The 68,157-nt window shown below is 42.4% G+C and overlaps 3 protein-coding genes across 4 annotated transcripts; 1 reads left to right on the top strand and 2 right to left on the bottom strand.

Annotated features, from left to right (window-relative positions):
* Positions 1-17,332: 17,332 nt before the first annotated feature.
* On the bottom strand, positions 17,333-33,227 carry STYXL2 (serine/threonine/tyrosine interacting like 2). Of its 2 annotated transcripts, XM_082772269.1 has the most exons (6): positions 33,097-33,227; positions 32,393-32,522; positions 30,170-30,264; positions 29,367-29,598; positions 28,427-28,644; positions 17,333-26,263 (listed from the first exon to the last, which is right to left on the bottom strand). In XM_082772269.1, the coding sequence occupies exons 2-6, from the start codon at positions 32,503-32,505 to the stop codon at positions 23,439-23,441; spliced, it is 3,483 nt and encodes a 1,160-aa protein (XP_082628395.1). In that variant the 5' UTR covers positions 32,506-32,522; positions 33,097-33,227; the 3' UTR covers positions 17,333-23,438. The 2 variants fall into 2 exon arrangements, with proteins under 2 accessions (XP_082628395.1, XP_082628396.1); XM_082772270.1 differs by lacking the exons at positions 30,170-30,264; positions 33,097-33,227 and having other exon boundaries at positions 32,393-32,468.
* A 2,009-nt stretch (positions 33,228-35,236) lies between these two features.
* GPA33 (glycoprotein A33) lies at positions 35,237-47,926 on the top strand. The gene is made up of 7 exons (XM_082772334.1): positions 35,237-35,339; positions 39,753-39,904; positions 40,782-40,992; positions 41,559-41,717; positions 44,036-44,149; positions 46,981-47,104; positions 47,730-47,926. Exons 1-7 carry the CDS (start codon positions 35,306-35,308, stop codon positions 47,809-47,811), a joined length of 876 nt encoding a protein of 291 aa, XP_082628460.1. The 5' UTR covers positions 35,237-35,305; the 3' UTR covers positions 47,812-47,926.
* A 7,273-nt stretch (positions 47,927-55,199) lies between these two features.
* Positions 55,200-67,828, bottom strand: MAEL (maelstrom spermatogenic transposon silencer; the record flags this gene model as incomplete). The annotated part of the gene is made up of 12 exons (XM_082784884.1): positions 55,200-56,533; positions 57,322-57,400; positions 57,664-57,796; positions 58,651-58,713; positions 59,895-60,036; positions 60,571-60,625; positions 61,608-61,735; positions 62,321-62,362; positions 62,877-63,032; positions 64,843-64,945; positions 66,973-67,056; positions 67,697-67,828. The coding sequence occupies 12 exons, from the start codon at positions 67,826-67,828 to the stop codon at positions 56,418-56,420; spliced, it is 1,233 nt and encodes a 410-aa protein (XP_082641010.1). The 3' UTR covers positions 55,200-56,417.
* Positions 67,829-68,157: the final 329 nt, after the last annotated feature.

The following is a 68,157-nucleotide window of genomic DNA, read 5'->3' as shown; positions in this document are numbered from 1 at the left end:
CCTCCTCCCCTCCGCGCCCCCACTGCGCAGCCGCCGAGCCGCGGCGCCGCCGCCTCGCTCTGCGCCTGCGCGAGCCGAGCTCCCCCCGGCCCCCCTCCCTCCCCCCCTCTCTCCCCCTCGCTCCTGTTCCTCTGCGCGTGCGCGCGGCGCTCCGTCTCGCCTCACCCCCCCTCCATGCGCGCCCCCGCGCAGCCGCTCTCCCTTCACCTCCGGCCCCGGCGTCCTTAAGGCGCGAACCGCCTCTCAGCCCCCCCCTCGCCTTGTGCTGCCGCGAATGGGTTGACCTGGCGGCCCTCCCGGGGGACGGGTTGACCTGCTCGCTCTCCCCTCCCCTGCCCACCCCGGGCTGCCGCCCGTTAACGGCCGGCGGGAGCCGTTCCCTCCCGTTCTGCCGCCCCAGGGGGCGGTTAGCCCGGCGTCGGGACGAAGTGCGGGAGGCTCGGAATAAAAGCTCCGTGGAATAAAGGTTGTAGGCTGAGGAGGCGTTTCCGAAAGACCTGTCTGTGCAGGTGGCGGGGTGGAAATTAGAGAAACCGCCTCCGTGAGACAGGTGCGCCCCGAGCTCCTGGCGAAATTAATCCCCTATGAATAAAAAGGAACTGAATACAAGGAAAATGAAATAACGGCCGTCGGTCCTGCGTGTGAGTGGCAGTCTGTTGCTCCGTCAGAAAAGAGCAATTACACAAGGAAACCCGTCTCCTCTTCAAGGAACCCCTCACAACGCACCTCACGGCGTGGGCACTGCCACGCTCATAGGGCATCTTTCACCAATGAACATTTTGCCCTCTTCCACCTCAAATTTCCCTAAACCCAAAGGAAAAAGGAATCAGGCTTCGTGCCCCCATCATTTACGAAGTATAAATAACAAGAGGCTAGAGAGACCCTCAAAGCAAATCAGGTTTAGATTCAGAACTTCCAAATCCCAACAGCAATAAGCCAAGCAGGCAGAGTGACAGAACTTTGCTGGCTCTTGACAGATTTGGCAGAGGAAAAATAAAACTTGCTAATGTTCCTAGCCTTAACATTGCACCAAATATATGCTATCGCCAAGCTTTGTAACGTGCATTCATAAGAAGAGCAAACAGAAGGTGCGATCTTGTTCATTGAGGACTGGGTCTTAACGTTTTCCGAGGGTCATTAACTTCACCGGGTCAGAGTCCAAGCTGAATTTTCTTCTGAGGCTCAAAACGTCATGGAATAAGATAAACCAGCAAGAATTCATTCTTGCAGGCTGTTGCTGAAGAAATTATGAGCTGTATCAGAAGCAGTTGCTGGAATTTTTCATTGCAGGGAAGAGCCAAAAAGGAAAGGCTGAGGGAGGGACACAGCAGGGTTTCTCTGGGAGAGCCAAATCAAAGAGGTAATCTTGGCATTTTCATTTCAAATGAAGCTCCTCTGGCAATACTTTTTCTGGTTTTCATTTTGTTTTATTTTTTGTTTGTTTGTTTGTTTGTTTCTATTATAAAATAACACCTCCATACTGCTGAAAGCAGGAATAGAAATGGACTGTGCTATGAAACAGCAAAACCCATGCCCTAACGCTGTAATTCTACACTTGCACATTCATTAGATGATATTCCCTACCGGTAATTAAGCACTTTGTCATGCAGAAGATCTATGCTTAACTCACAGGAGTGAAAATGTAAACAAAGGCATATTGTCATGCCCCTCTTCTGCTCAGCCATGATCCTCCTGGGCCAGTTAATCCAGTTTTATGGCCAGGTTATACCAGCGCTGCAGCACACAGTGGCTGCACCGTGACAGATAAAGGTGCAGAGAAAGGGCCGGCTAGATTAAGGCTCTGCACAGCTCTAATCCTGCCTACGCCACATTCTCCCGTATCTTCCCATCTCACCCGCACACTCGTCTCAGTCCCGCACGCTGCTTCCAAGTCACCTGCAGGAGCTTCTCTTCAGGGAGCATTTGCTCCCAGTACACCTGGTTTAGTCCTTGCCCTCCCGCAGCTTCTGCATGCTGAGCTAGAACCCACAGCCACGGAAAAAAATGCTGTCTGAAAACAAATAGTTACTGGTTTTTCCAGTAGCTGCTAACCTGCTCTGTGTTTTCTAATTGGCTCTAAGGAGAACTTCCTTCTATTTGGCCACAGGTCTGCTCACCCCCCCCGTGTGAAAGTTGCTCCGGGTCTCTGTCTGCATCCTCTCCAGTTTGGTTCAAATGCATCTCTCTACCTGATGCCTTCCCCAACATGTCATACGTCCCTGTGGCTGTATATTGAAGAAAGCTGGCAAGTCATCTATGATGAATAATCAGTCAGGTAAATTTTACCTCTATTTGAATTGTGAGTTATCTGCAAAGAGCTTATGATTTCTACAGACGTATTATTTGATGGTATTTGCCACATAATGCCTGACCGGTGGCTTATTCATGAGCAGATTGCTGGAAACGTTTGAGACAGCTAGACACAAAAATGATATGAAGCTTACTCCTGTGAGAAGCTGAGCACCCCAGATTCATTTCACAGAAAGACTGAAGTGCAAAACTTGGAGTCATCTGGCCACAGACAGTGAGGCTGCAGTTACGCACATGCTAACATGCTTTGCTGAAGCAGGGCCTGAAGCGGTGTGCATCTTGCAGGACACCCTGTTTCTGTTCTCTGACTGGAGTTGTCTGCTCCGTAAAAATGATTTCCTTCAGGGATTTTGCTTTAGAAATACTTCCTGGCAGTGAAAAACAATACAGAGTTCAAAATTAATACACCTGCAAAGGGAAGAAATAGTATTTCGGGATCTTTTAAACCCCAGCAATAAATCAGTGTCTGTTGTTTTGATTTTGATTCAGATATCTCCTAATTCATAGCCCTCCTTGTCCTCCTCTACTTGTGCCTATAACCCCAGATTTTCCACGATGGCTATATTGCCTCCCCAATTTCAAATCTCCTGCCAGAATTAATTCAGTACTGTTTCAGAGACAAAAATATATGTTTTTGTATTAAGGTGTGGATGCAGGGGACAAAAGAAAGGCAGTTTAAGGTGGGAAGACAGGGACAAAAGAATTCTATTATTTAAGCAGAAAGCAGACCGGGAAGGAAAGGAGCCTTTTCACCACACAGCTCTAATGCACAGAGAAATTAAGAACAAACTTATCTGCTCTGCTCCAGCTCCACTACGCCACTCCAATCTGAATCCCTGACGCTGCGTTTCTCACACAATGTCCCTTCTCTCCATCATTTTTTCTTCACGTCAGATTTCGCTCTTTCTCAGGGTGCTTCAGTTTCTAGAATGATGTTGGCTGCAGCTTTCTCTTCTGCTCTCCATGTTCCTTCTCTACACTGCAGCAGAGTCCTATGCCTTAAAACAGCCTATCTTTGCCCCACGTGTGTTCAAGCACACCTACCCCAAACCTCCCCATTCCTCTTGCTTCTGGACGGCTCAGATTGTCTCACCTTCAGTTAAACCTGTCTGCATGCCTCTGTTTACTGCTTTTCATGTGTAATACACATCCTTACAGAGAGCTGACATCCTCTCTGCTGCAGTCTCTGTTGCAGTTACAGAGAACACAGTCTCACTTTTAACACAATGCAGAGACAAACAGAAAAAGGAAGCCTGTGTCTCCAAAAGCTTGCAATTTGGAGAGGTGGCAAGCAGAGAATGAGGGAAAAATAGGAGCAGTAGCTCCTTAGTTGAGGTGGAGATTGCAGAGATCACATCACGCGCAGTTCCTCCGCGGTCACAGCACAGACACTGGTGGGACTGGGACCTCGGCCAAGGTGCACTGAGGCTGTGCAGTCCAGTCCTTCCACCACAGAGCTGTTGGCCTTTCTCCCATGTGTTGCTCCCTATCCCCATCCTGTTTCTCAGCATGGAGGGGACAGTCCCATCAGTCGCTGCCCGCTCCTGTGTGATGAGCATCAAGAGCAGCAAAGGGGTGTGGACTGTCCGTTGCACGTGCAGGCTCTCATTTTCCCCTGCACACTCCTCAGGCTTCCTCAGAGCAAACTGCTTTCTAGCTCTGTTTCTGTCCCTCTTTTGTTGCCTCTGGATTGGAGAAAGGATGACTCTGAATCTCTCATTGCTGAGAGCTGTGGCTGGTCCTGTGAACCTCCCAGCTAATGAAACCAGCAGAGAAGTTGTGCTATCTCATAAACCTCTACCCCTCCCAGGTGCTAGCTAACTGCTTTTCTGGAGATAAGAACTGGGGCACAGACAAAAAGAAACATGGTTTTCATTTTCATATAAAAAAAAAAAGAAAAAACATAACTCAGAACCTTCACACATCCTCAGGAAAGGGAGAGGTAATCACTAGGAGGACACTTATCTTTTCATGTGGGTTTTTCAATCCGTTTCTCCCCCTCTGCTGCTTTGGCTGCATTTACTTTCTCTAGCTTGATTTTTTTTATACATTTCAGTGTCTGTCATCAATGCAGCCTCTGAGCGCCTTCCAGTTTCCATCATTTATATCTTACAAATCACTGACTCAGAAGGTTCAGGAAATTGTCGCTGTGCCTTTTTATCAATGCTAAACCAGGGCAGGGGATCCAGGAGTGTGTCCTCAGCCACCTGTGTGGCAGGGCAGTGCAAGAGGAGCCCCCATCTCTCCCTGCTCTGCAGTGATGAAAGGACCCTGTTCAGCTCGCTGAGATCCACAACCTGTCCCTCCGCCCACAGAGGGACAGGGTTGGGGTCTTGCAGCTTGATTCGGAGCTCCTGGGGAGTGGGATTTCCATTTGCCTGATCCAAGCTGCCGCTCAAAACTGCCACGCTTTTTGTCGCTTTTCTCTGCCTCCCACCTCACTGCGAAGGAACACTTGAAAATTTTTCAAGTTTTTAATTAATCCTTGGGAAGTGCTCAGAGATCACGGCGATATATTAGTGGGGCTGCAGCCTGGCAGACCCCATATAGAAGTGATACCATGCCAGAAGGAGGTATGGTTCTCTCCCTGATAGAATAATAGGGCCAAAATCTGAAATGTTTTATGAACAGATAGGCCAAACCTTTACTGTGTTAAGTGAGATGGAGGGAAGTTTAGAAACTTTGTGTGTGTAAATGGTGACCCAGGCCTGGAGGATGCCTCTGAAAAGATCAGGTGAGGAACTCATGGTATGCATATGCCCTTGGACGTGTAAATGACTTAGCTTAGTATGCATGCCTGAGTTGGCCATTGACAACCACACCACCGGAAGACCCCGAAAGACCACCATTAGAAACAAATGTGAATACTCAGGGATATTTACATACTTTAATGAGTTTCAGGAAATAGTGAGAACAAGTGAATTATTTCTTGGAAACCCAATGAATATGTATGGTTTGATTGTATATAATCCCTGTAGCTTGAACAATTCCACCCGCACCCTAGGTATAGTGAAGCCCTGTGCGTCCGGCGGCGCAATTAAAGAATGCCTGCTTTCTAAAACTCCAAAGTGATTTTTTTTTTGACCGACTTTTACAGTAACAGGACAAATTGTGCTTTGCATCTCTGTGAAACAGAGAAACAAGTGCTGGCTGCACTTGTTCCAGCCAGCCCCAGAGCGCGCTTTCTGCTGCAGCCCTCGGGAATGCTTTGGTGCTGCTTACACGAGGAACCAAATTGGTTTTGACCTCAGCGAAGAGGGGGCCAAGAGGGATGCATCTGACACCTTTTAGCAACCACAAGGTTTTCTGTCGAATAGACACAGCCCGCGAGACAAACACACAGCTGGAGTTGGGGTGCTTTTGAAAACATTGTCTTTATTCTCTACCTCCCTTTCTTCCAGGACAGGCGCTTTGCTTATTCCCTCTTCAGAAAGGACTTTTCTGGCACACAGCCTAGCCTGGCTGGAGATTAGGGATTCTCTCTGCCCCTTCATCCTTGAATATTTCCTTTTAATTTCACAGTTTAAATTCCAATTGTGTAATTATATTCTGCCTACCCCAAATTCCTCTGTAATTTCAATTGGACACGGTGTCCTTCACTCTCTAGTCTGAACTCTTGCAGTGCTGTGGGGCACTGTTAAAAGGCTGCCACGCTCCGCTCTGGTCCCATTTCACGTATATGGAGAAAGAGAATGGACCTAGACCCCTTTGAACTAAAACTGCTGCTCCATATAGGCGAGACAGGGCTTGCTATAGAGTGACAAGGCAGTCTTACCCCGTGGCAATACATCGGGCGTTTTTCACAATGCCTCAGTCTGAACAAATTTTTTGAGTAAAAGTCTGTCTGGAGGTATTTCTCCCCCACAACGCATACCCTTTGATCTTAAATAAAGCTGTACGGGGACCCCCCAAAACACTACTTTGCTGAATTTATGTGGCCTGAGAGTACCTGCTTACACCATTTAACACGGCAGAAATGCCATAGTGAATTAATTTAGGTTCAGGGAGCTGTGTAGCAACAAGAGGGTAGGCAGCACAGATGCCTAATTCAGTAAAACACTTTCCAAAAGCGGGCAAATCCCAAGCATTTTAAGACCCAACCCCAATATTTCTTGCAGATTTTGCTCTGTCAGCATTTTACCTGAATCCCAACCCTGGTGCAAACATCCCGATTTGTTTCATCACGGCATTTTACATCAATTTGAAAATATTTCTGCTCCTCCTCTCTCCTCTGGCTTTCCTTTTCCCTCCTTACTGTGGTGCGTCTGCTTTGTCGGTGTGCCCGCACGCTGCCCTTCAGGTATCAGAGAGATTCACCCTGCATATTTCCACTGCCTCCTGCTGTGGTCTTCTGTGGAAGCTCGTGGGGAAGAGGGAGAAGGGGAGGCAGCGTGTTGCGATGGGTGAATCCTCCTCGATCAGTCTATCTGCCTTTGGAACAAACTTCCTCTCCAAGTACAAGTTCTGTGGCAGGCTCAGCACAAGGAGACGCTCACCTGCTTTAAAACCTTTATAGGCAGCTCAGCAAAATGCAGTGGGTTTACTGGAGAAACGGGAATTATTTCATGCATGTCCTTGCTGGCAGTGCTGTATCTACATGAACCTCTGTCACTTTGACTTTTGATGGGACTTCAGCTTCATATATACTGCAGGTTTGGTCCTGCTCCCCAGGGAAGCCTTTATGCCTACTTCCATGGCAGCAGACCTGAGGCTGCTGTTTGTGTCTCTGGCAAGCAGCACATAGCTGGGGTGAGATCAAGTAGACCATATTTCCATGTTTCCTTGGTTAGCTTATACTGTTAAAAGTGAGTTGTTGTTAGGAGGAAACAGAGCATGTAATAACTAGAGTTGGTTTTTGTTTGGCTTTGAGTCATAAATCTTAAAGGAAAGGAAGGAGCCATCACGTTCATCCCCAAGTTTGTCATACAATCAGCAAGGGGCAAGGCAGTAGTATGGGCAAGAAAATGAAACATGTGAAGGTACAAGTGCCAGCGGGGGGAAGTCACTGTTGCTTATTGTCAGTTTTGGTGTGACACAGAAAGTTCAGCTAATCCTCTTAGTTACAGAGACACACGGGTGGGGGGAGATTGTTATCTCAAGCAATTTGCTGGCTCTACTCCTTTTTTCCTTCGAGTTTCTTTTCGCCTAATTGAGCAGCATTTCTTCCTGGGACTGGTTTGCAATAATCCTGGGGCCTCATCAGGGAAAACGCTAACAAATATAGCAGGGGGAAGCAGCCTGAGCGGGGCAGCTATCGCCACAAGTTTCTCTCTGTGGAAGGGCATCAGATTTGCCTCCAAGTGGCGAGGGTGAAAAATGAGATAAAGATTCGAAGCGGTATGGAGCATGTTGGTCAGAGCCAGCAATCACTAGGAGAGGCGTGTCTCGGTCCAAGCTGCAGGGACAGGTAATGTGCAGCACCCAGGAGCTGCAGGGTCTGAGGTGGAGCAGGGTGAGGGCTTCACCGGCACCCATCACAAACGCGTGGGCTCCACTTTCATTGCCAAAGGGAAGTGTCTGCGGTAAATCTAATCAAGAGTCAAAAGGTGAAGGAGAACAATAATAACCTGGGAGGTTTGTTTTTATTTATCCAGGAGATAAGGATTCAGCTACAGGCACTGAATGAGAAAAAGCCGCCTTGTTCAGAGCAGACAATTATTCCACCCACGCTCTCTCATCATCAAGGTTTTAGTATTATAATACTCAGGGTATTTAAAAATTTCTCAGCCCGAGGGCCAGCAATGTTTGTGCAGGTGCTCTGCCAGTTGCCACAGGTGTCATTTTACAAAAGACCTGAATAATTACATGGTATAGTCCTGAAGATGGCAGCAGCTGGGAGCCATTCTTCATCAGCCTCCCAGCACTGTGATGCTGTGATGCAGGGTTGGTGTTACCAGCAGGAGGACACGTATGAAAATCACAGCCTTAGCTCCTGAAGGGCTTCATTCATTTCCTGAAGGCTTGAGACTGTTTCCAGCACTGTGACCTTATGTCCCAGGAAAGTGAGGGCTCTGGTTCCCAAGCCCTAGTGACTCACCCCGGAGAAGTTGAAGAAACTGCTGTCTTCAACCCGCCTTGCTGAGGTGCCGCAGGGAGTTAACACAAAGAAGAGGTGGCTGGACAAATGGTGTGTCCACTGCTAACCATTTCAGCTCATAGCCTGATGCACCAATGTAAACCACCACTGGTACCACTTTACTCTGATATCCTGGACCAAGAAATGCAGAAAGGAGTGATTTAATCCAGGATCGTATCAACATATATCACTGTGGAGAATAAGGAGTTTATTGCCCCCAGCTGGGGAGATGGGTTACCTTGCCAGCTAGGGCAGCTAAATCCAACAGAGTCTGTTAGTCAGAGCTGTCAGACAGGAGAGAAAGGGCCAGACCAGACAGCACTCACCAAGCAGCTGTAAAACAAGTAGTGTAGTGCTTTTAAGAGAAAAGATGTTCTTCCGATGTCCTGCTAGCACAGGACAAGGAAATGGCAAGTTTGCTGTGTACATCACACTTTTCTGGTTGAATGTGAGTTCTTTGGCTAATGTGGGGCCTGGGACCACCTGTGGGCTCACAGGTCCACAGGGTACCTGTCTGTGTCTGGATTTGGCCCGATCATGGTCCTGTGGCACACACTTGGTGCTTGTGTGCTGGTTTCCAAACAAAAGAAATGTCAGGGTGGGTCAAACGAGTCACAGTGCATTATGCCAGGCTTTTGGTTCAGATGCTTGGAGGGTGAGGGCCATGTGCTGTGTTTTGTGCCTTCAGGTCACTTTGGACAGAGCTTCTGAGACTCTGCTGGATGCCTGCATAAGGGTAATAACTGAATTTCCTTACTTCACGTAGATATTGTGAGAATAAATGCATTTAGCAGTGTAATTACCAGATGCTACAGAGGTGAGGCACCTTCAATAGCTTTCTTTCAGTTCTTTTGTTTCTTTAAAGATATGGGTAAAAAGACATGGGCATTTGATCAAAGCCAGAATTTGCTTTCCCAGACTGTTCTAGTTTATGGTTACGTTGTGCAGGGGAGCAGGGGCAGAAAGACAGCAACTTGCATCCATGCTTCATGTGTCCAGCATGCGTGATGACCTCCCTGGGAGCCTGCAGTGCTTCACACGGCACAAGGGGCAAGGAAAGGACAGAAATTACTGCGTTCAAGGATTCATCCCTTCCTCATGCAGGTCTGCACAGCTAGCTAGCTGCATGCGGGAGTACACCGTGCTCTTTAACCCTATCAGCGAGCATTTGGGTTTGTAACGCTGAAAACGCTTGGGAAAGTCACGTGCGTTTTAGCCACATGGATACGCTTCCTGCATCCTACTCTGTAGCATCAGACTGCAACTCTGACAATGATGGAGCATTTGCAGTTGCGGAAAGTGTAAAGCAATTATAAGCGTATTAATTATACGCATAATGACTTTTAAAATTGTGTTTAATAAATACTTTAATAAATACCTTGTGTTTCAGATATAGAACTGTTTTCTGTTAGTCAGAAAACCAATGTCTGAAGCCACTAGAAGAAAGAGACAGAATTGCCAGCTGAATATCATGAATGAAAAAACATTCACCACTGTGACCAGGGCCAACATATTTCCCAGTGGCAGCTCCCTGTCTTCCCCTAATTCCCCCCTCCCTTTCCCCTCCCTCCTCAGATGCACATGCAGGCACTATGGGAGGAATGACAGCTGTTCTTCATGGAATGACAGCCCAGGGATATTGCATCCTCCCTTAAAAAAAAAAAAAAAAGACAGGCAAGGTACAGAATAAGGTCAGTGAAGGGAGACAAAGGGGTCTCCCAGAGATGGCAAAGGGTAATTTATTGACAGATGAGATAGACGTTACTACAGAAAAATATTAAATGGATTCTTTTCCCCTGTTTTTAGAAAGGGAAAAAAAAAAAAAGTGGAGAAGGGTTAGGAAGGACAGATGCCAGAAATAGAGACAAATTTCCCAGGAGAGGAAGGAGAAATCCTGAAGGAAATTAGGATCATGATACAGAAAATAATAATAATAATAATAAATCTGAAAAAAAAAAAAAAAAGAGCATCTGAAAAGCTAAGAAATTCTGCATGGAAATGACAAAAAAGGGCAGTGGAGAAGGAACACCACCACTAACAGCGGCACCGCTTCAAAGGCACTGTGAAAGAAAGAAGTGCTGGTAAAACAGAGCCTGATTAAAAGCCAGCGTTTGAAAAGGGCTGTCGGGAAATTGCAGAGCTGTGCACGCGCCCGACGTCAGCCGTGAGGAAGACTGCGGGAGCACTAATCAAAGTGAGGCTGAGGGAGCATATGGAGCACAGAGATTTTATTAAGGACAGTCATGAACCGGGGCTCGTATAATGGGAGCAGCCGAGCTCAGGAGATGGGAGGGAAGAAAAGGCCAGGTCTTCTGGTGCAATAAACCGGCGTAGCGCTGTCAACTTTGACAGTGTGTGAGTCCCTACTGCAAGGAAAAGATCTGAGTGGAAAGCTTAAATAGTGGGTGTTGATATTGTAGTTTCTCTGGCCTAGAGTAGTAGATGTCCCCAAAATAATTGTGCAGGAGAGGACAGGAAAAAACACTGGACAGATGTGCTCTAGTTGGGGTTCTCTAAGTCCATCCTGCCCCCAGTTGAGACAGCAAGATACCAAGGACATGTTCTTACAGCTTGTGACATGAGGAGAGCTTATTTTCACCAGTTTTCACCAGTCAGGGCCTGATGAATGCCTGAGGAGTCACCAGGAAAAGTTTCCACCAAGATAAAAGCAGCAGAACAAAAGACATATGATGGATAACAGATTTAACTTATAAGCAGGCTAGTTTTAAGCCAAACCGTGTCTTACTCTGCTCTTTTTGTGAGGAACCCATTTTTATGGTGTGTAACAGTCCATGTAGTAGAATAAGGGAGGGGGAGCATTCATCCCGGCCCTGCAGCTGCCATGCTCAGAGCTGAGGGAAATATAAGCCAGTCTACATTGGGCTTGGAGCTTCGGTACTCCAGAGGCATTAGCAGGCTTTTTGGGAAAACAGGACAAAGCAAAAAGAAAAGAATAGGTCTGCTCCAGTCTTACAGTGGAGTTTTATGTTGGTGCATCTGGGGATTTGCCCGAGACAGAGTCATGATGACTCCTTCATCTCAGAGACAGCGATTTGGGTGGCCACAGGGCAGTCACTAACACCATTCCCTCACCTCTACCAAAAGATGAATTTTATGTCAAATCAACACACTGATCTGACATGCCCACGTTGCCGCTAGATGTGATGTCAGAGATGTGATGCCTGTGTGCTGCCCTGACGTTATCCTGGATTAGTCCTAAACACAAGACTGCAACGAAGTTCCTAAACATGAGACTGCTTCTTTCCAGCCTGATCCCACAGCCCTGACCTCTACCTGAGGTTCTGACTCCAACCCTTCCCCACAGACAGGACACGGCCCGTGAGCAACAGCTGTTGGCAGGCTCTTTTCCCGCTCAGCATTCAGGCATCTCAGAAGATGGCAGATGGAGCTTTAACGTGCCAGGAGAAGCCGAATCTGTGTGCGTGTGGACGCGGAAGGCTCTTTTCCTTCACTATCAGCTGTTCTGGGGTGCTGCTAGCGAGTTCCATGTCAACTATTTCCCCTGGAATGGATTATTTCAGTAGTCTTTGGGCCAGAAAGATGAAGTGCAGCTTGGTGGTTGGCGGTCAGGAGCGCTCACATGGGAGGGGATAAGCCTGCACTAATGAACCCTTAACTCTCTCACATTGTATATTCTCTGGAAAAAGGCCTGGAACATATGTCTCCCCCTCTCCGGCGAACGCCTTAATCACTAGTTTAGAGTCATGCTTGTGCTCTCTTGAGGCCAGCGAGTATTTAATTGTGCCACGTACAGCTGAGTGATTGCTCAGGGAGAATGACTTTGTTAGTGAGATGAATTTTCAGTCTTTTGAACTTTTCCAGCAGACTTCCTCTATTCTTGTACAACGTTGGGCTCAGCTTCTGGGTCTCAAATACCCTCAGATGCATCTCTTTCTCCCAACCTGGGCCCACTTTGTTCATTTAATTTGTACCTCTTTTAGGGTGAGAACATCTTGAATTGTGCTCTGTGCTGTATTATTACAATGGAGCCTGGGTGCTGGTGAAAACCTCTGGATGCTAATGGAGAAAACGTACATAACATCTTTAGCTGTTACTCTATCATATAGAAACGTCCAAAAGGATGCTGAGACATAAAAAGAGGTTGGAAAGGGGAAATATCTGGAAGTGTTCAGCATGGATATCAGGAAAAAAAAAAAAACAACAAACAAACAAACAAAAAAAAACTTCACCACAAAGGGGAGGATAAGTCTGTCTGCATCAAGGCTAGAAATGGTCATCAGGCACAGCTCTTCAATAGTGTTATGACAGGCAGAGGTGGCCCAGTTCTCTTCCTGAAGAAGGTTTGTAGTTGTAGGGGTAAAGTTAACCACTGGTTTAAAATGTTCATTTTCTGTGTGACAAGGAAAGTATAACAATTATTGGAAAAAGGGTGGAAAATGAGCTAGAGGAAAAAAAACAAAACAAACAAACAAAAAAAACCTGTTCCTGTCCCCCCGTGTATAAAATGGAGGCTATGTTCCCTATTAACTTCAGCAACCAACACTGCAAAAAATATTTGACATCATCACGTAGCAAACGCCACTCTATCTTTGAAATTCAACATCACTACTTTTTTCTTAATTGGACGAATTTTTTGAAAACACGGGTCTGACTTCTCAGAAATACTTCTGATGGTCTCTGCCTGTTTCTAATGCTTTTGTAGTGGAATAGCTGTGATTTCCTTTTTGCAAAACAGAGACTATTTCACTGAAAATTTCTAGGAGAAAAATCATTTCCACTTAGCAATAGCATTAAAGCCCTTGAATTGGGCCACATTTTGCTGCCAATGCAGTTTCAGGGATACTTGGAAAATATTTTGAACAGCAGGGAGGAAAACTGATTACCAATACACAGTCTCTAAATGGTGTGAATACTATGGGTTATTTTCCCTTTGACTGTTTATGGCCTGTTTACAGTATAATCACACCGAATCAGGTCATAACATGGCTCTTTTTTTTTTTTTTTTTTTTTTTTTTTTGAGTGAAAATAGAATCTAGCATCATTTTTTATTTACTGCAGCTCCCCCAAAGAGCTAAGGAATTTCCAGGTGCTAAGCAAGGATGCTCTCTTATCCAAGGCATTCATAACTGAAGGAGAGATGAGGAGAAAGGTGACTAGGAAAAATAATAGGCAAGTTATTCACAATTTCTATGCACTTGAAATAGCTGCATTGTTGTCATCATGGCAGAAATGGAGTTATAAAGGGGACTTAGTTGTGGATAGAGGAGAGAGATTGCAGATGACGTGAGGGGTTATTTTATGGTATATAGCTGTCATCAGACCGAGCTGCGGACACATGTATGAGATCAGTCCAGAGAAATAATATTCCTATCACCCCATCCATACCAGGCAGTGGTACTGTGTTATGGGATTAGAAGAAAATACTTAGTTGTTTGAACTTGTAAATGGCAGCTTAAAAGGGTAACAGCTCTGTTGTGCTACAGATTGCCTGTTAGATTGTTCAAGTAAAAGGCTCACCCACGTATCTGCTCAGCAGAGAAAATCTGGCATGAGAAATAGCCAGCACTAAAATCCTACATTTCTAGCATCCCTTGTAGCCAGTGGGGGGGGAAATCTTTTAGCTAGCACTGAGAAAGCCTGGGCATGGGTCACCCAAGGAAGCAGAAAACGCAAAGCTCTGCCAGAGGTCTACTGCTGGAAAGAAACATCCCAGCCACCTCTCCAGGGAGCCTGTAGGAAAAATAATATTGCTTCCAGTGTTAAGAAGGACGAATACAGAAACAAACAAACAAAAAGAACACTTTACTAAGCTGATCCCTAGGATTTAGCAAAGGAGATGCTTTCCAAGAGACAGACTTTTTTTTTCTATTGTTTACAATATGATGCTATCTCACAACTGGGATTCCTTTTTGTTGTGAGGAAGAAATGAGCTTGAATGAGAAAATACACATTGGTTTAGATTATCTTACTAATGACCCTCCTGTTTCTTTTTCTTTCATTTGAGACCCTGACCTGTCAGATAAGCTTTCTGCTCTACCTGGGATATATGAGCAGCCATCCCTGTTCATACGAAGGTGACGAGGTCCTACAGAGGAATGCCTGACTTTAGGTTCCCAAATCCTTTTCAGGCAGTAGAAAAACAACCTGTTTTTCATTGGCGTTCAATGTCTAGTAGCTCCCAATTACTCCAATACTCCTTTTCAGAAATGAGTAATGAACTGCAGCGGAGGAAAAAGCTCCCTCAGAATGTAACAGAATAGTTTTCTCAGCACTACTCTAATACTTCTACAGCTGTAATAAAAAATATATATAAAAGGGGAAGTATTGATGAACACTAGCTTCAACCAAGAGCTGAATTTCCTAGTGCGCTCCAGGCTGAAATTTCTGAAAAGCAAAAATGCTCACTTGCAAGCTATCTCCACAGCCCAGGTCAGCAGGCAGCAATTAGTTTCTCAGCCACTCACTCTTCCTTCCATCTTCCTGATGGATATTTCATCTGAGTTTATGCTCTCCTCCCTTGCCTTCTCTTCACCTCTCTGCCTTGCTTTCCAATAAGGCTGTGATCTGTCACGGACTCTCAATGGACAAGACCTATACATCCCATCACAACACTGTCATGGGAAGTTGCATTAGACAGGCCAGGATGAAAAGCAGTTTGGAAGGGAGAGAAGCCGTCATGCTTCAGGGCAGAAACCTGAACTCTAACCAAGGCAGAGAGATGAAGGAGGGCTTTGGGCCAGGCGGGGAGAAAATTTGACTCAGGGCAGGTTATCCCATAATTGCCCACTTAAGCTTTCTTTGTACCTTCTAAGATGCATCTGGTTCTGGCCAACATCAGAGAGAGAAGGGGTGGATCGCTGGTCTGATCCAGCAGGGGAATGAGTTTCTTCATTCTTTCTGCTGGTGCACTGAGTTTATAACACTTTCTGAAGCCACAATGAGATCCCTCTCCAAGCATGACCCTTGCTCTGCCGGTGATAGCCAAAATTCCTTCCCCTCACCCCGTCCTTCACACTTCCACCAGCAACACAGAGAGAAGCCGGTACAAAGCCGGGTCAAGATGATAAGAACAAAGCCTTGAAGACTGCTCTTAGATACCAGCTTTACTTCAACTGAGGGGGGAATTTTCAAAGAGGTGAACTCTTTCTGTCTCTCTCTGGCAGGAGTCTCCTGGGAGGAGAAGAAAACAGCTTTCATTTTAGCGAGTCATGATATTTATGGCCCTTTTATGAGTTTTGTTTGAAAATATAAAAGTAGATGGACTTAAATCTGTTTCAAAAGAGAGGAGATGAGAAGGGGAGAGACAGAGCATGTGAAGGGCAGGTGGGTCGGAATCATCTGCCCACGTTCAAAAGAAAATCAAATACCTTCTTTGTTTTAATATGGACCCCTTCTGCCAGTCATGAGGATAATGTCTGACCTCTTCTTGCATAGGCCCTTTTATCCCTAATGACTTACAAATTTTATCTGTCTACTACCGCCGACCAAGAACACTCACCTTGGGATGAATCGTGACAACTACTAAATTATGCAACTGCAGCACCATGCAACAGGTCAGGTCTGCTTGCTCCCAGGAAGCAGACTTTCAGATCACGTCTCCTGCAGAAGTGAGAGCTTTATACTGTATTCCTGAGGGGCAACTGTCAGCTTCTGCTTGCTCACACACCAGAGTCTCATGTGGGCTTTTATCCATGCTATTTGTGGTGTCTGTTCAGCAACTGAGGTTGCACCCTCTTGAGGGCCTCCTGCTCTTCATGTGTGGAATCTCCTCTGACCCTTTGCCTCTAGGCAATACTTTTGATCCAATTCACAGACTAAGGAGCACATGCCTTGCAAAATTATGGAGGGAGGCAAGTTTAAGTTGAAGAACTGGGTTTTGCATTTGGTTTGGGATGTAGTTAGGCCCGTGGTCATTTTATCTGCTCTGTGAATGAACCTTCATAGCTTGTGGCAGCTACTGAGAAATTTGTACAAGCAAAATGTACAAAGCTTCCCGTTAATTGGTAGTTTCATAAAGGCTGTTGTGGTTTCATAAAGCTCTTCTCTGAAACAAGGAGAGAGAGAGGTTCTGCCAAACTAGCTGAAGGTCTTGGCCTGGATCTGCATCCAGTACAGAGTGATTACATAGATCAAATTGCTAGGATGGTCCATGAAGATGTGTGGAGTCACACGATGTTTAATACCAGATGGCGTGTGCTGCATCTTTCTTTGATACTGTGTCCTGCAATAATTAAATGCAGAGAACAGGAACAGGTGAATATCTGAAGTTAGGCAGTATGTAACCTGAAGCATATAGCTGTCTGGTCAGTTGTAAATAGTCCTCACCACCACAGTTATTCTGTAATGTCACTCAGAAGTCCAAAAAGGCTCTAAGACCATGTGTTCTGGGTAGAGTGCGTGGTAGTTGGGTGATGCTGTAAGAATGATCATTTCCTTTAAATGTTTTTGTTTTCTGGCTAGCATCACCTACATCTTGGTTCGGTTTTACACCCGCACACATGCCCTTCTGAATGGAATCATTCTTCCTTTCATGGTTACTTGTTCAGAGTCCTTGGTAAGTTTGAATCAGGTTTTAAGATTTATTGATCTGGCCTTGTCCATTTTGTGGTGTGTTCTTTGATTTAATTTAATGACCGTAAAGCATTCAGGCATGTTGGCATGAAGGGTGCACTGGAAAAAACTAAGTGATTGATTGATTGATTATGGAAAGACATTGTTCTCTCCACAGTTAACAATGAAGCTAGTTTTCCATTATACTCATTTGTGTTTTCCAGGTCACAACTAAAAGTTAACCATTCTGTCTGAAATTTCCCAGGTATGAATCATCTGTGGGAGCAGTTACATTTTTTTGTGTAAGGATTAAGTTTATCTATTTTAAAGATCCATGCAAATAAAACCCCTTGAAACACAATTCATAGGGAAAGGTTCAAAGCACAGACAGGCTGTACCTTCTCCTAACCCTAAGGTGATTTTGGCACCACTACACCTAGATACTTTGCCATGGACATTCCAAAATTAACTTGTTGGTCCTGTGAAGGACTGAAACCATATTGTTACTTGCTTTTGTGACTCACAGATGATGTTTTCCCTTTGTGTCTGTGTGTGCGCACCCTTTGGTAGAGGAGCAGCAGTCACAGAAAAACACTGAGCTCAGAAGCTAGTAAAAGGTTGTAACAGAGGTATAGATGGAAGTGACATGAAATCAGCTCTTGAACACAATAAAATGTACCAAAGAACAAAAGGCAGTCCTGAAGAAAAAAAAAAAAAAAAAAAAGATACAATTCTTCCATGTCCAAAAAATTTATGTTCATAGGGTTAGGCAAAGTGACAGGGTGTTCATTTAGGTTGTTTATGCTGGTACTGGCAATGCTAGTTGCCTAATGAACAACCTTAGTACAACCTACTTTAAACCTCTCTCCACTTTTTACATGAAGAACAATATAACAAAACTTGTTGATATTTAACTTATTACTCCCAGGCAAACAACTTAAAGCGTTGGTGAGATGACTGGGGCAATACACACACCATTCAGAGCTATGATCCCATCTCTCTAAAGAACTGTTTATTTGTTACACATTGTTCACATTTTTGAAGGTTCCTTCACAACTAAAACAGCCAGAAATTTAACACATTTTTACTTTTCTAAATGACAAGTGAAATTCCATAGAATAGGTAGGTAGCTCTCAAAGAGATTTTGCAGGAACATATGAGCATACAATTTCTGTTTCCAAGCCCTAAACCATATTAATCCCATGCTTTCTGCATCTCTGCTGGATTGTCTATAAATTTAGGAAGGTCATGGATGCTATGTTTTCATGTTATAATGTATATATCCAATATATTCTGGTGAAATGCTTTAAGAAAAGACAGACAATGCAACATAACCATGCCCAGCTAAAACTTTTTATCTTACAATTCAGCTAGCTCTCCACTACAGCTAATGTGTAAGCATTTCTCAAGGAACTGTATAAAAAGAAAATGGTGCTAAACGCCTTTTAAAATCACCCAGTCTAAACTAATGCCACGTGCAATAAATCAAATTGCCCTGAAAATCCTAGAGTGGAGGGGGGGAAGTGGGCCACGGCCCTACCCCTATCAGTACTACCATGCAGAATGCAGCTGATACATTAGGAATAATTCTTTCTGGAAACATTTCCACTTCCTTACCAACTTGCTTCTTCCACACTTGAATTCCCAATGTAGCGCAGATGCCATTTTATCATTTAAGTCCCACTGATGTCTGTCACCATTTCTCACAGTCCTCTTCCTATTTCCTACAAACTTATAGTTTCTGTAAATCCTACCATCTCCTTCCTTCCCAAAGAGGTTGCCCCATAACCTTTCCCACTAAATTTTAACACATCTAAACAAATGAATATTTTGCATTAGCCTCTTTGGCCTCCATACATTTCTTGCTTTCTCCATCCACTGTGGACCTGCTCCTTAATTGGCCTATTGTCTTTACATCTCTTTTCTGATTCTTCATATCTCCAAGCTCTCCAGCTTTCATCATTTTCTTACTTCTTACTTCACTTGGACCAACATCAAATGTGTTTCTCACTCATGTATCCCTCCTTAACTTCTTTGCTTCCCATATACCCTAAGTTTCTACATTGTTCAAAGGACATTTAGGAAACAGAATACTATAAATGAGAGGCCAGGTGTGAAAAAATGCAGGACTTAATGAGACTGGGAGACCGAGCACTAAAATGGCAGGTGAAGTTCAAGGTTAATAAAAGCGAGGCATTGCACATAAGAAAAATTAATCTAGAAAATGATGATCTCAGAGCTGACCATTTCCACCCTGCAACAAGATTTTGAGGATATAATGAATAGTTCCATGAAAATGTCACCTTGCTGCTCAGTAATAGCCAAAAACTACGCAAACTGTTAGGGGTTAACAGGGAAGGAACAGAGAGGGAAAAAAAAAAAAAAAAGAAGGCAATTATGCCACAGGATAAATCCCTGCTGCACCTGCACCATGAATACTGTGTGAGGATTTGGTCCCTCATCTCAAATAAGATAAAGTAGAACTGGAAAGGGTTCAAAGAAGAATGGTGAGGGTAGTCGTAGACATAGACCAACTCTCAAATGAGGAATGAGAAATTTAATTAGGCTGAAAAACAGACAACTAAGGATGGGTTGGATGGGGCATAACGATAGAGGTGGGTGAGGTAAGGATGGGGCATAATGATAGAGGTGGGTAAAGTCTTGTGGAGCATGTAGGTACTACACAGGGATTAGTATCTTGGCATTGAAGGAGGCTGGTGGGCAGCAGGTTCAGAACAGAAAGAAAAAAGCAGATGGTTTAGCATTCAGTGCATAGTAAGTACAGGACTTCTTGCCATGAGAGATCATGGAGGCTAACAGGTACAAGGCTATAATGGCTATAACTCAAAAATGATTAGGCACCTCCATGGAAGGAAAATCTATCGAGGGCTATTAAATACAAAAATATCACATCTGGCTCAGGAAGTCCTTGAGTTGCAAATGATTGGAAGCTGGGAGATCATCCTGGGGAAATATCACTTATATCACTGCTCTTATATTCTTCCCTAGATATTCACTGTTGGTATCCACCAGACACAGGATATTGAGCCAGATGGACCTTTGGTCTGACCCCATATAGCCTTTCTGATGTTCCCGTGTTTATATTCTTAACTGACTGTATGGATGCTCCTTGCACTTTCACCTTCCACTACACAATGCTAAAAAAAAAAAAACAAAAAAAAAACACCCTCCTGCCTACAGCAGCAGAGCGAGGCTGAGCAATAATATCTGTCCCAGTGCATCTTTGCTGAAAAATTCTTCCCAGATAAATTTGGATACTTACCTACTCTTTTAGTCTAATGTTAGACTAGTGTCATTGCTGAAAAACCATTCCCTCTGCAGCTCTGGTCACCTGAAACAATCTGTGCAGACCTCTCCTCTTTCAGTGATTCCCTACCTCCTTCTAAATTCTCATCTTAAAACCTGACTTTCTAGCCTGCCTTCAACCTCTTCATTTCTGTCTCTCCTGGTTATTGGTCTTATGACTGAATGCTTTAATATTTTCACCATGCAAGGTCTTTATGTCACTGTTTCATGTAATTTATACCTGTGAGCTGGAGCCTTTCCCAACTCGCTTTCAAGCACAGGCCATACAGTGAATGGAGTCCAAAATTATCCCCACCCCCTTATTGCTTTGGGGGTTTGGCTTTATTAACAAGGATATAAGCAATAAGAAAATAAAGTTCAGCTGTTTCTAAGGCTTCTCCCTCATGACTGCTCAGCCAGCATCCTAGATGGCTTCTCCCCGGCAAACCATTTTTATCTCCCTTTTAGACAAGCGAACTAATAAGCCACCTACCTCAGTGAGTCAGCAGAACCCACTTAACCCTTTCCCAGAAGGGTCAAAGCTCGCTATCAGGATGGTTTGGCTCAGCCTTGTTACAGAACCATATTCTGCCCTTCGGTCTTGAATAATTTATTTGTGCGGCAGACCTGGATTACTGTTTAAATCAAAATGCTACCCAAACAAAGGCTGTGCTGTGCAGTGCAAAATGAAACCAATTACTACATCATATGATGCTCATCTTTTACAGTGTGAGATGCCCCCTACAGTACCTGCAGAGGACAGACATTTCTGTTGAGAGCAGCAGCCAGCCTTAGGAAGCAGGAGAGAGATTTTCAGAGGGAACCAGCCTTGATAAAAAAGTAAATTCACTGCCAGAAGGTATTGCGCACTTTCACTTTGATCCGTCAAAACTTAAGTAACTGCTTACTGTTGTGAGAAGACAGAGGACGGATCACGTGGTTATACTTAAGACCTTTTCTAGATTGAAATTAAAGCAAGCTCCAGTTATGCATAAGCATTAAATTGTTTTGCACAGAACAACTTTACCAGAGGTAAAGAAAAGCAGAAAATGCCTATCCTAGCACATTGCAGAAATTCAATATAAAATCTCAGAATGTGGATCAAAGCCAGAAATGCCACTACTTTAAAGAAAAACCTCATGGAAGTATGCAGAAGTAAGGGATATATTGTATTATATATTATATCATAGTAGAAGTGCATTATAAGCCTTGCAGCACCTCTGGATACCCGAAACATTAACAAGACAGTGTTCCTTATGTACTGCAAAAATGTAATCTGAGTTTACTCAAAAAAATCCTGACACGAGTAAAATATGTTCTTTTTCTTATTTTTCTAGCCCTGTTATTGTTCAATCACCTGATTTCGAGACTCCTTTCACTTGACAATAAGCAGCTATCATTTGCCTAGTCCTGGCTGTCAGAAAGTCATCTTTATCTTTAGAGAAGCAGGGATAATGTCCAATCAGTGAGTTATAGTTGAGAGAAACGATTCTAAGTTTAGGAAAATTGGCAGCTGCATTTTGTTATCAGTAACCATTATTTAGATAGCATTGCTGATGTGCATAGCATCGTATAGAGAAGGATAAAGACCAGGCCCTTGCCCTGTGGAGATTACTGTCTATATTACACAATTAAACCAGTGAGAGGTGCTAGCATAATGCTAATAGCGAGCTCTAAGCTTCACAGTGAGGGGGAGAAGAGATGACGAGAAAGCGAAAGACAAAACTACCCGTGAGAGAGCAATGCCGCACTGTAGCATCATCCCTCCATTGTTGTTTTATATTCAGCTCTGCCGGAGGGTTTTGTTGTTTCCAAGCACGGTCTGTACAGAAAAGCAAACATATATCTCCAGAGGAGAAACTGGCTTAGGTGTTTATAAGAGAGAGGTGGAGGAAGTTGTCTGGTGACAAAGAGTTGGGTGCTTTGACATGTCAAAGACAGAGTGTCTTGATATGAGCCCCGCAAATGACACTGTGGCAGCCCCAGCAGAGCCATCAGTTCTCACGTGCACGAGGCTCTGCAGGGCACGGAAGACCCGAGGCCGTTCCCGCAGCCTATTCAGCTGCCTTCCTTCCCTCGCTCTGAAAAATGGACTCTGTAGCTCGCACGATGCAAAGAGCACATTAACTGTCACACAGCAACTAAACCTACCACCTCCTAAAAGCAGGCTTCAAAGTACCACATTCAGTAGGCATACATTTTGTCCTTAGGTACGTCTTTGCACAGTGCCTTCAACCAACACTTCAGCTATGCATCATTTTATTATGAGGTCAGTTTGTGTATCACTCTCTTCTTTTAAGGCAAACGTGTTGAAAATCAAGACATGACAATCTGACTATAGACATAAAAGCAGACTCAGCTGAGCTGCATACATACAACAAACTGAAGCCGGTACTCCAGAAACCCAGCCTAACCCAACACTAGTCCTAGCCCTAACTCTGAATCTGGAACTAGATCAGAGCACAATTTTTAGAGAGATGGTAGTACTACTTCATTTTTGCTTTGTTGACCCAAAGTTATTAGCAGGAACCAATCATACTGGAGCAAAGACGACTCCGTCTAATGAGAACAATGGTACCACAGGAATACATTCATTACTGCACTGAACTTCTGAAAAGAAGGAGGCATTTTCTTTTTTCTAGTATTTCACTTTGCTTCAGCTACTCAGTTAAAGAAAACAGTATGTGTATTCCCCAGAACAATCTTATTTCTGTAGACATTCATAAGACTGGTGTAGGAAATGGAGCCTACCTAGCAATATCTTCTCAGCGGTATAAAGTAAAACTGATTAAGAGAGGAACATTCTTCAAGTTCCTAGAAAAAGCAGTTGGCTTCTACTTTTTATGATCAAAAAAATCCTAGAAAAAAAATATGTCCGTCTGTAACGAGACTAGGAAATTGAAATAATCAAAATGGGATTTGATTGGTCTTTTGAATTGAGATGCTACCATGACTTTACTGCTGAAACATCGTCTGGCTCCTAATGGCTTCTAACATTGTGTTCCTACCTACATTGATCATTTAATACTAGCATCTTCTTTCTGAAAACCACAAACACTTCCAAAACTTGACCTCTTCCCTTTATCGCTTTTGATTAAGAAGAGAACTATCTGCAGGAAATGCCCTACAAACCACAAAGGATTATCAGAAATATAATGATGAGTGATTCTGGGACTATGGAACTTTGCTTGTGTTCCTCTAATCTGATTCTTGGTCACTCTTCCTTTCTCCGCCGGAGCTTTGCAGTAGTTTCTTCTAGTCGGCTTCTCCAAGCAGCAATAATAGCATCATCATCCATTTCTTCCTCCTCTTTCCGCATGTTTCTCCTGTACTGAGAGAACTGTCTAGATGCAAATCTTTCTTCGCTTAGTTCCACTTTTGCCTCTTTCTTTCCATCCTCTTCAGACTTTGAAAAGCTCTGGGTGAACTTTCTCTTAGCTCCAAATTCTGACACGTCTGACCTGGCCTCCTCTTCACACGCCTCCACGTGATGAGATCTGACTCGACTCTGTGTAGATGGTTCAGGGGATTCAGAGTCAAAGGAGGGTTCAGGTGTTTGGCTGAAACCATGCAGCTCCGGGCTCTTTTCTCCAGAACTTGTCTCGCTGACCCTTGACCTTGTGAATGTATACATCTTTTTGTCCTCTTTTGCAGAAGCAGAGGAAAATCTTGACATGGTTCTCAGTGAATCTCCTTTTGACTCATACGAGGAACAGCTGTCTAGCTCTTCTCTTTGGGATCTTGAAAATCTGTAACTGGATGTTTCAGAATCCATCTCTCTAACTTTGGATGACCTGCTATATTTCTCTCTAGACTTCTCACTTCGATCATGATATGATGATTCTTTCTCTGCTTTCAGGCCACTGAGCCACTTTGTAATATCAGTCTCTAGTTCTGACTTTTGTGCACCTGTGTTTGCAGATTGACTGGACAGAGCAAAGGTTGTATCATTTCTATCAAGATCTGCTTGCAAAGGGTGCCTGTGGCTATTTCTTGTACTCTCTGTGTCATCTTCTATTTCATTTTCCTCTCCTTTGGCCACCTTTTTTTTAAACAAAGTGCTGCGTTTATTGTCTCTGACCACCTTTTCAATTTGATAATCTGACATTTTCTCTCTCATTTCCATTTGCATTTCCTTCTCCTTCCTCCTGATCTTCTTTAGGTCAACATCATCAGCAAAGAGGCTGTACAGTGGTTTGCTTGTCTGAGTAGTCTTCATGTTTGAACTAGTCCCGTCTGTCCTTGCACTTGTTGAGGAATTGCAAGACAGGACAGACTGAGACTCAGCCCTCTGCATGTCCTGCTGGCGGAGCTGAGAGGCAGCAAGAGATGAGCCACTCTGAGCACTGAGAAGGGAAACCTTATCATCATCTGTACGCCTGCCAAAGTCTCCTGACATTATGCTGGAGGCCATTGCAGACGATGGACGGGACAGCATCATTATCTCATTTTGCTTTTGAGCAATGGTTTCACTGACCACATTAGCAATCCAGTTCTGAATGCTTGCCATGGATATTGTGTCACCTGGGCCAACTTGGAGATTGGGAAGGGGTGTACTCGGCTGCATTACCCCAGTGCTGCTCCTGGTCTGGGATAAAGATGAATGATTTGTCTGCATGCTCAGTGTAGAAGCTGCATCCTCAGTACCGTTTGCAGAAGGTGCTGAGCTCCAGAAAGCTGACAGTGGGATATTCCCACTCATTGTACTGTCTGTCTCCCAGCTACACATGGACTGGCTTTCTTCTAAGATTTTCTTTGAACGTTCAAGTAGCTCTATACGCCTCTGCTTCTTTTTAGCTGAAGCAGAATCTTCACTTTTGGCAAACTCCACAAATTCTTCCTTGCTTTCACTGCCCACTTTCTTCTGCCGCTTCATTTTCCAAGCTTGGTAAGCACTCAGGTTAATATCTGACAAACTCTTTCCTTCAGTCTCCTCTCCATCTGCTTGTCTGCCATCTTCAGTTGGAGATGGTGCAGAAGATGAGGATGATGCTAAATCCTTCTTGTGAAAGCCAAACTGGATCCTCTTGACTTTCCACCTTTCTAGAGGAGTCAACTTCTCTTTGTTCTTTTGGCAGAAATTATAAAAGGAACTGCTGTCTGAAAATACACTTTCCTCATCCACATCCCTCTCCTCTCTTCCTGTTTCTGAGGATCGCCTCTCCCCCGTATTTTTATGCTTAGAATGATACCTTTGAGCAGCTTCCTTCTCAATCTCCAGGAGCCTCTGGTTCCACATGTCCCAAGTGCTCTCGGAAGACACAGAGTCTGTGCGGCTCCTCCTCATCCTGCTAAAGCTACTGGCTTCTAGCTGTTGTTTTAGGGTTCGGATCTCAAAACTGCTCACACTCTCAACATCACTAAATTCACCTGATGGGGAAGGTCTTCCTCCCATTCTGGAATCTCCATCCTCGTCCCTGGGTGGATCCCCCATTTGGTATTTCTCATTTCTGCGCTGCCAGTCGTGGATTCTCTGTTCTACATCCTCCTCAGATTGTTCCCCTTCCTGAGCCAGAAATGTTGGTGATGTTCTTCTTCCATGGTTAATTGTTGATTCCTTTACAGACAGGCCTTCTTTCTTCCTCCATTCCTCATATAACCGTTCCTCTTCCTCCTCGCTGATGAAGGTGGAGTGTTTTGAGGCCCAGCTGGTTTTTCCCACTGATGAAGAGCTCCTAAGACTACCTAGCATGCTGCTGGTGTCCTCTTCTTCTACTGTGATGGAGTGGGCTTTTGCTCCTATGATGCTTTCTGAATCCCCAACTCCAGACAGCCGGGAAGATGTCCCTGCATGGGCAACAGGACTTTGACTAGGAGTGACATCTTCATCTCCAGTATGATCCAACTCTCGTTCCTCCAACAACTGCTCATTGAGCTCCCTTAGCTGTTTGAGAAAGCCATCGTTGGGGTAAATGGCACGCTTCTTTCTCAGAGTCATCAGAGCTTCCAGAATGGTCATATGGTGGTAGATCATCAGGTAAGCAGCCACCAGCACAGCTGAGCGACTGATTCCCATTTCACTGCTGACAAGGATTTTTCCTACAGACATTGAATATAAAAGTAATTAACTATTTCTAGTAATAGAGAGAGGTTGCTCTGTTATGCAGCACAAACACATTCTCTGAATACTGTTAAAAATTAGATAGATTATATGTTTTGTTGCCTGAAACCAAAAGTAAATATTTATTGTTAGTTTTATCTCAGTAGAAATCTACATACACGAGAACAAAAAATATTAGTCTCAAAAGCTGTGGTCATGCAGATTTTAAAACAAGCTAAACAATATATTTTCACCTATACACTTCCCCAGATAATCAAAATCTTATAACAGGTATTAGAAAGACAAGCAATGCAGTATTCTTGACTTCCTGGCTGACTTGGGGCAAGACATTTAAGCTTTCCAAGCTTCAGTTTCCCTATAAGTGAAAAAGGAGATATTAGCACTAGCCTCCAGGAAGGTATTGGGAGGATAAGCAAATAAGTTAATATCTATAAGGCACATTATAGGATGTAAATACAATTTTATATTAAATTAATCGTATTTTTTCCAGATCTGCTGTTTGGAACGTACAATCAGACAGTTATATGTAGACTGGCTGGTGGCCAGAGCCAGAACATATCTTGGAACAGGATGACCAAACAACTAGCAGAAGAGAGCTGATTTTGACTCTGACAAAACAATACAGATGCTCCGTATTTCTGGGACCCACTGTTCTGTCAATAGTGACTGGAAGAGCTAGAATTAAATCTGAGGATCTGTTGTATTTCATGGCCATTTACACAGAAATCATCTCTTGCAGAAAACTAAGCTTTGGCACAAAAGAATTGTCTTTTAAAGTTAGTTTTATAGCAAACTATAGTTAAAGAAAAGCTTGTAAATATGAAGAGAGCATAAATGAGGCTTTGCTAGACTGCAAATAACTGAAATTACTGTTCCCAGATGTGTGATAAACACCAATTTATCAACGTGCTGTTTGCACAGGAGCTTAATGAAGCCAGTTTAAACACCACTTCCTGACTGATGATGTGTTACCATAAGTATTTACTTAATGTACCTATTCCTACAATCTCAACATGTCTTTTGTACCTTCATACCAAAAGCCCTAGATGCCTCCCCAGTGTTTTAACAGCCAGTAAAGCCTAACAGCTCACCAAAAGGGGGAGATCTCATTCCTCTGCTTTCTTTCTACACTTTCCTCTCTCCCTGCATCCTCCCCTGTGTTGTCTCTGGTACTCACTGGGCCCTTTGATGATCCGATTAACTCACTAGCCCAGTAAAAACCCTCTGTTCCCTGTTGGGCAGTTGGTTTTGCTGTATTAGTGAGTTGAATGGTTGATGAATGTCAGCAGTGGCACAGAGTAAGAATCAGTAATATGCCCGGAGAAGAAATGGGAGTTATGAGTAATAACATAGAAGAGTAGAGCGTCCCTCCCCTTGTTGGTAGTGGTGAGCTATAAAAATTGGCTCAACTTGTCTTATGCAACTACATCCTAATTTAACTAACAAAACTTTTCATTTTTCTTCTTGTCACTTCTACTAAGATGGAACCTGTTGTTCTCTACAGAAATTAAATGCATTTAATACATATAAAAAAACACAACAGTAGTATCACCGATTCTGGTGTTCATTCTCATATTGGGTTTAATAAAGATTTTCCTAACTGTCTCCTGAAGTTGCTACAAAATGACCAGTCTACACTGGAGGCCCACAGAAGTATCATTTGCCATAGAAGTGGCATCCAGCAAATTATAAAATAGCCTGGGTGCAGACACCCAGGGGTTCAACCCATTCTTTTTTGTTTTGTTCTAGTAAGCCAGCCTGTTCTTTTGTAGGAAGCATCCTTGCAAAATTGAGACTCAGAGCGTAGAGTAATATAACAACTTGGAGCAGTGCTTCATCTCATTGCAATAGCAGGGTGATTTCAAAGCCGCTGAGGCAAGTGGCTTGCACCCAGTTTGATTCCAAAGAAAAGGGGCTTGCAGCAGGGATTGCCAGGCTGCCTCCTCTCACTGGTCTGTCCCCTTTCTGTTTTGTATGAGGCATGGCAGAAATGGGCAAGAAGTGTTCACCGTAACTGTATGCAAAAAACAATCAATCTGTCCTCTACCCAATTACAGATGTGGCATCAGCTGTTTATCAGAGTAATACTTCCACCCATTAATTCCCAAGCACTCTGAACCAGTTTAATCTTTTCCTCTTACCCCTGTAAGTCAGCAGTGCTTCATCCAGGAACTCTGCAGCTGGACGGAAGTGTTTGGAGATATCCATATCTGGAAAATCATCCACTTCAATGCCCATGTATTGGATATTCAGACCATTGTAGAAGCCTGGTCCTGTGTATACACCTGTGCCATGAGCTGCATTCAAGACATGTGTGATCCCCAGTCTCTTCAGACGGCTTTTGTTCACTGCGACACTTCTTCAGAAAAGAAAAAAATAATTATGTTAGATATCAGTGCACCTATTACAGGTGGGAAAGAAGCTGTCTGCTGCAAGTGCTACCCAATTCCCAATCTGCGTCACTCATCCAATACGCAGCTCTTCTCAGACCTTAAGGTCCTTTGAGGGTTCTGCAGATATTTCTTTCCAATACTCGCCGGCAAAAGAAAATGAAAAACCTGCACTCACCAGTATCACACTCACTCACAGCATGCTCAGTTTCAACTCCAGCTTGGTTGTAAAATTATCCTGCCATCTTAGGTTCAGGTTGTTTACTTATTTCTCCATTTTTATCACCCTATAATTGATGTTTTAAACTATATCCCCTTATCCCCTTCTAGCCATTTCCACTCAGTATTTGCTATGGAATTTCTTTTTTAATTCTCTTCACATAAGAAGGACTTTAGTCTCAATTTCAGGGCCAAATTCCAATCAGAAGAGTTTAATTTGGGCTCATTTCCCTTTACCTTTCCTAAATTGTCTGAAGCATCAAACTAGCATAGGAAAGCTGCTGAACTGTATTCTACAAGTATTTACTTTCCAGCACTCAGAGATCTTTGTGAGAATGTTTTAAAAAACATTTTGGGGCTGTCTGGGGATGAAAGGTATTAGATACATGTAATATATGCTATGCCTTCAGTGGTTCCATCTGACCCTTCACTGGGAATCTCACGCAACAGGATGACAGAAGCTGATGCTCACTTTTCTGCTATAAAGACATTAGGCCAGACTTCATCCACAGCGTCTCTGGGGGTCTCCAGCCTGTCCTTCACAAGTGCCCTCTGCAAGTCCATCACACACGGTGTGTTAAACAAGCTGGTGTCATCAATCTTTTCCTTAACTCGGTTGTACAGGTCTTCCACCATCAACTGCTGTGCAGACTCTAACATCCTGGGACACACTGCATCTACCTTGATGTCCTTCGTCTTCAGTTCTGGAATAAATTGACAATGTAACTAAAAACATGTAAAAACAAAGCAAATCTATGACCAGATGACCAGACATTCTTTGTTTCCGGAACAACCCTTGGAGACTTCTTTTTTTTTTTTTTTTTTTTTCCCCAATGACTTTACACCATCCTGTCTGCAATGTATGCATGTGCATGCTTATACAATAGCCTCAAGATAGCTAGTTATGAGAAAAGCATAGCTCACTCTCCTCTCAGTCCACAGACCTGGCCAAAGACTCGGGAGTTAAGTGCACACTCATTTTAGCCCCAAAAGAATGGAAGAGGACAGCTTGTTGCAGCAAGCAACAAGCGTTCAAATTGTATTCACTACCATAGTACATGATTCTGCCACAGATTCAGTGCACAACTTCAAAGGAAATCACCAAACCTTTCTGTTTTTTTTTTTTTTTTGTGATTTTCACCTCTGCCTCAAGCATGATTTTGCTCATAAAGGCACTTTTTTTTTTGTCATTTTGAGGTCTCTGGATGAAAAAGGCAAAACAACTTCAACTCAAGTCTCTTACTTACTTCTTTCTTTCACACTTCCTTCTCTTACCTTCATTGATTATTTGTTTGGCAGCCACAGCAGATGACAGATGGATAGGATCCATGAAGATGCTCTCTGTATCAGTGTCGGATATTATCGAATACCTGCCAACCGACCACACTTCCTATTAGGTAAATGCCCTCTACTGGGATCCCATCTCTGCGACTTTAGTCCTTTTACCCATTCCAGAGGAGAGCAAGAGGGAACTGGAGCAGAGAGGATCCACTGATGATAGAAGGGGAGCCCCAGCTTTTCTCCCAGCCCTCATACTGCTCTCCAGAGGGATACTATAGGCTTTAAATATGCCCTGTTATCCAGTGCTTGCAGGATAAGACAGGTCTCAGGTGAGAGGAGCTACAGTGGGCAGAGGGTGCAAGTGAACAGACTGGTGGAGAAGGTTTTGGGTAGAGAGGATCAATGTCTGGTTTTGAGACAGGGAGACCATAGGGAATAAACTCACAAGTAGCTTCCACCTTGACAGACAGATACAAACATTGTCCTACTTAGAATTTATTAAGCAATTCAAAACTAATTATGATACAAAACCAGCATTTTTTTCTGTTATTTAATTGTCTGCAAGCACCCTTTGAGTTATCTCAAACTGCAATACAAGCAGTGTGATTGAAGGCTATGAATCTCTACCTGAGTATTCAGTACACTGGTTACTTCACAGCATGAACCTGTGCTAAGGCTCTTCAGTCACACAGTGCTGCCTAACTGGGGGTCAGAAACAACTATGAAGCCCACAAATACCTTTGAGGATATTTTTTTGGCACACAGAGTGATTTACACAAATCTTTGTTAAGAAAAAATGGGCCACAGTCTTGAAAACACATATATTCCCATCTGGGTCCATACAGTCCAAGCAAACCTTCTGCCCTTATTTAGACCATCTTAACAAAATATTTTGCCCCAGCATTTTCCCTGAGGTACGCCCTCTATGTTTTCTTCCGCAAAGATTATATTGTTCATTAGTACAAGGTTGCTGCCCTCAGAGAAGCTATCTGGAAATGCAGCCTTTCTGTACTTGCAATGCACTGTTTGTGTTTAATTAATGCAGGAGAAGGAGGATGATTAATGTGCAATCAGGATGCAGCAAGGCAGCTAAACTGCTTTCATGCTGCATACTCAAAGTGGAAGACACCGCCACTGGAAACCGCTCAGTGGGCTCATCCATGTTGGCTTGCTGGGCTCCAGCACTTGTCAACCATGACCGAAAGTAGTCCTTTCCTACCTCTTTTAGGCAGTTTATGAGATGAGCACGGGGAGTCTTGTTTACAAGAGCTGAGACAAATTTGCAGCGCTCAATTTCATTTACTATAAAGGGTTCTTCAAAGCTCAATATAAAGATAACAGTCCGCGATAATCTGCCACCACAGCCACAGATTTTACCAGTAGCTGCCTGAAGCATCCATGGGGCTGCAAAACAGCTGGATGCTTCAACGGTTTCACTTTGGAGAAGACCTTGGCATTTTCATCACTGTATTTGGTACGAACAGCGAGGAAAAAAAAAGGGGGAAGGGAAGGGAAGGGAAGGGAAGGGAAGGGAAGGGAAGGGAAGGGAAGGGAAGGGAAGGGAAGGGAAGGGAAGGGAAGGGAAGGGAAGGGAAGGGAAGGGAAGGGAAGGGAAGGGAAGGGAAGGGAAGGGAAGGGAAGGGAAGGGAAGGGAAGGGAAGGGAAGGGAAGGGAAGGGAAGGGAAGGGAAGGGAAGGGAAGGGAAGGGAAGGGAAGGGAAGGGAAGGGAATAAACTGGAGAGGTGCTTCTGCTCATTTTGAGTGACTGGTCATCAGGAGGAGAGTGATTTATGAGGATCAATAACTAATTTTACTTTATGTGAGCTCAGTGAACTTCCTAAACAATTTTTGAATATGTGTAGTTAAATGAAATAAGGATTTTGTCTTTATTTTCTTTCTTTCTTTGATTTCTTTGATTTCTTTCCTCATGTTAGGAAAAACACATCTAATCATGCTTGTTTTTCTTGCAGTAACTCTATTCCTGCTCATGCAGTGTCGGCCTCCTGTTCAGTGCCCAAAGACTGTAGCTAAAGATGGCTGTGAACCAAACGCAGATCCTGAGACCCTCAGACTTTCTGGGGCAGGGAAGGCCCAACATGGACATAAAACACCCACAGGTCCTTACGACGGGCAGAAAGACAGACTACGCACTTGACCCGAGCGCCTCCGCGGAGAGCAGGACAGAAAGGCAGGCGGTCCACCACCACACACACTCACCGGCTGGGCGAGGGGCTGCGGAGATAGTGGGCCTGCACCGCCCTCACGTCCGGGCCTTCCTCCTCCTCATCGGGCACCACCTGCTCGCTGTCTGAGTCTCCGCCGCTGGCCATGGCGGCTGAGGGAGGATCTGCTGGAAGGAGTCACAACGCAACGCGGCACCGTTACGGGTGGCACGAGGCTAGCGGCGTCCCCCGGCCACTGGGGCAGGCAGTGGGGACTCAAGGCTCTTTCTGAGCGAGGAGGTGGTGAGCCAGCCGTAATGACTTCTCTGCCAGGGCACCTGCCGATCCCGTGTCCTCGTGAGGCTCCCTGGCTGGTGCCCAGCAAGTGCCGGAGCTCTTCTTGCCTGTGAGTAAGCACACAGGGAAGCCGGGAGGGAAGGGGTGGTGGGGCAGAAACTCTATACCCTCCGTGCATGGTCTCTGGACAGAGCTGTACACTGCCAGACTGGGACCGCAAAGAGCATCAGGGGAAAGAAACATGAGACCTCGCCTCCCCAGCATGAAACGCTCCTCAAGCTTCAGGCCAATGCCATGGCTTCGGCCAGCTTTAGCCCTCGAGACTTTGTCCTTGGAGCTAGGAGGCTGCCATGCCCACCCGGGGGCCATGAAAATGGAGCCACTGCCACCCCCCTGGGTGGGAGCAGCTGCTGCTGACAGGGCAGCAAGCGGGGAGGCCGGGAGCAAAGAAATGGCACTTACCGCCTGCGCCTGGATGAAGGGATAGGTCCTGGTTAGGGGCACAGCAAAGGAGCCCAGAGAGTAGGGTAGGAAACCTGGCAGGGAATAGTACGAGGGAGAGAGAAACCAGCTGCCCCCTCTCTCACTCTGTGGCTTCTTCATTAAGGGGCAGGACAACTGTCAGCACCAAACCTTTATCAGCTCTCTAAATATAGCCTTGTCCCAGCACTGGCTGCTGGACTGCAGGGGGAAAGAATTCAGTGCCTCACAGACGGCAGCTGGTCAAGTGTTTAACTCCTTCCCTGCTGTGGGACGGGCCTCCCCACGTTTCCTCCTTACAGGAGGCACATGGAGAAGAGCACAGAACCAGTGAGGCCCAGTCTCTGCCTTCAGGGAGCCTCCACACAACTGGGACCTTGCCGAGCACAACCTGAGAAGTCGGTACGACCTCTGATGTCCTTGGGAAACACAGTGCAGGGTGAGCCACTCCAGGCTCACTAAAAGCAAGTGGAATTTCCATTTTGGAAGGGCAAGGACTTGGGTACACTGCATCTTCCCTTGATGCCGATTCAAAGAGGAAACCTCCCCTTCCAACTCACTGACTTCCCAGCAAAGCTTGTGGGCCAGGCTCAGATGGGGCAGAACATGATGACAGCTGAAGTGTTATTTACTTGTACCGGTGACTCCAGTTCTGAGTCATGCAGTGACATCCCACTGTTGATTCATTTTGCAAACAAACAAGCAAGGAAGAAAGGATGTAGAAAAGGACACGGATCTACCTCATACCACAGATACCACTGCTGCTGCATCATTCTGGGCAGGGGGTGCCTCTCCCCCTTGCTTCTTACTTGAGTGCTGCATCCCTACATGGGGATGGGGCCACATCTGCAGGGACACCACATCACAACAGGCAAAAGCCATGAAACAGGAACTCAAATCTTTGTGTACTCATAGCCCAGACTTGTCTTTAAACAGTTACTGGGGCGGGCAAGCAAGAACAAGAAAAAGTGATAGATTTAATCTTGCATGTCACACCAAGGGGAAAATGGATTTCGGATTACAAGTTTGAACAGATCCTAATGGTTTCATGTACCAAAAGAGGATGAACTGTATTGATCCTACAGCTGTCTTCTCAGTGCAATGCAATTGTTAGCCACTTCTCAAAAGCAGTATCACATGTGTTCTTGTTAATTACTGCTAAATGAGGCAGGAAGTGATCTGAAGACGTTTGCTTATGGACTTATTATATATATCTCCATATTATTGGAGAACAGAGCTTTTAAATGACCTAAATGTTGCAGGAGCACATACCCCATTGACACCCAATAAAAAGTGGTGCTTTTAAGTCACTGAATTGCTTCTGAAAATCCTGTTCATGATTCGTTAGAATACAACTGCAACAGGGGATTATAGCCAGACCTGAAAATCCACCACGACCATTCCCATGTAGACATGCAGATAGGACCTGCCTAAGTTACAGACTTGTGGAGAACACGCAAACAGCATGCAGCCTGGAAGCTGTTCCTTACAATTTGCTACAAATTGTTGCCTTATGGGATTACGGTGGCCATGCAGAAAAGAGACAAGGATGCTAGAAATCTTTGCTAATGAGTGTATGTACATGCAAACATAGCAAAAAGTAACAAGCTGTAAGAGGTTTGGCATCTATCATCGGAGGTTACTACACTCATTCATAGATGCACTCACACTGAACATGGCTGGGGGCTACCCTCTTAGGTGGGAGAGATAGGATCTTGATGGAAGGTTCTTCCTCTGTCTTAAACAGGAGCTGGTGTTAGCATTATGCTACCTATGCATAGATATTTAAGCTGAATGAGGCTTATTGTCCCCCATGTCAAACCACGCATTACTTCAGCTGTGTTGTACACTCCCAATAATTGCACCCTTTGGGCTGCCTCCTCTCTCGCTTTCTGTATCTACGTGATAGGAGAGACTCATAAAGGCAGTTTAATTGAGGAAGGACTGTCGCAAGAGGGGAAGGGGCAGAGAGCAACAACAGATGTCAAAGCTTACTGGCAATCTGCCTTGTCAGTCTGGCCAGGAGGAGTGGCGTAGTAGAATAGCACTTTACAAGAGAAGGAGAAAGCAAACCTATGATGCCACTGTGAAGAAACCTTCAGGTAAACGCAACTGCTTCTCTAACCACCTGCAAGTTAGAAGGAAGAGCATCTTGAGGTGAAACAAAGGGGAAAGGAGGAGGAGGAGAGCAATGAAAGGGCTTCAGCTGTTTGTTTTCAGTGCAGGTGAGTACTAATTTGGTTATGTCCTCAAGGGTTAGGTAGAAGGAAACAGCACCACAAAGTCTGAGCAGCGTTGGGGACTCGGCTTTGTTTAGTAAAAGTTTCTGCATGTTTATGATTAGGTGGGTCTATTTACTTTCTCTATGCTGAATGTCCAGACTTGCAGGCATCTCTTTAAGCTGCAAGATAATTTCAGGAACACGAAAAGAATGCTGTTCTTCAGGAGGCTGGAAAACATGTTTTTGAAATGAATTTTAATTGCTTCTGTCAAATACAGCATTTCTTTCTGAAGAAGGCACTTCCTCAACCAGAATTGGAAAAGGCCTTGGGTATTAATTTTTTGTATGTAAATCTGCATGTAATACATGCCTCCATAAGTTTAAATCCTACTGTTTATATATACTCTGATGTGACTTGTGATCTCTCTATATTATACATCTCAAGGGGATTCACAACGACCCCTACCTACGCATATAAATCAGCCAGACTCGCCCTTTCTCATCCTGCCTTGCAGAACCTGCACTCTAAGTTCCACTGCTTTTGACCTGTTGTCTTCACATACAAATGCTTATACGCCATCCTGCAGACTTTAAAAAAACCTACTCACTTGGAAATCAAAAATCCTGAAAACTGTGCTTCAACAAATAAACCCACAAGAAAAGAAATTCATGAGGCTTAACATAATTAGAAAAGGTGGCTGTGTTCCATATATAACAAACATGACTTGAGTAATAATTTGGCGATCAATATGTAAATTGCATAACACCATTGGTATTCATTCTCCTTTTTAATTATTCTCACCTTTCATACGATCTAAACTACAGATGGTAAACTTTTTGGTGCAAAAATATGTATGGTGTGTGAGGCTCTTTTTGTCTGTTTGGGCAGGATTCAAACAAAAATTCACTGTTAAAATACTGGCCTGTGAAGAATTTTTGGACAAGGTATAGTAGATTCTTGCAGTGGACCAGAGCAGAGAAACTACAAAGCACTTTGCAGTGTGGTGTTGGGATACTTGAACTACCTATGTCAAGCTCTCAGTGCAGGTTGACTTCTGCTGAACTTCTCACTGCAATTGTGTGAATAACTGATACTGTGTCCTTCTTGCTGGATGAAAAATCCCAAATGGTCATTTTGAATCAAACAAAATACTTAATTTTACTGCGAATTTCACATTGAAGAGGTTTCTACTCTCCCACTTCGGAGTTAAATTCCAGCTAAGTTTCTCAGTAGAAATTAAAAATCGGAGCATTTCCTCTTGAAAGTGAAACATTTCAGTTTTTCCTAAGTTCCTCACTAGTCTAATCAATCAAGGCAACTCGGTGAAAATAAGTTTGTTTGGTTAGAATCTCATTTTTTTTCCTTTAATTGTTTTCAGCTCTACTAGTTGCCCTTCAGTCTGTTTTTATACTCTGTATTAATATTTATTCAACAACGAATGTGAAAGTAAACACGTTGCTTTGATTGTCTTCTTCCTTTGCACTAATACTGATGCTTTAAGTTGAGCAGAGGGAAATAACCATTTTAAAGAATTGAGAAGTTTTATAAACATACTAATAAATAACAGTAAAAAGTAATTCATCTTAAATCTAGATGATGCCATCCAACAATATATTGGTTATTGGTCCCCTCTCCTTTCCTGAAGTTCTTTCAGAATTGACCATCCCGTTCCTTCCACTGTATTTTGAATAGATTCTGTTTTAACTCAGGAAAAAAAAAAATCAAACTTTGATAAATAAACCTCAATTTTTAGATATGCTAACTATAACTAGATGGCTGTTGGTGACTTTGTGAAGGAGTAAAATGTGGTGAGAAGGGGGATGGAGAGAAATCAGTGTGAGTAAGTGGCACTCCAGAACGAAACCATGAAACCTGAGAGCCAAAAGGAGTTGTAACAACGGCAACATGGGAGCAGGAAAGAGATGTAATGGATGAAAAATGTGAGAGCATCAGAAGATGTCAGGCATGAGGATGACAGCAACACACAAATAAGTCATCTTGCTTGTTATCAGCTGCTTCTCCAGTACATCGATGTTCCCCGACTCTGCACTGAAGATGTTTGGGGATAAAAACAAACAAAACCAACCAAATCTAATTTATTGTAGGATTTTGGTCAGCCAACTTGATGAAGGCAAAGCACTTCTGACTGAAGCCTTAGGGCTGGGCAGTTTCTTTTCTGCCTCAGGGCTGAGTTAATGACCTGTCAGTGAACCCTGGCCTACTGGAGTCAGTTTGTGACAAAAGGATCAGGAAATGGGTTTTGCTCCATCTCATAGGACAGGCTATGATACTTCCCACCCAAACGCAGGAGAACATCTCTATCCAGTCACAACAGGCGACAAGATGGCTTTTAAAGGTGTCTCTCATGCAGAGAGAATCACTAGAAACAGTAAGAAAAAGCCCTGGGGCTATGGAAACACGGCCCTTGTACTGGCTGCTCCAGAGCAGATGAGAACCTGGGAGTGGCTGCAATAAAGGAACACTGGAAATACTTTGCCCTGCTGGTTCTTCTGTATAGCTGTCAACAGCTATAGATGAATCCGTCCCTGAGAGGGCAGAAACTACTTCTGCCATGTCACAGAGGAAGAAATCAAAATGAACATTTAATAATTAACTGCGTGAACCCACACAACAACTCGATTAGAGAGCTGAGAACACACAAAGGTGGCAACTTCAGCTAGAGGCATCCTGGCCGAGTGGCCAGATCTTTTCTTACCAGGGCACCACAGAATCTGGCTGCTGTGGTAATTCCCATCCACCCGCCTCGGGAGAGGGAAGGTGCAGCAGTTCTGACAGGATAGGCCACTTCTAAGAGGGCCCTTGAAGGGCCATTTGCCATGGGGAACAGACTGGATACAGGTAGCTGTTACAGAAGCTCTTGCCCTTCTGAGGGGGAGCAGGTCCCAGAGCCAACTGTCCTATGTTGCTCTAGAACAGTGATAACAAAATCTTTGGGGTGCTTACACTGTTATTTTTTAAGGGGAACTATAGTTCACTGCTGCTGTAGTCAAGGATCTGTAGTGTTCAGTTTGCTGATGGCTTGCTGCTGTTGAACTAAGGCATGTCTGTGATCACTTTTTGTAAAAAAGCATGTATCCACTCAAAGTGGAATCCAGACGTCCTTTGTTCTTTCCTTCACACACGTTTCCTCATGGATCTAATCTGGACAGAGACATGGCTGAGTGAACCCAAGTCTTGCTGGTGACTTTTCAGTCACTTCCTCTCTGGGGAACACTGACTCCGCCTGGTTCTTCCAGAAGCAAACCATCACCACCACAGCGTGCCCCTCTTTAAGGATGCATGCATCTCTGCCCTCCTCCACCTTCCTCTCTGCTGGACATTGCTCCTCCTTGTCATGGGAGTGCCTCTGAGCAGCGTTCCCTTTCCCTCCCCCCTCCCTAACTAGTTGCAGGCTTAGAGTTTTCAGATGATTCATTTTAATGCCCCACAAAAAAACAAACAAACAAAAACAAACAAACAAAAAAAAACAAACCACTACAAACTGTGAGGACAAAGCAGGTGTTTTTAAACATAGGTTCCCACAGACATAAAGGTAATCTAGGCCAGGACAGAGGAAAACCTCCGGCAAAGTTCTGAGAATAGCTAAGAGCTGACACTACCTAATGCTCAGGTATGATGAATTAAGCATCAAGGCAAAAGGAATACAGCATACAAGAAACGCCTAGACTGCACCCTGCATGCTTCACCAAGGCCCAGAGGGATTTCTGTTCTATGCAACTCTGCTATTCCTGTACTCCACAGGCAGGAGCTATGGTTTTTGGAGAAAGGTGGCTATCACCCTACTCATTTTTAAACACAAATAACTAATTTTTTTTATTTTTTTTTATTTTTTCCCTTTCAAGTTCTCTTTGCTTTCTTGGGTTTTGCTTTGTTTTGTTTCAGGGCATTTCATGAATACGTTCTGGTTCTCTAGCACAAAATGTCACTTCTCTATGGACTTGGTTTGGTGGAAGTTATTTGTCAGTTTTCCTGCTCCCTGAAATTTGACAGTATCAATTTGTTAGTTTAGCCTGAATCCTTAAGAGTGCTGATGCACCTGTATTATCGGTTTATCTGTCTTCCTCTGTACATTTAGGACCTGTCAAACCATGTCAGTCATGCTGAAAGTGGGCTCATAAAAAATTACATCTTTATAACTTCACAGGTAAAGAAGAGGGAAGTGAGGAAAACAAAACAAAAAAAAAAAAAAAAGCACTTTAGCTCTTAACCATCCTGTGAGGCAGCTTCCTATAGTCAATCAGCCTCAGCATATGTTGCCTCCTGCTCAGTGGGCAATGTCATGGGTGTCAGAGGGGAGGTTGTGGGTTACTGTGGCATGTAAGAAAGCCAAATAGACAAAACATGAAAATCAGATGCCATTAATTTTGCTGACTAAAGTATGTATTCTCTTCCTAGTTCTGGTGACTGCTCATACCCTTACTGTGGAAACACCTGCCAAGGAATTACAGGTGGCACGAGGGAGCAACGCTACTCTCCGCTGTCAGTTTAATACTGATGCCTCCATCACCGCAGGAGATTTTGTTGTCTGGAAGAAAATCAATACTGCGGTAAATCAAGTTGTATAAAGAAATATATGATAGAGTATCTAATAGGGGGGTGTGAGAAGAGATGGAAACAGGACTGTGGGAATATGTGTTGGAAGTAAAGGATTCCTTCATGACTTTTTAATCTCAGCACTATACAATTAGAAACTCTGAATCTTGATTCAATTTAATACAAATCTTTTGTGCGATATTAGGCAAACGCATACCTTTCTTTTCCCTCTGTCTTGGTCTTGCAACTGTATATGGAGGATACATCACTCTATATACCTTGGGTTTACATCTATTAACATAGATGAAATGTTCAGATGCTTTAGAAAAAGCTATGTATATTTTTGCGTATGTAGTATACATACATATATATCTTTGATATTTTATAAATATTTGTATTGATAATAGTACATGGAGAGATCCTTGATCTCTTACTTTCACAGGGAGTATTTGAAGATAAGAACACCTCTAAAGTTCTCCTCACCTTCTTGGGAATTAGTGAGAGGAGAAGCAGAACTTGGAGCTCTCCTTTTAGTAACTGCTAAGGGTTTATTCACCAAAGATCCTTGCTGGAAGAAAGCAAGGGAGTATATGTAATCATAGGGGGATTTGATTGACATATGGATGTCAGAAGAGTCTCATGGTGTCCTGTCATGGAGAGGAAAGTAAATATGACCCCGCAAAAGAAATCAGTTGTTTCTGACAGATAAGGTAGAAGGAGATTCCAGACAGGAAGCTCGACCCTTTTGAACTCCTAAGGTTCTCTTGGCCTGGGGCAGTTTTAAGGTGCTCTTTTCCAAGTTGTTCTTAAGAGCAGGCTAATCCATGGATTTAGGCTGTAGACTTGCACAGAAGAAACTAACATTGACTAGCTTCCCTCCCTCTCTGACAGGATGATGCTGTCACTAGGTATTTTGATGGACTTGTACAGTATGGCAAGGGCTACGAAAACCGAATACAATTTACTGGTAACTTAGGGAGTGGGGACATCAGTGTCACCATCAATGAAGTAACCATGGAAGACAATGGGACGTATGTATGCAGTGTTCGTCTACGGAATGACCCTCCTCGGCAGTCTGCAATCACGAGTCTTTACGTCCTCAGTAAGCATAATGGAGGCAAAAACAGATCCATTAGATAATCCACTATCCTTCTCCTAATGTCCGTACTGTTTCTTAGACCACAGATTTTCTAACAGAAAAAAACCTTTCCCAGTAAATCATAATCTGCAATTCTCTTTGGTCTTTTCCTACTACTATAGTAGTGGGTTGGAAGGCTTAAAGCACCTGACTCCCTTAAATACTTGACTGCAAAAAATACAGTTTTTAGAGTTACATAGTTCACTTTCCTAATAATCCTTGCCTCATTACAGGTCATTCCCCACTCCCCCTGTGGCTTGTCACACTCAAGTTATCAAAGGGTGAATTGCCCAGCATTATTAGAGATATCTCAGAAAACATCTTACAACTTCTTCTTGGCTGACAAGTGTCAAGAAGGGACAAAAAAAAATTAGGGACAAGAGTTCACTTCAGTTCCTTTGAGAAAGTGGTAGGTGCATGGCCAGCTTCTGATCATCAAGAATTGGAAAAAAAAAAAAAAGTTGCAGGAGATGGGTTGAAACAAAATGCTGTGTCTGAGTAACAAAGTTTCTGGTTTTTCCTTCCTTCAGTTGCACCATCCAAGCCAGAATGCAAGATTGTGGGCACAGCAGAATATGGCCAAACGATCAATCTAACCTGCATTTCTCATGAGGGCTCCCCAAAACCCACATACAGCTGGGAAAGCTTCAATGTACAGCATGAGCCCCGTGTACTACAAACAACAAAAGGTATGGGAATTTCTAAGTCGCCAAATCTTTGAGTCCTCTGTAGTTCAGGACTGGAAAGACTTTGAAATGCAAATAATAATAATAATAATGATAATAATAATAATAACAACAACAACAACAACAACAACAACACACTTCAATTCATTTTCTAGGAAGTTCTCTGACCAGGATTTTAAGAAGTTGTCCTTTTGGCAGCATATACTCCTAAGTAACTTAGCAGGGCAAAAAGGACTGTTACTTGAAATAACAGCAGTCACTAAGATTTTCATTTCAGCTCTTACCTGGCAGGAAAGATGTCTCATTTTGGCACTGAACAGAAATAATTACTTCTCAATTGCTGGACGTAAGGGTGGGATAGTATGAGAAATAACAACCAGTTTTCTAACTGGTTTTTATATCTCCTCTCTCTTGACAATGACTTTCTAGCCATTCTTTCACACTTTCTAGTGTGAAGGCAAACAAAAGTTTGCTCTGAAAGCTGCTTTCCTTTCAGAGATAACTCCTCACGTAGAGGAATGGGTCATGAGAAACAGTTGCACCATTTCTGCTTTGAGAATAAAAGAGGCTTCCAAGTCTTTAGGACTATCACACAAGCCTTAATGTTTTATTTGCTTTTGGTTTAAGTCAGAATCTGGAAAAAAGTATATGAATTTCCATAACAGAACCTTTGGTAGAACTATTCATACAGTAATAAGGGTTTAATAGCCTTTAAAGTGTAGCAGTGTCACAGGACTCAGATTTATTAATTCAAGCCACTTCCTTTCTTCCTGATACATACAATGTCAGAAGGACGGAGTATGTGTCTGAACCTGCCATTCCTGGTTTTAGTTATTGTAGCACTGCTAAGGAGGTAAACTAAATATGATCAGACTATAGACTATTCAACTCTCACTAGGTGATTCTTGCATAAATTATGCAAAATATGAAACATACACGGAAACACAAACCTTATTCACTTGACTGGCCACTAAGCGGTGCTAATGCATCGTGCACAGCCCTGAACACACCGTGATTTGTTGTCTCAAAGCAACAGCTGTCTGCCCATTCGTTCTGTGCTTTCCTGGGGCAGGAGCCTGTTCTGAGCCATTTCCCACTATTTCTGTTTTCATCAGAGCACTGCTGTCCAGTAAGCATGCCTGCTGTCTCCTGCCCCCCTACTGGCTGGATGCCCTACTGTCACTACAAGCAATATGCTAAGACTTTGTGCTAAGCAAGTCCTAGTGCTGCACATTGTCCAGAATTCCCTCAGGAGCCACTCCAAAATTGACAGTATCTGACATGCATTTTCCAAAATCAACTCACTAGTCAATTACTTGTGATTTAATATAAGAGGATTTACAGCCCATTAATAGACTGCAATTCTGAGAGCTATAAACATCACACTGAAAAAAAAAAAAAAAAAAAAAAAAAAAGTGATGCAAGCTCTGCAGCAAGCTGAGACTTTAAGAAATGAAGCACGTGGAGTCTGTTATTTCTTAGTCTGCTTGCTCTTTTACTATCTGGCACTAGGCGTCAGCAAAGACTAAACAGAATCCCAGTCCCTCTCATGAGCTGGAAAGAACCAAGGATTACACAGAAAATAATTGGAAAGCCCCTCAAAAGTTTTTGGAGCCTTTAGGTTTTACAGCAGGAATCTGGACCTTTATCAGTAGATCCCAAGGAAAAAACATGGACTCTGCACAAGTGTCAGCTAGAGATGTAACAAGCAAACACTGACTGCTCTGACAGATGGAGCTAAACTTTAATATATGGTTCTGTGCTCTGTTAGGTTGGATAGGAAATGTCTAGCATCACAGCATTTCCATGTCACTGTATTTCTTCATTTATTTTCACAGCCTGTATGTCTTCTCTCAGACTAAAAAACTGCTAGATAATTTAAATCAGAAATCCTAAGAGCTGGAGGATTGAATAACTTTTTGCCATTTTACAAGTTAATTCATCAGATGACCACTTCTTAAAGACAAACCAATGGTTTGTGCAGTCTTATGTTTGTAGGCAAAGAGGGCTGCTGGCCATTTTCCCACTGAAAAAAAAGCTTTCACTAAGCATACATACTTCTTTCCCCTCCACCTACAGTTTTCTTTCTAAAAGCAATGTTCAAATGCCACATTCCCCGTGATCAAAACAGCACACTTTGTCCTTCCACAAATCACACGAAATTCCACTAGCGTGGAAACTCCTGAGCAAGATGGAGCAATCCATCAGCTTTAATAACTTCTCATCGCTCCTACCTTCCTGTGCTAGAATTGAAGGGTTGCTGTTCCCATTTCCTTCCCTGTTGTAATTCTTTTCCTGACTGGGTTTGTGTTTCACAACAGGGGAGCAAATAACTCTGAAGAACATCTCAGCGGATACATCTGGCTTTTACATCTGCACTTCAACAAACATTGTGGGAAAGGAATCTTGCAACATGACGGTCAGCGTTGTGCCACGTAAGAGACTAAGTTGCTTATTGGAGTAATAGTGCCAGAGGATATATCCAATCTAAATGTGAAAGCTTTAGCAAAGACAGTGTAAACAAAATTATAAAATTATGCTTTCTTGAGGGGAGATCCTAAAAGGCAGCCCTAAGGAGTGCTAATGACCAGGGTGGGCTAATGGGGCTTATTGACAGAGCTTTAAACTAGTTTTGAAGAGGGAAACACCACTTGGTTCTACACCAATGCATGCAGCATGAGGAGCAAGCAAGAGGAGCCAGAAACCTTGGCCCAGTCCAGAACTACGACATCATTGGCATAAGCAAAACCTCGTGGGAAAAGTCCTGTGGCTGGGGTGTTAATGAAGGATGGTTACAGACTCTTCACAAGGGATTGGCAGGGCAGGTGAGGCAGGGTGGTGGTGCTGTATATAATGGTGAGGCTGGGCTGTATGGAGCTTGCAGTTGGCAATGACACAGTTGAAAGCCTTTGAGTAAGGATTAAGGGACAAGCAGATAAAGGGGATGTCATTGTGGGAGCCTACTATAGACCTCCTAGCCAGGATGAGGACACCAATGAATTACTCTTTAAGGATCTAAGAGATACCTCTAGATCAGCCACCCTTGTCTTTATGGGTGACTTCAACTTGCCAAGCGTAAACTGGGAATACCACACAGCTGATACAAACAGGTACCGGAGATTTCTAAAACACATTAGTGATAAATTCTTGATACAGGTACTAAGGCAGCCGACTAGGAAAGGTGTCCTTCTAGGTTCATTGTTTGTAAACAGAGAGGCTGTCGTGGGTGGAATGGTGATTGGTGGCTCTCTTGGCCATAGTGACCATGAGGTAGTCAAATTTAAAATCTTTGGTGGTAGGAGGAGAACTGTCACCAAAACTTCAACCTTAGATTTGGGTCAGCATAACTCAAGCTGCTCAGGGAACTTGGTAAAATCCCCTGAAAAACTGCTCTTGAAAGTGTTTTGTCCATCAATACTGGTCAGTTTTAAAGTACCACCTCTTAAGAGCACAGGTGCAGGCAATTCCAAAATATCAAGCAGGTGGGGCAGAAGGCGGGCTTGCCTAAGCCTGGATCTCGTTCTAGAGATTAGGTGGGAAAAGAAAGCATATGGATGCTAGAAGCAAGGTCAGGCAACACAGGAGGACTACAGAGATGCTGTTCGCCATTGTAGGGAGAAAATTTGTGCATCCAAAGCCCAATTATAGTTGCAGCTGGCCAGTGCTGGGGGGACATTTTTTTTTTTAAATACGTTAAAAGCAAAAGGAGGTCCAGAGATAACACTGGTCTGTTACTTGAGGAGGATGGTCACCTCACAAACAGGAACACAGACAAAGCAGATATGTTTAATGCCTTCTTCACCTCTGTCTTCACCACTGATGATGGGCCCTGGGACCCTAGAAGTCCTGAGTTGGAGAACCGTGACTGTGGTAATGATAAACTCCCAACCAACCCTGAATCTGTGCAGGATTTGCTGCTGCAACTAGATGCATTTAGATCTATGGGGCCTGATGGGATTAATACCAGGGTACTCAGAGAGCTGGCTGATGTCATTGTGAAACCTCCCTCAACTTTTTTTCAGTGGTCTTAGGAATCTGGCAAGGTCCCAGTCAACTTGAAGCTGGCAAAAGCTGTTCCAATTTTCAAGAAGGTCAAAAAAGAAAAGTCCTGATAATTACAGACCTGTTAGTCTCACTTCAGTACCTTATAAAATTATGGAGAAGAGTGTTCTGGGAGTTACTGAAAAACACCTGAAAGACAATGCAGTCATTGGTCACAGTCAGCATGGGTTCATTAGGGGAAAGTCTTGCTTAAGGAACTTAATTTCCTTTTATGACAAGATTACCCACCTAGATGACTGAGGGAAGCCCACTGATGTAATCTTTTTGGATTTCAGCAAAGCTTTCCATGCTGTTTCTCACAGTATCCTTCTGGACAAAATATCCAGCATACAGCTAGACAAATACATAATGTGGTGGGTGAACAACTGGCTAATGGGTTGGGCTCAAAGGTTTATAGTAGATGGGGTTACATCAGGTAATAAGTTTAACAAGAGCAAGTGCGGGATCCTGCACCTGGGAAGGGGCAACCCTGAATATACATACAGACCAGGGGATGAGAGGCTGGAGAGCAGCCCCATGGCGAGGCATCTGGAGGTTCTGGTTAACAAGTAGAAGCCAGCAGTGTGCCCTGGCAGCCAAAAGGGCCAACCATACCCTGGGGTGCATCAGGCACAGCCTTGCTAGCCAGTCAAGGGAAGGGATTGTCCTGCTCTGCTCTGGTGTGGCCTCATCTCAAGTACTGCATGCAGTTTCAGGCACCACAATATAAGGAGGACATAAAACTATTAGTGTCCAGAAAAGGCTACAAAGATGGTGAAGGGCCTAGAGGACAAGATGTATGAGGAGCAGCTGAGGTCCCTTGGTTTGCTCAGCCCAGAGCAGAGCAGGCTGAGGGGAGGCCTCATGGCGGCCTGCAGCTCCCTCAAGAGGGGAGCAGAGGGACAGGCGCTGAGCTCTGCTCTCTGGGAACAGCAACAGGACCCGAGGGGACAGCATGGAGCTGGGACAGGGGAGGGTCAGGCTGGGGGTTAGGGAAAGGTTCTGTGCCCAGAGGATGGTCGGGCACTGGGACAGGCTCCCCAGGGCAGTGGTCACAGCCCTAAGCCTGCCAGAGTTCAAGAAGCATTTGGACAATGCTCTCAGACATAGGGTTTGATTTTTCAGTAGACCCATCTAGAGAGACGAGTTGGACTCAGTTATCCTTATCCTTGTGTATCCCTTCCAACTCAGACTATGCAGTGATTCTATTTCTCCTCCTTTATAGCATCCATGAACATTGCCCTTTATGCCGGCATCATTGGAGGAGCTGTTGCTGCAATTGTAGTTATTGGTATTATAGCCTATTGCTGCTGCTGTCAGGGGGACAAGAACACTGACTATGAGATGACGTAAGTACCTTTTGCTAGAAAAGTGAATGGAACATACACTGGTACACATTCTCGCTCTGCTATCAGCCTATGGAGTGGAGAGCACAGTAGAAATGAAGTCACCAAGGAAAGTATGCACTACTTTCCTCCTTTCTGTTTTTACACTAGTGACTCCCATCTCTTCTCACAGAATATGCCCTTATCACCAGATGCCTTTGTAGTCTCTGGGGTAGAATTCAAACATTCAAACCTTGGCATGCACAGCCACTTGGTAAACAAAATCAGGATTGTCTCTCATTTCCCCTAGTCCCGATAGCTGTTTCTGTCCTTGCTAGCCTAAATCACCATAATGCTCTGTATTCAGAAATATCACTCTGATAGAAACTTATCCTTTATGAGAGTAAGACTGCTGTAAGAAGAATGGCATGAGAAAAGATACACCAGTCATCATTTCTCTATACATATTTAATGAAAAAAAAAGTAGCTCACACACCTTTTGCATCATCAGCAAGACAATTTATGGAGTTTGGTTTGTTACACTTCTAGATCAGCTTAGAGCAATCTAAAACCATTTTAATGCAAAATCTCTTCAGTAAAATTTCTGCCTGCCTTTAACTAACATCTCTGTTCCTGAATAATGCTTTAGGGAGACAAAAGATGCAGATGAATTCTCCCAGAGGAATCCTACAGAGAATCAGACAGCAAAAGATGATAATGAAGATGAATGAAGAAAGAAGAGGGAGGCCGATGCCATCTTCATTTTTTTCTGAGGCACAGACATCACTGTAGAAAAGCAAGCAATTTCCTCTCTCTTACTGCAAGAAGGTTTTGTTTTAGAATAATTAAGTAAAAGCTAATAATGTCTTTGTCTTCTAGTTCCTGGGAGAGAATACCCTTGTCTCCCTGGAAAGGAGTATTTAAAATACCATGGGTAATAATATATAACCTCATAGCAGAATAACGCATATGAAGAACTGCTTCACCCACTCATGCAAAAATCACCAGTCTCCTTGACTTCCCCCTTTCTGTAAAGGAAGTCAGTTAAGTCTATTTGGATACAGAGTTGCCACTTTATCCCTAGAGCCACAGAAGGCACAGAAGGTCACAAATTGCAAGTTATCAAGAAAGGGTGGCCTTGTTTATGCTGTTATGTAAGTTTCACAGCTTGCAGCATCATCTGGTACAGAAATGATTTTATCTGAGATTGAAGCAAGCTGATTTTTGAAGACATTTTATTAAGTGTGTTCTTTGTATATATTATACACCCACATATGAACAAAAATACGGGGAAAAAACAGATGACCGATCAAAGTCTGTTCAAAGCAACAATATATACTAATGGCATGGATAAGGTAACAGAAATAAGCTGCAGAGTTTCAAAAAAGTTAGACGGACTCAGAACAGACAGATGAAAAGATCTGGAAACAGTCTACGAGCCTGCATACTTTCAGATTTTTCAACTTACGAATTCCAGCTCAGAGAATTCCTAAATATTAATTCTCATCACATTACCCTTTTCTCCTGACTGTTGTATTGGTGAGTCAAGTGGTCTGTTGTGCCTGTGGCTTCTTCTGAAAAAAATGTTAGTGTGAGAACATGTATATGGAAAGTCTATTCTTTACAAAGTACATACGAAACCAAATCTCTCTGGCAATGAACAATCTGAAGCACAACTCAGCAAAACATTCTGAGAACTTTTTCCTGTGCTCAGTGTAGATGTATGACTCAACATTTCAAATATGGATTACCAAAGAAACCCAACAAATTTTTCACATGGAAGCTGGAGGCAGGTAAAAAAAAAAACAACAAGGTGCATAGCTCAGAAATAGAGGAACAAATAAAAAACAATGATACATATTTTATTCTGTTTTACAATGTGAAAGGGTAGTATGAATAATCTAATTAGCATTGTAACAGGTTTTTACTGTGAAACAAAAACTATTTCTTTTCTAGTTGTTACAGACATTAATCACCACTCTGTGTTCCTTCACAAACACCTATATCCTATATCCTTGAGCTGAAGAACGCTTCTGCTGAAGGATAATAGGATGGATTCTCATCAAGCATCTTAACTGGGAAGTCCAGCAAACAGACATGACAGTTATCAATAGTATTTGTAGCCAGAACCTGGCTCTGGCCTCTAGAACATTTTAACACTGTGTTACCTATCCCGTATTTTTCACAGGATATGTTAAGCTTAATTGTCTTGAAATAACATTTGCACATTGATCAATACAGATTAACAAACCTGCATTAAGCTATTTAGAAAAACAAAGTTTCAAAATACAGAATAGATATAAGAAGACGTCCCAAAAGAATGAATTCAATCCTGAGTAGGTTCCATAAGAATCAGCAATGAAAAAATGAGAGTTAACCATTACAATCATTAAAGCAGAGCTACTTATGTTCTGCAATGTTAAGCTCAGTTCTTCCCTGACAAACTAAAAGCACATAGAGAGGGCTAAGATATTTCACTGCTTTTCATACTTTTTTTTTAAAGACTAGTATCTTGAAAGTTTTGTTTTTTTTATCAGAATCTATCAATTTATCAGAATGCTACTGATTCGTTAAATTCAGTCAGCCAAAAATACACATACTCAAATTCCTAATTTACTCCACAGTTTTCTGTGACTTACATGTCTTTTGAAGTAGGAATATCTCTAAGAGCCTCTAGAATACCCAGAACTTTAAAGAAAATTAAAGCAGCGCTAACATATTTATGGAAATGATTTGGAAAGTGATCAGCATTTAATGAATTTCCAAGAATTAATGTATGCATACTCAACTTTGATACTGACATCCCTCAAAAGTTTGGAGTTAGGCAGAAAAAGAGAGACAATCCACACAGTCTATAGTATATTACCATTTATTTGTGTTCAAACTGCACATGGAAGAATATGAATGTATATGCTTTATCTGTGCATGAAAAAGAAAAAAGAAAAAAACACAAACACAACAAAATACAAGAATATAAGTGCTCCCAAATCATCTGCAAGACTGCTGAAATTTGTTACCCCAAGTGGGAAGAACAGCCACAGTAAGATATGGATACATCACTGCTTAGCAAGATTTATTTCAGCAAGAATACTCAGAAGATATTTAAAAGTTATGATTTTTTTTCTTCCTCCTGACATTACCTCAGCAATCTGCAACAAGCAATTTCTTGTATAATGAAGTGTATGAAGGGAGCAAGCAAGTCCACTCCAACAGTTTAGCAATGCAATGAAAACTAGGTAGGAGAGAAACCTCATATGCAATTTGAAAAATTGGATCACCCTGCACTTCCCAGAGCAATTAAACTAACCAGAACTTTACCACATTTTCTCTTCTAAAAGTGAGTACTGTCTCAGAAAACTGCTACTGATTAATAGAACTGCTCCAGGTAACTCAAAGGTCTACTAAATGTGGCAAGTAAAATGCTATGATTTATGAGTGGCAAAAAGATGGGACAAAAGTTAAGTGATCTGCCAGGAGACACAGATGACCACAACATAGAAGAAGCATGGAGATAAGGAATCAATATTCCCAGTCCTTTGATACACCCTGCAAGGCAAGTATTCTCATCAACACCCTTGTTCCTATTTCCCTTTCACCTTCCAAACACCCTTTTTGTTTGTTCCCCTCAGTTTTGGGCATTCTTCTCAGCAGAGATGCTCTCCTACCAGTCCTGACTATACTGTTGCAAGGGGTTCTTCCTCCCTGGGTGCTGAACTTTGCTGCATTTCACAAGGTTCCTTATTAGCCCATTCCTTCAGCCTGCTTAGGTCCCTCTGTATGGCAGTCCTGCCCTTGAGCATATCAGCTGTTTTTTCCAGTTTGGTGTCTTCAACAGGTAAGAGTGCACTCCATCACCTCCCCCAGGTCACTGCTAAAGACATTAAATAGGCTTCTGGATAGATGCCTGCAGTACCAAAGTTGTTACTGGCCTCCACACAGAGTATGACGTCTTAATCACCACCTTCAGAGCCCAAACAGATTTTTAGTCATCTATTGTCGACCAAGATGTAACATCCCAACTTGGACACAAGCATACCATATTGAAAGCCTTGCTAAAGTACATATTCTTGAACTGTTCTTGGATTTGGAAGATGCTATCCTCAGTGATCTGCCAGTCTTCCTGGACTCCTTTATTCTTTAGAGCTGTCTCCCAGAGATTACACCTACCCATTCCCTGCATACCTCACAGTGCCTTCCTCACTCTTCTCAAGATCTTGAACTCCAGTATTACACGGTCACAAAAGCAGAGCTGCCACTGCCTATTACAAGATTCAGAATGGCGCACAACCCAGAACTGATCAGATAGACAAGAGTTAATTATCTCACAATTCTTGTTGCTAGAGTAACAGCACTTCTTTTCTATTTATTTGTATCATCGGTTCCAGGAAAGACACTGAGGCAGCCTTCTATCTGAAGAAGTTCACAGTACAATGAGAAAACTGTCAAGATTAATTTTGGATGCGTTGGGATTAGTACTAAATTTATTATAGCCCAACATAAGGGAATTTGTAACTTCTCTCTCCTGCCTTTCACCTGTTCACTAGGGAATATGGGGAATTATTTGAAAATTGTAATTAGAGAAGCTTGTGGGAGCTTCTAAGACAGAACCAAGGAAAAAATGAGGGAACAGAGATAATACAGGGTTAGACTAATAACAGTGTTTGCTGATTTCTTCATTTTACTTGAGTCAGTGCAATAAAAATTAATCAGCAGCTCATTATAGGGTAGAAGTAAAGGATGGTAAACCTACAGAAGACACTAAGAGGGCAGAAACTAGATAGCAAATTTGTTATTCCCCTGTCCCGCTGCATTGCATTTTCTCTGACAAATAGAAAGATACTGTTAAAGCCTTCACTGTCAGCTGCATCTGCCTCTATCAGCCAGAAACTAAGAACTCAGTTTCACACACTTTAGTCACTTACATTTTTAGAAAAATTTGTAATTCTTGATGGGGAAAAGGATTAGCATTTTCTAATTCAACTAAGAGGTCAAAAACACAGCTTCTCCATATTAATTCTTCATTAAAAAAATCAGGAACAGACAACTACAACCAGTTTGCAAAGAAACACAGACAAGGCTTCTTTGAATACAGGTTTTCATTCACACAACACAAGTTTTTATTTGCAAGAGTCTGGCCTTCAGCACAACTCTATCTGACTTCGATGGCTCAAGAACCAGAGTCCTGGCAATGCATGCAAGTTTTTGATTTGTGTCTCTTAGTATGGTCCTAACTCTGGGTAGCTGACAAAAAACGTGCCCCATGGAATGATTATGAACCATGGCATTTGAATGACTACAGCACTGCTTCCTCCAGTCTGACATCTGCCTGAACAGCAAAAGCCAGTACCTGACACTTGACAGACCCTACACCCAGATGGTCCCGACCAAGTTACAACCCTCCTTCTACCTTTTAAGATTTTGAAGACTGACGTATTGATAAAGGCATAAAAAAGAGCAATCTTACTTTAGATACAGCAAACACTCTCTTTGATAACATAACTTGTTATAATGTAGACGCTGAAGTGTGCACAAGTGTTGAACCTACACATCTCTTACTGCCTCGTGTGTTTTCTCACTTTGAAGGCAAGGAGGAGTTGCCCTTTATGCAGGAGAGCAACTAGAATGCATGGAGCTTTGTCTGGGGATGGACAATGAGCCAGTTGGGAGCTCCTGGGTTAGGATTAGTAGGCAGACCAACATGGTTGATGTGCTAGTGGGTGTCTTCTGTGAACAGTCTGATCAGGAAGAAGTAGATTAGACTTTCTTCAGACAACTGGAAGAAGCCTCATGCTAGAAGTGAGTGAGGGGCCAAGGAGGGGAGGTACTCCCTGCTGGACTATACTTACAAACACAAAAGAACTGGCCAGGAATGCAAACTCTGGAGGCAAACTTATAACCATAATTACAGAGTTCAGGATCCTAAGAAGAATTAAAAAAGCAAAAAGTGGGATCACAAACCTGGATCTCAGGAGAGCAGATTTCAGCATGTTCAGGGATCAGCTTGGAAGAATCTTATAGGAAATAGTCCTGGAGAGAAGAGCAGTCCAGGTGAGCTTGTTGAGTTTTCAAGTATCACCTCCTCCAAGATGAACAGCAAAACAAACAAAGGTTGACCAAAGAGACCCTGACAAAAACAAACAACATAGAAGAGGTAGAAGCAGAGACATGACTTGGGAGAAATATACACATTGAGCTTCTGTTGGTACATCTGAATGGAAAAGGGGACCTGGTCATAAAGGACAAGGTACTGGACACCTTTGCCTTCATGTTTACTGGTAAGACAACTCCAGCAATCCCAGGTCTGTGAAATAGTGCAAGACTCTGGAGAAAGGAAGACTTACCTTCAGTAGAGGAGGTTCATGGTAGGGTACAATTAAACAAATTGCATAGGATGCACCCATAAGTGCTGAAGGAGCTGGCCAATGTTGTTGCAAAGCCACTCTGAAACATCTCTGAAAGGCTGTTGTGATCAAGAGAGGTTCTTGATAACCGGAAGAAAGCAAGTATTGTTCCCATCTTCAGGAAGGGAAAGGAAGATGGGGGGATGACAGGCTGGTCAGCCTCACATTGATCCCTGAGAAAGTGATCAGGCAAGTAATCCTGGAAACCATTTTCAAATGTGAAAATCAAGAAGGTAACTAGGAGTAGTTAACATAGATTTACAAAGTGGAAATTGGAAATCTCATCTGACCAACCTGGCAGCCTTCCCTTCTACAGTGGCATTAAGAATTTGGTGGACAAGGGGAAAGCAGTGGATGTTTATCTTGACTTTAGTGAGGCCTTCAACACTGTCCTTATATCCTCACAGACAAATGGATGAAGTACAGAGCAGATAAATGTACTATGATGTGGACAGAAAACAAGCTGAACTGCCAGGCTCACAGGCACTAAGTCCAGATGAAGGCCAACCCATAGAGGGCTCCTACTGACCCCAATAATATTTACCTTTTCATTTACAATCTAGACACTGGGTTGGAGTGCACCTTCAGCAAGCTTGCTTCACCATGGCCTTCTCCACAAGCTGGCAGGGAACCTCTGTTCCAGCACCTCAAACACCTTCTCCCTCTCCTCCTTTTCTGACTGTGGTGACTGCAGGATTGTTTCTCGTGTTTCCCCTGACCCTCGTCTGCTGTGCAGCATTTTGCTTTTCTGAGTATGTTTTCCCAGAGGCACAGCTGTGCCCTGCAGTAGAGCTGTTGGAGCCAGCTGGAATCAACTATGTCTGACATAAGGAGCATGCTAAGGTTTAAATCATCATCTTTCTATAATCCTTACATTTCTATTAAAGGAGAGAAGTACTACTGCACTGTATTTATTAAACAAGCTTTTATTTTTCAAGAAAACGAAGATGAAGTTTCAAATTGTTCAACAGCCAGAGAAGTACAGTTCCAAAATGAAAGAACTTGCTCTCATTTTCCAGTAGCTGTTAGGGTTCCCCTCAATATACACAGGAAGATGGATAGTAAACAGGCTACATCTAGTCTCATTATGCAGATTTTAGTTTTCATTACAAAAACACCATAGATTGTTGGTTATTATTATAATTTTATGTTATTATTTTATGTTACAGGTGATAAGGTATAGACACCATGGAACCCACAGACATTCTCTCTCCATTTCTGGTCAGATTCATCATCTCAGTCTTGAAGCACAGTAGCAAAAGCTTTTATAGGTCTGTGTACTTGTACGATACTGATCAAGTATTTTAAGATTCTCTTCTTAAGAACTGAAACAGGAAACTGAAACACCGACATCTGAAAATAATCCCCAAATTACAGTTTTGTACGTTTTGATGTATCAATGCAGGAATGGCTGTCAATTATGAAACTTAAACTCAACCATATTCCACTGCAGAAAAGCCTTTACCACTAATAAGTAGACACTCTGACCCTGTTACAAGGCTTACAGATGCCTCTAAGATTGGTAAATCTCAGTCTTCAAGGTTTATTGTCCTTAATTTGCTGAAGTTTGGGAGGTAGAACAACCACCTCAAAGCAAGGAAATACAGAATCATACAAGAAAATTCAATGATACAACCAATTCTTAAGCAGGGGACATCAAAATGGCTCAGTGATCCTGTAATACTGGAAGGCAGCCCTCAAATGGCCTTAGAGCAACTTTAACGGGTTTCCAACTAAACCAGCAATTGGCCTTTTTAACATACTGATTAGCATGCTTAAGCTTATTCATAAATGTGTTGACTTTTTTTTTTGCCTATCATCCAAAAAGATGAGCTACTAATTTTCAGTTCCTACAAGGAATGAAATCATTTCCTCTTACAGTTAGTTGCTATGGAAATAGTACTTCACAACTGGACCTCCATTGGAACAAGATGTAAAAACAACTTAGAAAATGATCTCTTATTTTTAAGAATCAGTTGCTGAAAGGTAGTAGACAACTTCTTAGGGGCTTGTCCAAGGCTTGAATCTCCATGAAATGGGACATCTAACTTCCCAATGATATGTCAGTCTCCCAGTTTTTATGGCCGCTCAAATAATTATAACTGGTATCTGTCCCAGCCCTATTAAACATACAAGATTACATCTGCAGATCAATGTTTGATTTTGACATTCCTTAAAACTCAAAACTGTGCACATAAAAAAAATAAGCCCACTAAACCCAGCCATTAACACCTACATTCCTTCTGAGTTTAAGGGACATTTTTTTTAACTGCTGAAAACTACTGCAAAGGGGAAAATAGCCATGTTCCTGATATATACACTGTGCCTACAGAAGAACTATCAAATCAATAGAATTGCCACCATACTTTCCAAGACACTTCATAGAAAATCTGCTTTTTTTGCTTTAATTTGAATGACCACTCAAATTCTTAATGGGTGGAAGAGAGATGAAGCACAATCATTTGAGACCATTACACTTAATTCCCTTAGAGCATCCTGTCATACCCCCATTGCTCCCCTCCACCATATTTTGAAGAGGGACTGTTATACACTGAAACTTTATCTTCCGCATACAGAAGAGGGGAAGGAGGTTATTAAAGAAGAAATAAAGCAAGTCACACTTGCCACTACAGAGTTCTTCTAATCCAATGACATTGTGTATTTAATCTTGAATTTGCACTCCATTAAGAAACACAACTAGCATGGTATTTATTTTTAGAACATGAAACTGCCAGGTTCTTTCAGAATGTCTTGCTGTATATAATAAACAAGATCTTTTTAAAATACATTCAATAACAGCTTTATCATTCTAACAAGAACATGAACCATCAAGGGTTGCACATAAGATGACTAACTGCAGTCAGGAGAAACTGCTGGTTGTGTTAGGGAAACGAGAAAAAAACAATGTGCAGCTGTCCTGGATGTAAAGAAGATTTTCAATTGTTGAAGGACTTGTATAGATCACATGTGTTTTCCAGCAATCGAGTAACCCCTCTTCCTCGGGTGGTACTTGCTCCATAAAAAGAAGTCTTCACATCACATGGAGAATCACCTATTAGATTAAATAAAGCTTACAAAAGAAATAAGCCCTCAAAGCTTGCATAAACTAATGTAATTATCCTTCATATGCTGTAAAGCTGAATGTATTCAAGAGTCCTAATGCAAGAAATGAGAGCCATGTTCTGTCCTCCGAAAACATCAAGTCCACGATCTCACAATTTATAATTGGAACAGTTTCAGCATTTAATTCAGTATGTATTTTCCATGCAGAAAATAAGCTGCAAACTCAGAATTCTTACTTGTCTTAAACTCTATTCTGTTCCTCTCTGAAGATTAACCATGAATTGCCCAGATGAACTGAGTGCACATGCTTTTTATTAGGAACATCTTAGCTCCAAAAGGATGACCTTAAATAAGCAGTTTTTAAAAGCCCTGTTGTAACAGAATACTTACAACAGATACCAGCTGAATTTGCACATGACTTAGGAGCAAAAGAGTGTTTTAAAGATGGCCCTGCCGCAAAGCGCCTATGCATGTAAGAAGGGACTTCACATAACAGGAAAATGAGAGTTTAAGTCAGTAACAACATTTTTAAAGAAAACTAAGTTTAGATAGACTTTCTGACCATAAGTTTCTGTCCAGTAAGAAAAGGGCAGTTCTTTCATCTTCAGAAGTTGAATGATATCTGCAACTGTATACTCTCTACAGTAAGCTCATGCAGAGCTAAATAACCTTTACATCACTGACAGACATCTTCTCTACCCATAAATTTGAAAAAGCAGCAATTGGATTAAGTTTAAATACCCTTTCCCTTTATAAATGGAGAAATCTCAAACTCACAACTAGAAGGGACATGTTCTTGATCCTGACTTGGAGAAACAGCGTATCTGTCATATCGAGAACTCTCAGCCTTCATTTTCTGTATGAAGAAATAAACATGTAAAACAATAGATTTGTCTTCCAAAATGAAATATGCCCAGCTATTCATGATACCTAGGAGTTACAGTCAAAATTGACCACAAAAAATAGCCCACCTACAGATTTTTCTCAGTCTGCCTAGTACACTGCACAGAAGACAGCATCCAAAATGAAAACAGATCTTCTGAAATCAGCCAGTTTGTTCTGTCTAAAACACCCAAGTTAACTAGAAATAACACAGGAAACTAATTTAAAGAAACTGACCTGAAAACGTCCAGCATCCAGTATTACCCTACTGATATTTCTATTTCCACTGGAATCGCAGTCTTGAAGAGGTAGGTGAGTGGCTGTCAGTGGGACTCCATACACACCAGCTAAAGATTTACTGATGCAATAACTTGACCAAGAAAATAAAGAAATCAAGAGAAGTTTTGTTAAGAGGGATGTAGTGCTTAACAGAAGCACAGCATTCTTAGTTCATCACAGCCACAGACTGTGATGTACGGAGATGACAGAGGGCAGGGTGTTGTCACAGAAGCTAGATAGTGACCCTGCATCCTTCTAAGACCACCAGCTTATTCTACAACTACACCTGAAATTAACACAACTGTTTCCCTACACTATCAAATGCAGCCACTTAATGTGAAAATAAAGTTTCTGGCAAGGCACAGTAATACATAACAGGAGGGTTTTTTAAATGAAAGACTACTCATTACTATTTCTTACAAATAGTGTTATTACTATTGACCAAGATCTTTAATTGCATTTGTTTCCACAATTACTTACTTGCTTTTCCCCCTTCCACCTAACAGATTAGGTAAGCTTATGCTTACCTCTACATTATATGTAGAACAGTATGAAAATATCAGAAGTAGAGATGGACTAAAATAAACTGAGAATTTCCCACCAAACAAGTTTATTAAACATCTGAAGAAAAATAGCAAGTTTTAACATTAATAGCATCTCTCCCAATTCTCCAGTAGTAAGTGGAGGTAGCGATAGGACAAATACAAACCAAGTGATAGACATTACTATCACAGACATTACACTACATTTAAATGCTAATACAGCATAAAACAAACAAAAATTAAAGCCACAAATAGAAAAGACCTGGAGGCAGAAGGATTAAATAAAGCTTGAGATTTAGAACCATGGTGCTCAAAGCAGTCACAAAAGCCAGAGCCAAGAAGCACATGTCTATAACAAAATGAAGAATTGTCATACTGTAGGTAACTCCTGTACAATACTCACGCAATTTTCTTACAAGATGCCAAAGCACAGAAAAGTATACCATTTTCTTCATGCCACTTGCACCTACATAAAAATGAAGTTCAGGTCTATTACAGAAGTACCATTAATCAATGCAAATAGTTGGTATGGTCAGAAGGAACGGGAGCCAACATTCAAGATGTTATCTTTTCTCTCAGTGAAAATATACAGTTTAAATTTCACATACGATCAGCACTCAGTAACAAAGATTTGGTTTATGTAAAGCCAAGAACTGTGCTTAAGTGGCTTTTTACACTGGGGTGGGAGGGAAAAGGAAGAAGAGAGAATCCTATGAGATAAGTGGAATTTAAAAGTAACAATTAGAAGCCTCCCATTAAAGTGGGATAGCTCCTCTTAGTATAAGCAACCCCACCTCCTCCTGCAAATTAATGTTTTAAAGTACACTTTTCCATTCCATTCTTGAAAAGGTCTCCCACTACTGTGATGATACTCATGGAAATGGAAAAATGACTGACAATAGTGACACTGATTTACAAGTGATCTCAAAATCCACACCGTAAACAGACTATGAATAAGTTTTAGTTGGTTTTAAAAAAAAAAAAAGATCATATTACTAGTTCTTACTTAAAACAGTAAGAGTAAAAAGTTCAGGTATGTATCTTAGTAAACGACATCAGTGCTAAATATTCCCCTGCAACACCACTAACTACATATTGATTCTTCGTAGAAACACAAGGATCTAAAAGGAGCAAAAATTCTGTTCAAGACATGTAGGGAAAGAAACAAAACACCAATCTGACAAAGTAAGTGCATTCCAGAGCTGTACAAAGAGCATTCCTTCAGGAGAAAAGATCCCACTTAACTCTTAAGCTTAAGAATTTGATTACTGCCACTAGCATGCATACCTAGGCCTTCATCACAGTTGCAGCATGAGGTACGTAGTAACAGCTAGCGTCCCATCCTAATTACAATTTAGATTCTGAATATTCTCACTTCCATGATTTCCAGTTAAGTATCACAATATATTTAATTCCCTTTTTTAACCAGGCCCCAGCCTCAGCATGTGAAAGCCATCAATCTTCACACATTTTTTTTTTTGAAAAACATGGATTTCACATTTCCTATTGCAGTCACACTGTGATAAAAAGCATTTCTGATTAGAAGTTTGCTGGAGATTTTAGCCTAGTAGTGCATAAACTGTATGTAGGACACCAAGACATGTCAGAGTAATACCCATTTCCACAAAAAAAAAGAAGCCAACATACCTGGTATTACTGGAAAAATCCCACAAGACAGCATCTAGCTCTCTACACACCCAAGTCTTGGATGGCTCTTTTTGATATTTCTTCTGGTACAGTTTTATTACCAGGTCTTCCACAGTAAGAAGCTCCAGATGGCTCTCAATGCCTGTAGCTCAGAGGAGATCCAGGTCAGAACAGAAAAGCCAGCTGAGCAGAATGTTCACACTTTTCAGCTAGTCCTTGTTCACTATTCAGCCTCTTCACTGAACCTCAAAGCTAATGTAAACCTCAACAAATTATTCATTCCACCAGTTGTATTAGTAACATTTGGCTTCCTAGCAAAGCAGGTCCTGTATTCCCACAATTTTCTCTTCCTCAGTAATTATATAGCCTACCTACAGGCCATCTTTCCTCAGAAGCTGTTAGCTTTCCCATCTATTACCACACACATCTTCACAGTAATCTCACTGTCACTGCTGCTCCTTTAACTGGCTGAGCAAGAAATAGTGCATTGTTCTGTGGATGTGCTCATTACCCAGTTAGCTGACTGACCACACAGTAGTTATTTGGAGGAAAAGAAGAAGGAGTAGCACACCAAGTAGTTCTAGCTATCAGTACCAGCTTTTATGAAACCTTTGAGACCTGAACTCCTGACTAATCCATAATTACATAGTAAGGCCCAAACAGGTTGATTTCCCACCTGCTACACTAGCCATTCGTTCAAGACACCAGGTTATTCGGAATCTGTCATCAGACTAGAGAAAAGAAAATTTCAGTCACTTTCAAGAAGTATATACAAGTAAAGTATAGAATTTTGACATCTGCAACACCTCTGGCTGCACCTTAAGTAGTCACCTCCAAAACAAAAGACCGTGTTTGTGTACAACCTTCCTGAAAATTCCCTTGACTTGGAATCTAATAGCAAGGCAGACTTACAACCAAACCTTAGGAGAAATTTGACCGACATCTGGGAACAAGTTAACAGTTAACCCATGCTACAGCTATTTCCACTAACTGCTGTATAGTATTTTTGCATGCACATTTCTTCAGAGTCCTGTATTTATGGATGGAATCCAAGATCTTGATCCTCTTCTCCTGTTATGAATTAGCATCAGGCTTCAATAGAATGAAAATAGTCATCATGAAGCTTGAACTCCTCTGAACCCCAACGTTTTGTTTCATACACTGGCAACTCAGTGAAACAAGTAAATTAAGATTTATGGTATTCTCATGGCAAAAAAAAGACATTAAAATGTGAAAACAGCCCTAGAAAAGCCAGATTATTTGACTAATATTCAGCACAATCAATTTAAGTACAGTCTTAAAAACCCTTAACCTAAGTCAAAACATTAGACTACACTAGAACCAGACATGCAGGCTGAAAATAACAAGGCAAAAAACTCAGTCTAATTTATAAAACCACTAGTTTCTTTTCCTAAACAGGGTGGGAGTACATGCGAGTGGGTGGGTGTGGGAGAAAAAACAAAAAAGGAATTCTGCTTATTCAGGCTCCCTATTGCTTTTTGTTAATGAAAAAAGCCGGAATCACTACAAGAAAGTTAAAAATCACTGAACTTTTAAAATAGGACTGCTTCTTCCTATACTAGAACTCGGAAATCCCCCTCCCTGCCCCAACAAGCTGATTATCGTTTAGAGCGAAGTCTCTCCCTTGATTGTCCAGTGGAAGAAAATTTACAGATTTCAATTTAGAGTGCCTTACTTTGACCTTGACCATACCCTGCAGAAAAAGCGAGGCCAACCACCTCCGTCTGGCTGGGCAAACTCGAGAAGTTCACGTAAGACAACTGGGTAACAGGTACGTGAAAGATGAAATCCAGATATAGGGATCTTATGAGTGGCATCACCTAATGAAGGTAGAAGGGGGGGGAAGTTACGAGAAATCATTCTTTAAATGATAGTCCCACCCAACCTCCCTTTGTATCTTTTTATATACATGCATGTACACACACACACCTCTTCTCTACAGGCAGCATCTGTGATATCCGTGATTAAACTATCAAAACCTTGCTTCCGACAGCAAAAGACTAGTTGGTCTGGGCTGTGAGCAGACACGCACACTTACTCCCTCTTAAAAGGCCATTATCTAAATATTTGACATAGGGTAACATGGGCCAAGTTTGTTCCTTCTGCACAAAAGGGGAGGAAGTGTACTAACAGAAACAACCTGGAATGTATAAACACTGCTTAAGAGCACAAGGGAAACAAGGCAGTCAAGAGCTCTGCCATTTGTGGATACAAGAAACTTGCAAAGTGACTGCAACAAGCTGTTCTATCACCCCTTTTTTGTCAAAACTTGAGATGAAGTTCCCAGAAAGATAAACCAGGAAAGAACCTCCCAGAAGATGTACAAAACAAGTAGATATAGATCAGATAAGCCAAGTCTCAAACTGAACACTCTTGCATACCACTCTTCCTCTGTTGATACTCACTAGCAGTCTGGCAGTGGTACCGAAAACCACGTGGTGGTACTTCTGCAAAAAAACATAAGGGAGGGGAGAAAAAGAACAACCATCATCCAGCACCACCATGACAGATCCTTAACTCCAAACTATGCACCGCATTTTGATTTAGAGAATGGAACAGCTTCATCTTCCCCTGTGGCACTGTACAAGTACCACAGCTATTTTTGAAAAAATTATTTTCAGTTGTACGTATCTGAGAAAAAAGTATATATTGTATAGCATTTATGTTTAGGTCCAAGACATACGTTCCTTGCATGAAATACAGAGCACAAATAACAGAAGTGCCTTATGGATTTACTCTACCCTCCCTGAAGCTTCATGCAGTCCTAGCACTTAAGTACATCTTCAGAAAAAAGCAGCACTGCTCAGATATTGTGAGTAGAAGTCCAATCACTTACAGTCAAATAAATAAACCTGTCTTAATACCAGAAATCTAATCTGGGCAGCAGCAACTGACATTAAATAGCCTCCCTCTTAATGCAGAAGATGAACTCTTTGTTGTCTACCCTTCTTTGGAAATCACCTGGATCTATGAAGTGATGGAAGTCAGCCATTATGCCGTCCTGCAGGGAGTACTTGACACACCCAATCTCACAAGGAAGGAAGCGCTGCTCACAGTGGGATGGCAGCTTGCCATGACTGTAAATGTTCAGGAAATAGAAGATGTCTGCAACCACAGCTGATAGGAAGAAAAAAAAAAAACATTTTCAGAAGAGTAACTAGAGGTTACAGCAAGCCATCCTGGAGTCACCTCATCCAGTGAAAACTTTTGTGCACTTTGTCATAGAACTGAGTAAAGTACGGTAATGACCAAGTGAAGCACACAGATGGAGAAAGACATGTGAGATGACAAGGTAACTGATACTTATGCAAGAGTTGGACATATCAGTAGTCTATTCCTTTTTATGATAGTCTTCTTCTCCTACAGGGTGAGGAGACCTAAAATCATGTTGCTAACTGGAAAGCAGCATTGCAAGCTCAATTCATTAAGTTAGATCAGTTAAGTGAGCTGGTACTAACCTACAGTACAAGGAGATGGGAAGAATTCTACTAAGGATCACTTCTCACTACATGAACTCCTGAAGAAGGTAAAAATACCCGAGGGAAGCATAAGAAAAAATTTATAATCTACTGTGAAAAATACTATACACCCTAAAGCTTAATGTTCAATGAATGCCACGTAACATTCCCAATGAAGTTTTAAAATATTTATTTCATCCCTACGCTTACGTTCTGCCCTTACCAAAAAAGGTTATTTATTCTACTATATAGGGAGAACTACATAGTGAGGTATCATAGTGAGGTATCTGTGTTTTTAAACACAGAAATGATGTTGTGGGTCAGATTTTATGGAATTCAACACCATCTATCCTAAATTTGAATTCTGGTGCTCTCTTGCATGGGTCTTAATCTCTGCAAGCTCCAGGAGAGATATCTCTTAGGTGCAACTGCTTTCCTTATGAAAAAATGGATATAGGTATGGACAACCATGCAGAATTTTTACTGAGAAATATTAAGAAGCATCATCATTATAAAATGCATCTCAGTTGTCCCTTAACTTTCAACTGAATAAGAGCAGTTATGCTCTTATATATTATTTATATATATATATATATACTCTTATATATATTAAGCATGGATTCTGGCAGAGAGCAAACTAACAGGTGTTATACTTTTTAAATTGAGCTACTCTTCCCTGACCCTCTATAACCATGAAAATACTGAGAACAGTTCAAGGGGCTTCTTAAGTAAAAAGCTTGAGCAGAGACATAAGCAAACAGTACAGAAATAGCTTACATTAAGCGGCTGATTAACTTACCTTGTAAGCACTACCATTTTACCATTTTTGAGAAAAAAATGATAATTTGTTGGGGGAAATATTGCAGATGTGTTCATTACTCAATTCCAATCAAAACATCCACTTGAAGACAAGGTAAATATAGGAAAAGTTTAGGTTTCAAGAGTTCTTTCAATAAGCCAGGATGTTATAAAAGCATTGACCAAGTACATATCCACTCTTTTTCTCCCAAAGAGGCCAGGTCATCATTTTCTCTAACACTTGTTAGATATCAAAGTTCAAACTTTGTACAATTTCTCACTCTTTGAACTTGGCAGAAACATTCCTTTATTCTGAAGTTGGGTTACCCTTGTAAGTTACAAATGTCAGAATGATCTTTTTCTTAAAAGCCTTGAAAGAATTGTAAAGAAAGTATTAGTAGCTATACAACCATTAAGCTAAAGAAAAAAACACCAGAGGATAGAATTATTTCAGGCAAGGCAGAAGGACATTTGCACTGACTTCTCTCAATGCAATGAAAAAGTTTTTATTTTTTTCTGCAGGCCTACACCATTACTTTAAGAACAAACACACACTTGACATGGAGAGCTATTGAAAAAAATTAAAATGTCCTTTGTATAGGTACCACTCAGAATATCTATAAAAAGCAAGCTTTTATCAAACAGAATCAACTACTGTAAGATTAGTATACCCTGATCACTCTTCCACGACATAGCAGAGGCATCAGGAAAAGAAGTAACTCTGTGTACCACAGTGGTCAGACAGCCAGGTGCTGGATGATCCAGATTAGGCATCTGGAAAAGATAAAATAATTAAAAATCAGTCTACTAACTGCCAGTAAAATCCCTCACCTCGTTCTATTAGAGGAAGATCTTATGTCCATTACTAGTCGTGGCTAGGTGGAACAAATCTATCATTTATGTACAAGTGCCTATGTACTTGCAGACTGGGACGGCAAGATTTCTCTTCCAACAAAGGATAGTTGTCTTAATACCTTGGCTAACTCACAACTGGAAAGAACCACAGCTATTTAGTTAAAATCTAATACAAGTATAAAAGTTTTAATTTTGTTAGGTTCAACTACTTGTTGCACAGGAGGAAGTCCTCCAACTGGAATTTCAAACAATACATAAACTTGATGAAAAAGTTTGCCACAAATATTATTTGTCTTTGACTAGGAATGGCATTCATGAAAACCTGGTAAAGCCTCAATTCATCAGACTGGTACATAGCAAGTAAGAGGGGCTCACAGGCCTGTTAAGTAAAATATTGCACATTCATGCATGCTTTTAAGAAGGCAGGGAGATTTGGGCATCTGCCTAGACACATGACAGGCTTACAGGATTCAATCATTCAAGGCCCAAATTGTGAATAACATCCACATCTAGGTACACAAATTCCAGATGATCATCTTTGCCTGACAAGCTCTCATAGTTATCAGTTTAAGCTATTTAAAAGGAGGAATTAGTCCCACCCATGTTAGCTTTGGTCATCTTCAAAAGTTGACCAAGACCTTTCACTATGCAAAATAACTGTAGTTTCCTGTGTACCCAAGTACAAGTAATAAAATAAGATCACAGTTTCAAATGCACAGTCCTGTATTTCCACTGGCAGGCAATGAGGATGATATGCTTTATTTTAGTAAAGCAATTATTCTTTTCCTGATTAAAGCATTCTAAAATGCTACCTCGTGTTGAACAAAATATGCATCTCCATTTATGACTTAGTGGTTGTTTCGTGTTGCTCTCCATTATGTATGAACATTTAACTTCATTAATTATACACCCCTCACCTGCTAAAAATAACACAATCATATTTTAAGTCTTTTCCTATATATGCAGGCCCCCAAATCAGAAGACACTGCCTAACATGTTCTTACTAGTCCAAATTATTTAACTCAACTAATCCAGATTTACTAGTTATTCCAAACTACAGTCATCCTACCATTCTCTCTGTCACATTAGCACTTTCATGTCCCAAGACTTACCCTCACCAGTAATTCATGGCCTGTATACAGTAATACAGAATGAAGAAGTAAATGCATTATTATCCACATACTGAATCAGGCTCTTTGCTTTGACATAGAAGTTTTTATGCTGACAACCAAGACAGGAATAAAATAAGCTTTGTGCCACCTTACATAATTCAAACTCCAAGGAAAACTTCAGGGACCTGCTGGGAGAGCGCTATAAGCTGAACATTGGTGTAGTCAGAAAACTAACTACTAACTCCTACATTGAGATTTTGTCCTTCACCACTATTTTCTCCATAATCAAACCAATCTAAAACTAATGGCAAGCAATTTTTTTTTTGTGTGTGTGCAGGCTGTAACATTTCATTGACCTGGTCTACCACCGAGCCCCTCACTCAAGAACACCAAATCAGCTGCTTGTAAAATGTACTGACTTTCAGGCTATCAGACAAGAATGACCTAAATTAAGGACATCCACAAAGTAAAAGTAACACAAACCTGTGACTAAAAACCATGCTAATTTACCATATTATAAATAAAACACATTTTAAATCAGACACTGCAAAATACTGCTAAACATAAAACCAAGCCATTAGAGAACAATGTTTTAGTAGCTAAAAGAGTAAGAAGAACAAGCTGTGGTTATTTAAAGAGGTACAGAGTACTCCCACCAGCAAGTCACACCAGAACAATTTTCTGTTTAAATTTCACAATACTTAGGGCTACCACATAAGCCATAATTTCCAGAAGTCTGAGGTTAGGAGTACAGGTAATCTCCTATAGCGTCCCACCTTGCCAAACCCAAGCAACACTTCACTTCCCAAAAGGTGTTAATTTCTGAGCATTTACCTCCTTTTTTGTCTTCTGTGATTTCTTTTTCTTCCACTTTTGAGCCCTCTCATTATATGCCATCTTTTCCTCTTCTGTCAGCAACTTGAAAGAAAGCCAATTATTAATAAGTTTTTACTACTTCCTTCTAGTAGTTACACAAATCAAGTGTTTTACACTGTTTTTCAAAAGGAAGCTATCAGTACTTTGCAAAAATTGCTAACTGGTATCATCAAATCAAGCATTTTGGGCAGCTCTGTCTCTTACAAAGCCATTAAGCTTTGATTCAGAGCACCTGGTAAGCACATGCACTTAGAGCACCTTCAGAAGAGGGCAAGCTGGCTCTGTCACAGCATGGAGGTCTCCTGAAGCTCCTCTCACCAGCCAGGGGTGCCACCACCCATTGCCCACAAGACAGATGTCCTCCCCTGCAGCTGTGGAGGACAGGGTGGGAGTAATTCTTAACCAAAATCAGATAGAGCTGCTCAAGGCTGAAGAGGTAAGGCTGTGCTAAGCAGACAGCAGCTGGGACACCACCTAACTCCCCCTCTCACAAGCACCGTATCAGTGTTTTACCACCACACGTGCCACGATCAACTCATAGCTGTCAGTTTGCCACCACCAAGAGGTGCTGGGGCAAAATTCATACAGTTGCCCTCCCTCCTACCCCCTTCCAACATAACAGCGTTAACCCAAAGCCCTTCTCTCCTAAAAGTAGGGCTCAGCCCAGCTCCCTTGCCCTCACCGCCCAGTCCTTGGCGCAATGTGGGATGGCGTCGGCCACGCATGCCACGGGCAGCCCACACTGCTGCAGCTTGGGCAGCTGGTCACGGGCAAACAAGTAGTAGGGGCTGCGGAAGCCCCTGGAGCACGACATGGCCGCCGCCGCCGCCACCTGCCTGGCCTCCTCCTTCTCCTCCTCCTAGCCTCGCCTTATCCTCCTGGCCTATCCTTATCCTCCTGGCCTGCCCTTGCTCCTGGCAACCGGCGTTTGCTGGAGGAGTGGGCTGGGTTCCTAACACACGTTTTATAGGGGCGGTGGGCGCCGCCTGGGGGCGGTGGCCAGGGGAGGTGGCCGTCATGCCCAGCTGCTCCCCCGGGAGGCGGTGACAGCCCCGGGATGGCCGGCAGCGGTCGAGGAGCGAGAATGGGGGTTAGTGCCTTGCCACAGCAGCAGAGAGTGGCAGGTGGCGTTTTGGTTTGTTT

This window comes from Aythya marila, assembly GCF_965140915.1.
Source record: "Aythya marila genome assembly, chromosome: 1".
Lineage (NCBI taxonomy): Eukaryota > Metazoa > Chordata > Aves > Anseriformes > Anatidae > Aythya > Aythya marila.
The sequence above is the reverse complement of the archived record's forward strand: the minus strand, read 5'-3'. Positions and strand labels throughout refer to the sequence as shown.

What these genes read in the sequence shown, in the direction of transcription:
- GPA33 (XM_082772334.1), top strand. Translation starts at nt 35,306, where the DNA reads ATGAAAGGGCTTCAGCTGTTTGTTTTCAGTGCAG. An exon ending in GGAAGAAAATCAATACTGCG is followed by an intron (nt 39,905 to 40,781) that starts GTAAATCAAGTT and finishes CCTCTCTGACAG; the next exon opens with GATGATGCTGTCACTAGGTA. An exon ending in CACGAGTCTTTACGTCCTCA is followed by an intron (nt 40,993 to 41,558) that starts GTAAGCATAATG and finishes TCCTTCCTTCAG; the next exon opens with TTGCACCATCCAAGCCAGAA.
- STYXL2 (XM_082772269.1), bottom strand. Translation starts at nt 32,505, where the DNA reads ATGGCCAGCGGCGGAGACTCAGACAGCGAGCAGGTGGTGCCCGATGAG. An exon ending in AATGTCTTTATAGCAGAAAA is followed by an intron (nt 28,645 to 29,366) that starts GTGAGCATCAGC and finishes TCTTTTCTGAAG; the next exon opens with AAGTGTCGCAGTGAACAAAA. An exon ending in AGCACTGCTGACTTACAGGG is followed by an intron (nt 26,264 to 28,426) that starts GTAAGAGGAAAA and finishes CAATGTCTGTAG; the next exon opens with GAAAAATCCTTGTCAGCAGT.